At 38.2% G+C, this 72,089-nt stretch overlaps 3 protein-coding genes and 1 pseudogene across 3 annotated transcripts; 2 read left to right on the plus strand and 2 right to left on the minus strand.

The window, feature by feature from the left end:
- The first annotated feature begins 2,912 nt into the window (after positions 1 to 2,912).
- On the plus strand, positions 2,913 to 28,209 carry ETFQO (electron-transfer flavoprotein:ubiquinone oxidoreductase). The gene is made up of 18 exons (XM_088247058.1): positions 2,913 to 3,461; positions 3,711 to 3,787; positions 4,364 to 4,470; positions 5,108 to 5,189; positions 5,268 to 5,376; positions 5,825 to 5,871; positions 5,977 to 6,051; positions 6,562 to 6,678; positions 6,812 to 6,880; positions 7,449 to 7,541; positions 9,620 to 9,722; positions 24,160 to 24,284; positions 24,659 to 24,708; positions 24,810 to 24,876; positions 25,660 to 25,739; positions 26,899 to 27,027; positions 27,113 to 27,179; positions 27,972 to 28,209. Exons 1-18 carry the CDS (start codon positions 2,966 to 2,968, stop codon positions 28,053 to 28,055), a joined length of 1,977 nt encoding a protein of 658 aa, XP_088103184.1. The 5' UTR covers positions 2,913 to 2,965; the 3' UTR covers positions 28,056 to 28,209.
- An 842-nt stretch (positions 28,210 to 29,051) lies between these two features.
- Positions 29,052 to 33,174, minus strand: LOC110771903 (uncharacterized). Its single transcript, XM_021976268.2, has 3 exons — positions 32,637 to 33,174; positions 32,063 to 32,278; positions 29,052 to 31,939 (listed from the first exon to the last, which is right to left on the minus strand). Exons 1-3 carry the CDS (start codon positions 33,039 to 33,041, stop codon positions 29,438 to 29,440), a joined length of 3,123 nt encoding a protein of 1,040 aa, XP_021831960.2. The 5' UTR covers positions 33,042 to 33,174; the 3' UTR covers positions 29,052 to 29,437.
- A 3,258-nt stretch (positions 33,175 to 36,432) lies between these two features.
- LOC110747634 (Basic-leucine zipper (bZIP) transcription factor family protein) lies at positions 36,433 to 40,943 on the minus strand. Its single transcript, XM_021947784.2, has 4 exons — positions 39,503 to 40,943; positions 38,465 to 38,597; positions 38,229 to 38,313; positions 36,433 to 37,115 (listed from the first exon to the last, which is right to left on the minus strand). Exons 1-4 carry the CDS (start codon positions 40,192 to 40,194, stop codon positions 36,745 to 36,747), a joined length of 1,281 nt encoding a protein of 426 aa, XP_021803476.1. The 5' UTR covers positions 40,195 to 40,943; the 3' UTR covers positions 36,433 to 36,744.
- Positions 40,944 to 66,430: 25,487 nt separating this feature from the next.
- On the plus strand, positions 66,431 to 71,722 carry LOC148297500 (uncharacterized; annotated as a pseudogene).
- The last annotated feature ends 367 nt before the right edge of the window (positions 71,723 to 72,089 follow it).

The following is a 72,089-nucleotide window of genomic DNA, read 5'->3' on the forward strand; positions in this document are numbered from 1 at the left end:
CTAAGTTATTTGCCTCCCTTTGTGTGTTTTGTAGGCAAATAGAGCAAGAGAGCATAATTCATGCAATTCAAGCATGTTAAGGCCTAATTTGGATGAATGGATGAAGAGCTTAAAAGACAAACTCATTTTGGCTACAGCCCCCTGCCAGTCCAGTTCCGTAGGTCATATTGCAAGCTTTGTTTCAACAACCTACATAGCTCGAATGAGGCCACATTCTTCATGAAAGTTGTTCCAATTGGTGTGTACTATAACATATCCAAAATTCAGCCCCATTGGATAAATCTGGAGTCCGTTACCTAGCAAACACAGAACCATGCTCAGGATGGATCTTATCAGAGCGGAAAATGAGTTAGCAATTTGTTTCGGCCTTAACTTCCTCCTCCGACCTTGGATTGGCCCAAATGATATATGGCTGGAAAGAAGACATTCTGAACTTCAATTTCGAGTGCTTAAAGTCCTAATTTGATTAAGAGAAGCCCAAGTTGTAAGCCCTTGAAGTTGCTGGTCATGCTGACCTCAGCATGTGCTGGTTGGAAGCTTGGTCATGGTGAGCTAGGTATGAGCTATCATTTCTGGTTGGAAGCTTGGTCATGGTGACATGAAGATGAGCTAGGGCTGCTGGTGGGATCTATTGGTGAAGTGCATCAACCAATTCAAGATTTTCTAATACAAGTGCATCACCCAATTTAGATTTTCTAATACAAGTGCATCAACCATTTCAGATTTTATAAAACAAGTGTTGTATGCATTAGCCATATTGAATTCAGATTTTCACTTCCCCTAGGCCTATAAATAGGGAAGTTCTCTAAGCTTGTAAACACACCCCAAGGGGGGGAGCTCTCAAACACTTCTCTAGAGCTCCCTTCCCTTCTCTCCCTCAAATTCTCTTAGTTTCTCTTTCTAGTTTTCAATTGTTATAATGAGATCTTTGTGCTGAAATTCTCCTTAAGTTTTTCCAAGTTCTACTTAATTTTCATTGTTATGTAAATTCTTTTCTTTAGTTTCAAGTTTGATTAGTTTCCAAGTTTCAATTATGATTTTTGTTCTTATTCATTATGCTTATAAGTTAATATGCTAGTTTGAATGATTGATCACCATTTAGGCTTGCATGTTAGCTATCTTGGTTTGAATTAAGAGTAGACACCATGCTTTAATTCGAATTGAACTATGAATAGGAAGAGTATGTATGGACATTCGACAACAGGGATTAGATACATGCTTGGTTGTTTAAATTGTTCTTCTATGCTTAATGGGTTCCTAATGCTTAATTTTAGGTTAGACAACAAATGATCAAATTAGGGAATTAGGAACACAAGGTTATGACCAAACACCATGGCTTAATCATACTTTAGCTAGAATCAATCCGTTAATCTAATTGAACTTGGGAACTTATCTGCTTGAGTTAGTTATTTCTTTCTTTCTTGTTTTATTTATTTCCTTTCTTTTTCATTTCTGTTTTGTGTAGGGAAACTAAATTGGATCATTCAATCACCAATCCCTGTGGAATCGACCTCGCACTTACATACGCTAAACTACCAACGGTTCGTGCACTTGCGAGTATCACAAGTTGAGGATGCAACTGAATCCATTTTGGTGCAGCTGTATCTACACAACATAACTTAGTTAGACTATTTAAGATTCAAACAGTACCAAACGCCTTATAATTTTATGGATAAATAGTCAATACTCTCTGGAACAGATTAATACTATCCGAAAGAAATTAGTCAGTACAATCAGTTAACGTTTTGATAACTAAAATTAACAAAAATTAACAAAAAAAAAGAAGAAAAGAAGTCAGAGCGTCTTCTTCTCCTTCATCGTGTCTTTTCCACTTCTTCTAACCAAAGCTATTGTAAGTTGTTCATGTGTGGTTGAATTTTCTTAGCCACCAAACAGGTTTTTTTGGCAACTCATATTGTGATGGTTTAAGTGGAATGATACAGTTTGGTTAAATTAAATCCTTTTTTGTATATGTTATTAAAGTTGTGATTTTAATTTGAGCTATGATATTGAGTATATGAGGATTTTGCATAGACAAATATACAATGTTAATTATTTCTTACTGGATTAATGGAAAAGAAAAACTAAAAATGAAGTGCAAGTTGGAAAAGAAAAAATATATATAAAAGTGAAGTAAAAAGAAATTAATCTTTATATATATATATATATATATAAAGCAAAAGGCAGAGAATGGTGCAACATTCAAAATACCATAAAAATACCCTTGGTTAATGCAAACATTAAGAATTGAAATTATTAATTAAATGAAGATAATATGGTAAATTTACATTTTTCATATTTAAAAAAATTAAAATTAAAAGAAAATCAGATAATGGATCCTATTTTTATGAAACACAACTACCCATTATCTTTTTTAATTCTAAAATAAATTTAAATTTTTTAAAAAAAAGCCTCTCGCAGGCGCGGAAGTGCGTGGAGAGAGACTAGTCTATCTATATATATAAAGCAAAAGGCAGAGAATGGTGAAACATTCAAAATACCAGAAAATGCCCTTGATTAATGCAAACATTAAGAATTGAAATTATTAATTAAATGAGGATAATATGGTAAATTCACATTTTTTCATATTTAAAAAATTAAAATTAAAAGAAAAATCGGATAATGGATCTTATTTTTATGGAAAACAACTATCCATTATCTTTTTTAATTCTAAAATAAAAAAAATAAAAAAATAAAAAAACCAATTGGCACATGCGTGAGCATGGGGGCTAATATAGGATAATGGTATAATAGAAAAGAGAAAGAACAAAATTTATTAAAAAGTATTAAAAAATCAAAAGGGAGTGTAAAGGAGATTGGCAAAATCAGTATAAAAAAAAATATAATAATAAATAAATAAAAAACAATAGAGGCTAGTATTGAAGAATTACAGGAGTAAGAATCACAAAAACAAATATATCATCTTTCACAATAATCACAACTCACCCAGGGTCTCTCCATCACAATGCTCAGGCTTCTATCCAAATCGCACTCTTTCAGAAAACCAAGCTCGTCATCCTCATTTTCATCCAGTTACTCGCAAACCCATATTTGCAATTCAATAGGCTCAATTTCAATCTCTCCCAATCCATCTGCATCTCCTATAGAACATTCCAATTCGCCAAAATCAACCCATATCATAAATGGGTATCCGCACATTCAGCTTCTGGGTCGAAAGTTTTGTTCTTTAGGATCGCAGATTGGTTCTCGACGGCTGTTCTCATCTGGGTATTGTCTGAATTGTGTAAATTTAAGGGCAAATGGGTTTTTGAGGGCTCAGAGTGTTGTGGTTGAAACCAGGAGTTTCTGTAGTGAACCGGACAGAGAGTCTATTCAATATGATGTTGTCATTGTTGGAGCTGGACCGGCCGGTCTATCGGCGGCGATAAGGTTGAAGCAATTGTGCCGTGAAAAGGATGTTGATTTATCTGTGTGTGTTGTGGAGAAAGGAGCTGAAGTGGGTATGTTGCATAATATGTAGACTGTACTATAATTGGTTTTCATGGTACGGGTTGGATAGGTTGAATCTTTATAGTACTCTTATAAATAATTATACATAAATAAAAACGTTGAATGAGTTCTTTTGTGTGATAAATGGAATATCCCTGTGAATTGAAATGTCAAGATTGATTATTGACTTTTGTATAATTGAATTGAGATTACAGTTGCTTATACTTTTATCCGTCTGTCACTTTTCTGATTTCTAATAGGTGCTCACATTATTTCTGGCAATGTTTTTGAGCCACGGGCACTGAATGAACTTCTCCCACAATGGAAAGAGGAAGAGGTACTTATCCCCGCCCCCCACCTTCCGGCTGGTTTCTGTTGCCTATAAGGCACAGATTTACTTGAACCACCCTGTTTACCATTTTCCTTTTCATTTTGGCTACGCAGTTGAACTCTTTACTTGTGCATTGATGTTGGTTCCTTTTGAGTCACTAATTTTGTCATATGTCCAAACCACTCAAATTACAATTGGAAGGTGTTATTGTTGCTCATGTTGCCTAGTGCCGTACCCAGATAGTTTTGGGCAGTCTATCGGTCTTCTCAAGTAGATTGCACTTTTACTTCTTTGTCCTTAGTTGAATACTTTTACTTCCGAAATAAAGGTCCGATCCAAAAAGTTTGAGTGGACAGTTTTCATAATTGATTCTGATACAGCTTTCATGTTTACAGTCATATTTGGATGTAGGCTATTTTTCCCACATGCATTCCATTCTTTTGCCCAAAAATAAATGCAGGGATCAAGGTTTTATCTGATAATGTGAAATGCATTACTTGCTCGGAAGTCTTTTGTAACTTACTAATTTACATTTTAATGCCTTTTATTTTAATAGATATTTTTTGCCAACTTTATTTGCAGTCACCAATCACTGTCCCTGTGACTTCTGACAAGTTTTGGTTTCTTACAAAGGATCGTGCATTTTCACTGCCATCTCCTTTTAGTAATAAGGGAAATTATGTTATAAGGTACTTCAAAATTGTGCAATTGGGTTCCATGCATTTTGCACCATTATGATTTCTTTTCTTTTTTCGGTCTCTTTAGTTCTGCTGGAAGTTATCAAGAATGCACTAACTGGCAGCTAAGCTATGACTTGGATATGAACTTTGTCTAGAAATTGTTCTGGGTGTTTCTCTCATAAGTCTATCTGTTCTCATCCACAACGTTGATGAGCCATTGTTTTCCCCTCGAGAACCCAGTTCTATTTAACGGCATAATCCATATTGGAGCTAATGGAACTTAAGAAGTTCTAGTATTAAGCATGAGACCTCAACTAAAAGGGAGAAAAGAAAAAGCCAGTAAAAGTCTAAAATCAGAATTTTAGGTACCACTTTAACTCAGATCTTATATGAAGTTTTCTTATCCATGTTGGTCTTGTTGCTCCTTTGTGGTTTTGTGATAGAAATAGAGTCTTCTTGAAAGAAGAGAAACACTTGATCATCTTCAAAATTGCAACCTCTTCTTAAAGCTCCCTTTTGCTTCTTTTTTTTTCAGTACTTATTTTCATTATTATTTAATGTTGCTTTCATGTATAATCTTTCTGATACATTACAGTTATGCTTCAAATTCATAAAATAGCTCTTTACTGTGGACCTTGTGATGTAGTTTAAGTCAATTAGTACGATGGATGGGAGTGAAGGCAGAAGAGTTGGGAGTAGAAATATATCCAGGCTTTGCAGCTAGTGAGGTACTCCTGTTCATTTTATCTTGCTGTTTCACCACGTACTGTTGAATACTTGTATTCACAAGTGATCTTATTTGTCAGATATTATATGATGCAAACGACACGGTTATTGGCATTGGAACTAATGATATGGGAGTTGCAAAAGATGGTTCAAAGAAGGAAAATTTCCAACGTGGCATAGAACTGAAAGGCAGCTCTCTCTCTCTCTCTCTCTCTCTCTCTCTCTCTCTCTCTCTCTCTCACAGACACACACCCACACATGTTGTCCTGATGCATGTAAGATATGCACATACCTGTATGGACAAAAAAATATTTAAAATTGGAAAGCCCCCTCTAAGCATGTGTAACACATGTTCTGTTACTAGAATCTGGTATTACCATTTTTCTAGATTGTAAAGTAACTTGATGCAAGCTTTATAGCAATGCTGCATGTTCTATTAGGATTCGTAGATCTTTAAGTGATCGAGTCATGTTTTCAATCTTTCAAGGTTACTATCTTTAGGCTTTTTTCCTTCTTGTGGTGCCTGTTAGAACTGTCACAACTCCCAAGGACAGGGAATCATTTTCCACTTGCTTTAAATATCTCTGTGAACTGGTTTGCTTACATGTACTGATGAGAGTATGAGACTCATATGCAGGGCGAGTAACACTTCTAGCTGAAGGGTGTCGAGGATCATTATCAGAGGTTTCCAAAACATTTCCTTTACCTCCAACAGGTTCCATTGATTCTAAGCTTAAAATATTTGTTATCCACATGTAAATCTAATATCAGGATCTATTTCTATAACAGCAAATAATGAAAAAGTACAACTTGAGAGAGAAGGGAGATGCTCAACATCAGACATATGCTTTGGGAATTAAAGAGGTAATGCACTAATCAAAGAAGATAAATAACTCATATTTTAGATCCCAGTTGTATTCTTACGGCTGTTTTGGAGAGACATTTTAGCTTATATTTATCTTTCATTTGAGGATTAATTACACAATGTGCTCACCATTTATCAACTCTAACAGTCATAGCTGAGCTACTATCAATAGTTTTAATTTGTGCAGATGTTTATATGAGAATTGGGATTACAATGATTTTAATTGACAGTGCTCGGTTTTAGTTGCCCTTTCTTTTTTTATTGGTTATTTAGTTTTTTTTTTCTTTGAATGTCCTTGGGCGTAGTTGAAGTGGAGGTGGCTTTTGTTAACTAAAATAAAAGCAATTGTACAAACAGACGTACTGATGCTAGTCTGAGTTGAAAGCTGGTTTGTTTAATCAACCACATAAGTTTTTGTGATTTGTACAGAGTGTGAAGATATGCATTTTATAATACCATAATTCAACTATTTATTGGATGTAGTTTTCCCCAACACCATATGTTCTCAGGTTTGGGAAATTGATGAAGGGAAGCACGACCCCGGTGCTGTGCTGCACACTCTGGGTTGGCCCTTGGATCAAAAGACATACGGGGGTTCATTTTTGTACCACATGAAAGATAGACAGGTAGCTATATTTTTTTAATGAATAATTCTCTATTTAATAATGGTTTAAAAATATTCGCTGTGCTATTCAGTACTAAAATGTGGTTCTGAGTTAGGTAGTGCAATATTAATGTGCTTTTCACTTGATTTTTCAGATTTCTATTGGCTTTGTGGTTGCTCTGAATTATCATAACCCTTTCTTGAACCCTTATGAAGAATTCCAGGTAACTAAACCATTGGTTTTTCTGAATGATCAAAATGCATCACTTCCCTTTGGACATAATGCATCTTTTCACGGATCAAGGGTCTTGCACCTTGTTTGTCTATAATTTTGTTTAAAAAAATTAAAAAATGAGCAACAATTTATACTTCCTAGACAGACTTGTTCCAAATTCCTATTTAGGGCTGATTTGGTGTGTATATATAATGCGGATGGTCAGACCAAAAAAGTGTCTAATGTGTATATATGCGTGTTCTGCTCATCTACCTCTGCCCTATGCACGTGCGATTGGAAAAGTGGATACATGGAGCTTAAACTTACTCCTCATGTTCCTTTCTGCAGGGTGGGGTTAATATGTTTTTTTCATGTTTTAAGTGGAATAAAAGTTGCAGTGGAGCTTCCTATTGGATAACTGATGGAGTTAATAATTTGGGAAAATTTTCTCACATCTTTTAACATGTAGTTGTGCTGACTGTTTAGTGAATGTGATTTATATTTCAGTAGTGTCCAAGTCATTTTTCTGACGTGGTCAATCCTACTCAGCTAAAATGTATTTGTTTTCCTGCTGATAGAAATTCAAACATCATCCTGCAATCAAGCCACTGCTGGAAGGTGGGACTGTTCTTCAATATGGGGCTCGCACTTTGAATGAAGGTGGTTTTCAGGTACATTAGTAATTCCTATTTGTCCCGTTATATTTACATGACATATGCATGCACATGAAGAAAGTAGACTAATGGAATGCTAATACTTTGCATTTTCTGCACATGGCTGCATCATGTGCCCTTATAAATTATATTTCCTTGGAAAAGTTTTTAAATATCGAAAAGGATTTTCAGCCGTTTTACCCCCTGAACTATGACCCTTGTAGAAATTAAACCCCTGAAATAAAAAGTCAGCCAATTTAGTCCCCGACTTAATTGAAATTGCCAATTTAACCCTTGCCGTTAATTTTTTCGAATTTCATCCATTTTTCCGTCCAAAAAGTCACGTGGATGACTTGTGACTTACTATTTGATTTTATTATTATTATTATAAAAAACTAAAATTGTTAGAAAATAAAAAAAAACGACAAAAAAAACGTGACTCTCTCCCCCCGTCTCTTTCTCTCCTCGGGCCCTCCAATGAGCCGCCGTCCATGAACTCGAGCAGCACCTGGATCTCGCCGTTGTGGTTGAAAATTTCATGGCACTTGACGACGTTGGGGTTGCCGACGTCTCGGAGGATTTCGATCTCGCGGCTGACCTGATTCCTATACCTGCATCAATAAGTTCTTACTTGTTGAGTTATGAGTATCAAATGCATATCAGGCACAAGAGAGCGAGAGAACCCCGTATCCATTTCGTTGTAATCGTCATCTGCAATTGTTGATTGGTGAAGAAGCTTTTCCTATGTGCCGCCATTGTTATTCTATTTTTCTTTTTGTTGATTTATTTATTATTTATTTTACTTGAAATTACAAATTTACCGTTATAGTTAACAGAAAATTTGGATGAAATTCACAAAACTTAACAGCAAGGGCTAAATTGGCCATTTTAATTAATTCGGGTGTTAAATTGGCTGACTTTTTAATTCAGGGGGTTAAGTTCGATTGGGGTCCTAGTTCGGGGGGGTGTATGGCAATATACTCTATCCAAAATTAGCCGCCAAATCCCTCTGCTGTCACCATTGAGTGAAAATTTTACTGAAGGGGTAGAAGAATTTAAGTTTTGAACTATGTTCTATATGTTTATACAGGGTAATGTTCTGTTGGTAGACATTCTAGCAACATAGCAGCATAGATGCTTATGTTGCTAGACTAAATCTGGACCACACATTCAGGCAAAAAGTTAACCTAAAATCAATGGTTTAGATTCACAGTTTGGCTATGTTGCTAGACTATCAATCATTGATCAGATGGATATTTGTTTGTGTGGAAACACATCTGATCTTGTCCAAAGAAGAAGACTGTACATGCATTTGTCTCCCCACTGGTGTGTTCTATGCTAAATGAGTGAGGAAAACGTGGATTATCTTTTTTTACTTTGCCCCTTTTCTTTAAGTCTTTGGTGGACCTTGCTGAGGGAGGTTAAAGCTGTTTGGGTTATTCCAAAAGGTTGTTTTGATTTTCTCAGTTCCCATTTTGTCGTATGGGCCAGGGGGAACCATGCTTCAACCTTATGGGGCCTGCTTGGTGCAGTCTGTATTTTGGAACATATGGCTGGAGCGTAACAGGAGGATTTTTTATGAGTATGAGGGAGTGGGTGTTGGGGAATTATGGGATAGAGTTAAATTCTGGGCTGCTTTATGGGCTTCTGTCACTTCAGATTTGAAAGACTATTCTTACTCCACTGTATTGAGGGATATGGCTGCTGCTGTGATGTGAAGTGTTTCTTCGCGTCTTGTTTATTTTTAGCTTTTTGCTGGATCTTGTTTTGGTTCTTTCTGGCTCATTTTCTTTGGGTCCTTGTGGTGTTGCAGACTGTGTAGTTTTGGCTGGTGTCTTTGTTCTTAGGCTGTTATTCTGTTGTTGCTTGTTTGGCTTGTGGATGCCTTATCCACCTGTGTGTTCCTTTTCGGTTCTTTCAATAAATTTCGTTTTTATTAAATAAAAAAAAATTGATAGGAGACATTACTTCCATGATCTCTGTTTGGATCAGTATATAGTTGAATACATATGTGTGTGTGTGTGTGTGTGTATATATCATTTTTTTTCTGTTGTAAATGTTATACACATTCAAATATGATGCTAGTTAAATTTCAGTCTATCCCATATCCAGTTTTTCCTGGAGGAGCGGTTATTGGATGTTCAGCTGGTTTTTTAAATGTACCCAAAATAAAGGGAACACATACTGCAATGAAATCAGGTACCATTTACCAAATAGTTCTTCATCTGATTTGTGTTTCATCTTATTGTCTACTCAGTATGTCTAGTTAAGTGAAAATAATTCTGCATGCTGAAAAGTTTAATTGTTGACAACAAATAATGGTAGATTATATTTGTTAAATTACATCATACTCATTCATGGTAGATTGTATCTGTTATAATCATGGTAGATTGTATCTGTTATAATCATGGTAGATTGTATCTGTTAATATTCATGGTTGATTGTATCTGTCAGTGTCATCCTTTCTTTTTTCCTTCTATAAAAGACATGTTAACAGCTTCATCTTGTTTGGACGCCCAACCCCTCAATCACCCCACCAAATTGATAAAACTTTTATGTCATGTTTCTCTAATCTTTGATTTTTTTTTTTAAAGAACTACGTAAAGATCAAGTATTCTAATGACTAAATTTATATATATATATATATATATTTTTTGAATAGAAACGATTGTATTGATAATCAAGAGGACAAGTAGTCCTCGACTAAGCAACAATAGAAAACTCTGCTTGAAAAAACAGGAACCAAGAACCAAAATAAGACTCTGAATCTACACCTCTCTAAGAAAGGCAGGAAAAAAACGACTTAGTAGACTTATCTTAACACAGCTCTCATATCTCTCAATATAATGGGATAGTGGTAATCCTTAAACTGATCGGTAACCGATGCCCAAAGAGAAGCCCAAAATTTTACTCTAATCCAAATATCTTCATAAGACACTCCTACATACTCTTGGAAAATTCTGCTGTTGCGTTCCCCCCATAAATTCCAGAACAAAGCATGAACAAGGCAGTCCCATAAAATTCGGGCTCTCTTCCCCTTTCCCAACACCGTCATTTTAATGCTAAGAAGCTGAAAACAGCCTTTAGGGGTTACCCAGATTGCTCCAAATTCACTTAACAGTTTCCACCAGAGACTTAGTGAGTAAGGGCAGTGAATAAATAAATGATCGATGGTCTCTGCACACGACTTGCACAACACACACCAGTGAGGAGATAGGCACATCAACGGGTTCCTCCTTTGGATACAGTCACAAGTGTTAACTTTCCCGTTCGAGATCAACCACATAAGGAATTTGACTTTCGGGGGAGTCATCGCCTTCCAGACTGAGGTAAAAGGGGGGAAAACTTCTGTGTTGCTGTTAGCCGAAATAAAAATTCTAAAGGATTTGCACGAGAACATACCATGATCCTCCAGCTCCCAAATTCTTTTGTCTACTCTTGTGTTAATTAGGCGAAAAACCCTCAGAACATCCAGTAGTAATACCACCTCCGTGATCTCCCCCTCAGTCAAATTCCTTCTAAATCCGAAATCCCAATTGGGAGGGGTCGCTGCATCAATAACAAAATCTGCAATGCAGTTTTCCTTTTTCCTAGATAGGGAAAATAGTCTGGGGAATAAATCCTGTAATAATCCTTCCTTCAACCACCGGTCCTTCCAGAATCTAACCTTAACTCCATTTCCAACTGAAAAACGGCAGCACTGAAGAAACAACCTGTACCCCTTTGAGATATCACGCCACGGGTTTCTGCAAGAACCTGTAACTGTCAATTTAGAATCCCAGCCAGTTGAGTCAAGTCCATATTTGCTTTTTATTACTTTATGCCACAAAGCGTTGGTTTCAATAGGGAACCTCCACAACCATTTTGCTCTTAAAGCTTCGTTTTTAACTCTCAAGGAACCAATTCCCAGCCCTCCTGCTTCTTTAATTCTGGTCACACTCTCCCAATTCACAAGGTGAGCCCTCTTGCCTTCCTCTACTCCTTCCCATAAGAAATTGCGCATCAGTAATTCCATCTTGGCTGCGATGCTGGCATGCACTTTGAAGATAGATAAGTAATAAGAAGGAATGTTACTTAACACTGCTTGGATTAGTGTTAACCTGCCGCCTTTTGATAAACAGGCTCTTTTCCATTTCTAAAGTCTAGTTTCCACCTTTTCCACCATTGGGTTCCAAAACGAAGGGGCTCTTGGGTTTCCTCCAAGAGGGAGGCCAAGGTACACCAAAGGCCACCGACCCACCTCGCATCCCCAACTGCTCGCCATAGTTTCCACCGAGTTGTTGTTGAAATTAATCCCAAAGAGGGCAGATTTAGTTTTATTAATTTTCAAACTCGAAACTTTACTAAACAGCTCCAACACCTCCACTAAGTTTACCCAAGATGACTCCTTGTCGTCCAAGAACAGAATTGTGTCATCTGCAAACTGTAGATGGGAAACTTCTACTCTATCTTGCCCCGAGACGAAGCCATGAATGAGATTGAGTTGTTGAGCCTTTTCAAGAAGTCTGCTCAACACATCACTTACCAACGCGAAGAGAAAAGAAGACAGCGGGTCCCCTTATCTCAAACCTCTAGTAGCCTTAAACTTTCCTCTTGGCTTTCCGTTGATCATTATCGAATAATTGACCGATTCTAGGCATCCCTTGATCCAACTCCTCCATTTTGTCCTAAAGCCTTTCCTTTCCAAAACATGATCCACAAACCTCCATTCAACGTGATCGTAGGCTTTCTCGAAGTCGATTTTGAAGACCAACCCTTTCCCTTTCTTTTTCCTGACTTCCTCTACTAATTCTGTTGCCACTAAAACTGCATCAAGAATCTGCCTGTTTTGAACAAAGGCACCTTGAGCTTGGGAGATAGTTCCTCCCAACACCTCTCTCAGTCTTGAAGCCAGCACTTTAGAGATCACTTTGTAAAGACTTGTTACGAGACTGATCGGTCTGTAGTCTGTGATCTTTACTGAATTCTTCTTTTTTTTGGAATAAGGCAAATGAAGGTGTCGTTAGTAACCCCGTTAACTATCCCGCTGTGGAAAAAATCCTCCAAGACTTTTTGTAGATCCCCCTTAATAATCTCCCAACACGTTTGGTAAAAGCACATGGAAACCATCCGGTCCTGGAGACTTATCCTTACCACACTCGAAGACTGCTTTCCTAATCTCTTCCAATTCAAAAGGTCTTTCTAGCCAGACTGCTTCCCTCTCAGAGATAGGACTCCAATTTAGTCCTTCAATTCCCCACCCAACAGTTGTATTGCTAGTGCATAGATTTTTGAAAAAGTTTATCGCCTCTTTTTCAATGTGGGGTTCTTCTTCAAGAATGCCCAGCCCCTCCACTTCTAATTTGTCTATGAGATTCCTTTTCCTAAAACCACTAGCAACTCTATGAAAGTATTTGGTATTTCTATCCCCTTCTTTGGCCCATTGAACCTTGCTCCTTTGCCTCCATTTCACTTCCTGCTTAAGGATTAACTCTCCCATTTTAAGAAGAAGATTTTCCCTTTCAGACCTCAGCGAAACACTCAGCCCTTCACATCCTTCCATCTAATCCAACACTTGGATTCTAGCTTATGTTTCTTTTTGGGCCAGCTCGACGTCTCCGAACCCCTCCTTGCTCCAAAATTTCAACCTCCCTTTCAGACTTTTTAGCTTCGACATAAATTTATACCCTTCCCACCCTGTTTGCTGATCTGTAGTCCACCATTGTTTGATCAATTTCTTACACTCCGGATGACTGAACCACATGTTTTCAAACCTGAAGGGCATCGGTCCCCATTTAAGCTTAATTGTGTCCGCAAACAACCAATTAAAAATACCCGCAAGTGCACGAATCTATTGAGGTATATATTATATAAGTACGAGATCGATTCCACGAAGAACTTGTCGACTTCCTATAAGTTCTAATTTGAGTATGTAAAGAATACTAATTTTTCACAACACACAAACTCAGTACAAAATGGGAACTAAAAATGAAATAAGGTAAAAGAAAAGAACAAATCAAGAAAACTAAAGAAAAACACAAACAGCATTTTCTATCACCATTTTATCACCACTGTATCACCTGTGAATAGTGCGTGAAGTGTCTGGCAACCGGTCTTGAGGTAAAAGCGACCGGTCGTTTTTGCACAGAATCGAAATTTGATTTTTGCGTGACGCACAAGCGGTCATGAGGTAAAAGCGACTGGTCGTTTTTGCACAGAATCGTTCAAGTGACCTATTTCTATTGCATGAAAGTTAATGGACTTTGAATTTAAATGAGAATGGCAGAGATGAATTATCAAAATGTGAAAGTACCAAGTAACAAACACTAGGGTTTCGGAATCCACCCTAAACAATTCTACCCATGTTCATGAATACTCAAGTGATGAACTCTAAATGTGTTGATGAAGATGTTCGCAATCAAGACCAGTACTAGTGGCTCAAGAAGCATTGATTCTCTCTAATATACGTAAAGTGCAGTACTAGTGCTACCATGCTTGTGCCTTCCCTATAACCGAATCTAGGTGTGCTTAGTACTTTGATTCAATTACAAGAAAAACCCATTAAGCTCAAAGAGAATATGAACACCACAAGAACCCTAATAGCATGATGTTTACATTAGGTATTCAAGAAACCAATTCACATGGATGATTCTTACTTCATCCATTTATTGCTTAGGATAACATGAAGATACACATAATCCCAACAATCTCAAGAAGCATGCTTTCAAAGATGGCCAACCAAGGAAAAACACACATCAAGGATAGATTAATTTGGTGAAATGGAATTCATCAACAATATCTAGAAATTCATACACTCAAGCATCAAAACAATAAGGTTTTCATGTTTAGGACTTCAACATAAGCCCTAGCTATAGAGTTTAGCTACTCATACTTACTTCAAACACAAATTCAAATAAAACTAGAATGAAGTTACAAATTTTGGAAGTGATGAGAGCTTGAAGTCTTCAATGGTGGAAGTCTTCCTTTTCCTCTTGCTTGGCTGTACCTCATTCTCCTTCCTTAGCTCTCAACTCCAAATCTCTGCAAAATCCAATAATGAATCTGATTGCAATGGATGATGCTCTTTGCTCTCCTCTCTCCTCCTTTACAGCTTTTACTTTTAATATAAAACTCATTCTTTTGCCAAAGACTTAGCCTTTGTCCCCTTGCCATGATGGGTTCTTTTGTTATTGTCTTCACCAAGATGCTCTTTGTTTCAGATAATATCTCTCAATCAAGTAGTTTCTTGTTACCAAGTGTTATGGTAACAAGATGAATCAAGAAAACATTATGGAGGTAAAAAAAACTAGCCTACTTCGGATTTTCAGAGCTGCTGTAACATATAGGATCAGTTGGATAGGCTAAACTTGTCCAATGGAGCTCAAATTTGGATATGATGTAGTTAACATCCATTGGAACAAGTTTCATGAAGATCTTCTCCTCATCCGAGCACTGGAGCAGGCTGATCCAAGGCCAAGAAGTTGACCTACGAAAATGACCAAAAACAGAAATTATAACAAATAATGCACTTTTAGCTCATTTTCATTCTAACCAAGGTAAAACCTATGAAAACACAAAAAGGAAGTAAAAAGCTATAAAATGTCAAAAACTAACTCAAAATAATGGGTGAATAACATGATAAATCATGTGTAAAAATGAACCGAACAAACTTCCCAAACTTATCTTTGGCTAGTCCTCGAGCAAAACAGAAATTAAAACAAGACTCGAAACAAACTTTCCGAACACTTTCCAAAGAGAGAGCGACTTATGCAAATGACTTAAAAGTTTTCATAAGAAAAGTTCAGTTTAGACATCATTCACAAGGCAGCAAAGTTCAAAACACAACATGCTCAAAGTGTAGTAGTGTGATGGCCAAATTCAACTCATTCTCCAATTTCAGTTTTCACACAACTTCGAAAATCATACCAAGCACAAATGTAACTTCAAATCTCACCAAAGTTGTCCTCTCGCAAATGAATCACTCGGAAGAGGGTTACAATGCATCACTCAATAATAAATATGATAATAGAGTTAAACCATAAGGGACTTAACTCACAATAGAAGGATTAAGAACATGCATAAATATGATCTCAAGAAGGATGCTAAACACTTAAAAGAAGAAGAATGTATGCAATTCAACCACATGACATTTAGGATCAATTTGGGTCTTTACTATAGGTTGTAATGGGGCTAAAGGTGTAAGGTGAGTGAGAAATGAAGGATATGGATACAACAAAGTCCAAGGAACTCACAATGTTAGAGCATAATAGTTGATTACAAGACTTTGAAACATCACGCTTAAGCTTTTTTCATTTTTTTTTTTATGTGATCAAATAGACCACAAAGCCTTATACCTCCACTTATTTTGATTTACACTCTTTTCTTCTATTTGAACAACCATCAATTTATTTGTCGCCAATAACGAAACTTGGAATTGAAATTTGAATCCATTGTTACTCAACCAAAACTTCTCTTTTCTTTCACCAATTGAGTGAAGTTTTTTTTTTTTTTTTTTTTTTTTTTTTTTCATTTCGATAAGTAATAACCCTTCCCAAACTTAGCATGAAAAACAAATCCGAAAGGTAAATTCTTGTTTTTCAGGCTAAAGCTAGGAATAATAATTGGTTAGATGAAAGAAAAGGCTTACATGTAGGCTCAAAGTGGTTGCAATGAAAAATCATACCTAAGCATGCATACGGTTAGCTTGAAAGGCACAAACGGTCCAAAGAGGGCCTTAATATCATTTCTCAAATGTCATGTAATCAAATTGCACAAGAATGAATGTCTTTTAAGTGCTCAACCAAGTCAATGAATAATGAGATCAAACAACAACTCGGATGACAAGAAAATAAGAATACGTGTATAACACTCATGAATTGAAGCACAAGGCTCAAAGCTCACATTATATGGTTATACAAGTCTAATTCATGCTTGATACAATTCTTTGGATCATGCAAGTCCCTCAACTGGAGAATTATGAAACAAATGGCAAGTGCATAAAGGGTTTCAAACATATCATGCTAGAACGATGCCATTTAGTGAATAATAAATTTTTTTCTATTTTTATTTTATAAACATTTTCAATCAAGTCATGTAAACATTCATCACAATCTTATAATATATGTCCGAAAAGTGACTTGAAAATAGATAGACTCAAAACTGAAAAGAAAACAAAATAAAAGAAAGCAAGAATTTAAGTGAAACGAAAAAGACTTGCTATTCCTTCTTAAACTTAGAAATAAACATTGTCCTCAATGCTGAAGAATTTAGGCATCAACAACATTATAACAAGAAATAAAGGGATTAAAACAATTAAATACAAGAACAAACAAGGATTAAAACTACAACACGGTTGCAAAAAAAAAAAAACAAAACAAAACCAAACAAAACAGTAAGTCCTAACAACAGTCCTACACACGCAGAAATCCAACCCATTGAATGCCCAAACCAATTGAAAACTCAACCCAAACGAAAGCCCAAATGCTCAGAAAATTAAAACAAAGAAATGTTGTCAAAAGCACAAAGAGCGAGAAATCTGAAAAATAGAAAAAAGTGGGCCATGATGTCTCGGCTCCTGTGAGTCACGGGATACAAAGTGAGAGACGTGTCTTGTGCAGAGGTCCCTCTCACGTTCCCAAGCTAGAATTATTGGCTTCATAGGAAGGCGTGACGACTTTTGTTTCTTGAAAGTGCTAAAAGGCAGAAATGCAATCAAAGGGGTTGGGGAACAAGTGAGGTGATAGAGGGGGATAGGCAGTAAGGTCCGCACGAAACTCAGAAGTGCAGTGGCTAGGGTTAAGCAGACTCAGTCTATAAAAGAGAAAGAGAAATAAGGGGAAAAACACACAAACTTAAAAACACACAAAAGAGAAAAGAAAGTGAGAAACCAAAGCAAGAAATCAAATGGCCTCTTCCTACACATTTTCATTGGATCTCAATCTAGCTCCACCAACTCAAACATGGGGCCAAGCAGTGGCACTAGTATGGATGCCCTACTTTGCCTCTGCACGGGGGCCCGTGACAGTGAAAGGCTCAATACTCCTGGACAACGATGTTGCCCATGGAGTGGCTAGAAATTTAGTGACTCCCAAAGATATATGTGTGATGGGACAAGGGATGACAACCGGGTCGTGAGAGATGCCTTGGCACTAAGTGTGCAAAGTACGGCAACAGCCGCAAGTGTGGGTCATCGCCTACTTGCGAAGTCCCATGAGGTGGAGGTACTGAGGAGTCAGTTGGTGGTAGAGCGGAGTTTCGTTGAGAAATGTCAGAGTATTATAAAAAGCTTGAAAAGGGAGAGGGCAAGGATAATAGAGGTGAATCGACATCAACTGGAAGTGCTGCGGGAAGAGAATAAAAACCTATCAAAGATGGTAAGTTTTCACTCTCAGGACATGAGAAAGTGGCTGGAGGACCTAGACCGACCGGGTAAACGCAAGCAAGCAGATCGCGAGGGAAGGTATGCTCAAGCTAAGAGTGCGATCTTTAGGAGCTCGAGTGATGAGCCCTAAGAGGCTGTGCGTGAAAACCCAGAGGAGGATAGCCATAGGGCCAAACTCAAAGCTCTTATGATCGAAACACCGAGCACTGTGAAAAAGTGATTCTAATGTATTATTGGTGTGCCTGTTTGTTTTGCCCTTCCCTTGTATTTTTTTTTTTAATTTAATTTTTTTTTGTTATTTTGTTTCGTAAATAAAAGAGCAAAATTGCCAAAGGAAAAGAAAACACATTTCCCAAACTAAAATAAAACAAAGATAACAAACGAAAAAGAAAACACACTTCCCAAACTAAAATAAAGGAAATGCGACAAATGAAAAAGAAACAAAACACACTTCCCAACTGAAATAAAGCAGAGACGACAAACTTAAAAGAAGAAAAAGGATATGCGAAACAGAATGCACCAGAAAACAGGGAGGGGAAAAAAAGTAAAGTGAAAATAGAAATGCTCCCCTGTAATGGACGCGAACGGCAAATTGCTCGTGAAGCGAAGGGATCGAGAGAAAAGGGCAAACAGCTGGACCGCAAATCCCTCATCAGCAGATGTCTATTTAAGCCATGCTTCAGTAAGCTGATAATACCCTACATTTCTTCCTGCAAACTCAAGGAAAACCATCAAATAATCCAAAAACAAAAACAATGGCATCCTCAGCTATGCTCATTGATGACCTCAACCTTGAGTTATCACTTGCACCACCAAATGCCCAGATAAGGGCTCCTCCAACCCCTGTCTTCCCAAACTCTTCCTATCACCATGGCTCGGCCTCAAACTTCTCTGAGGCGGTGCCGAGTAGAGTAGTACTGCCGGAAGGCGTGACTGCCAGTAAACTCACACCGGCAGATCATTGGCATATAGCGCACAGGTCTGACAAGGTGGCAGTGGAGGAGTCCCACACTTTTACCATGCTCCACGCGGTCTCAGGAACAAATCTAGGCTTGCGCCTAATAGCAAGAATGCGAGAATGTGGAGCTCTGAGTGAAGAAGTGGCTGCCCTGAAGGCTCAAGTGGCAGACTTGCAGAAACGGCTCTACTGCGCCAATTGGCATGTGGAAACACTGCAGGGGAAAATTGAGGACCATGTAGAGCTGCTGTAGATTCTACAAGTGCAAGCAAATAGAGGCAATTAGCAGAAGCCTCAGGTGGCCCAGAATGCAGAAGAAACATGTGATTAAGAAATTTATGTATGTATTTTCGAGTTTATATTTGTGATCACATGTTAAGAAATGAAATAAGCATTCGAGTCCCGTTTCTGATTGTGCAATTATGAATCAAAATCACTTCCCAAACTTGTATGAAACAATGTTTAGGAAAGATGAAAATTTAAGATCAGATCAAGTCATATAGAAGAATTGGGATGGACAAAAACAAAATAAAAAGAAGAGTAAACACGGAAAATAAATCTTGCACCCTTCTTGGTACCATTTGTAGTGCCCGTTAAAGTGCAAGATTTTTATGGTGCAAATAAATCTTTACGGGAAATTTAATGAGTCTATGGTGCAAGATTTTTATACTGCTTTCCCTAGGGGGGAGCCTAGAGACAATGAAACAGTGCCCGTTAAAGTTCGGGGCAAAAATGTTGAACTTTCCTCCTCTATTATCTCTGATGTTCTTAACTTGCCTGAGGGGGAAACTTATGAGTGGAAGCAATATCTGGGTAGAGATTTTGACTTGCAAAGCGCAGCTGAAACACTTTTTTATGCTGACCCAGCTGCCTTTGCATCTCAAACCAAAAAGAATGTCCTTATTCAGGGTAAGTTGACACCCTACTTTGCCATCCTGTGGAGCTTTGTGCGCCACAACATCTACCCATTCGGCCAACGGTCGGAAATTCCCACAGTAGAGGTCAAGATCCTGAAAGTTTTGCATGAGGGAACTTTTTCCCTACCTATTGTTGACATTATTTTTTAACGCTTAAAGGCTTGTGCACGTAAGAAAAGCATCATTTATTATCCTTGCCTTGTTAGCATGATTTGCATACACTTAGGTGTTCGGGCTCGCTCTATTGATATAATTGTTGAGCCCATGGGTCCCATTTCGGACACTTCTGTGTCCAAGAGTATTTCTCAGAAACGCAATGCACCCGCACCAGCCCCATATGCCACCACCACCGCCACACAGGCCGGCCTCATCACAGCCATTCCCACCTGCTCCTAGTGTCGACACTTCTGCTTGGGACCCCTGTCTCCAAGCCATTTGGGATTTGCAGATGCTTCAATACCAGCAAATGCAGCATATGAGCACCTCCATTGACGCCATTTGGACCCACCTCCAGATGCCGGGTCAACCTGGGACCGCTGCACGAGATGATGATGATGTTGAGTAGTATTGAGAGTATTGTACCATTTTGAACTTTTATTTTGTTCTTGGGTTTTATTTAAGACGGTTGTCGGTTTGTTCATTTCCACTTTTATTGTTAATTCAACTCTTTTGTTTACTCTTCTTTTTATTTTGTTTTTGTCCATCCCAATTCTTCTATATGACTTGATCTGATCTTAAATTTTCATCTTTCCTAAACATTGTTTCATACAAGTTTGGGAAGTGATTTTGATTCATAATTGCACAATCAGAAACGGGACTCGAATGCTTATTTCATTTCTTAACATGTGATCACAAATATAAACTCGAAAATACATACATAAATTTCTTAATCACATGTTTCTTCTGCATTCTGGGCCACCTGAGGCTTCTGCTAATTGCCTCTATTTGCTTGCACTTGTAGAATCTACAGCAGCTCTACATGGTCCTCAATTTTCCCCTGCAGTGTTTCCACATGCCAATTGGCGCAGTAGAGCCGTTTCTGCAAGTCTGCCACTTGAGCCTTCAGGGCAGCCACTTCTTCACTCAGAGCTCCACATTCTCGCATTCTTGCTATTAGGCGCAAGCCTAGATTTGTTCCTGAGACCGCGTGGAGCATGGTAAAAGTGTGGGACTCCTCCACTGCCACCTTGTCAGACCTGTGCGCTATATGCCAATGATCTGCCGGTGTGAGTTTACTGGCAGTCACGCCTTCCGGCAGTACTACTCTACTCGGCACCGCCTCAGAGAAGTTTGAGGCCGAGCCATGGTGATAGGAAGAGTTTGGGAAGACAGGGGTTGGAGGAGCCCTTATCTGGGCATTTGGTGGTGCAAGTGATAACTCAAGGTTGAGGTCATCAATGAGCATAGCTGAGGATGCCATTGTTTTTGTTTTTGGATTATTTGATGGTTTTCCTTGAGTTTGCAAGAAGAAATGTAGGGTATTATCAGCTTACTGAAGCATGGCTTAAATAGACATCTGCTGATGAGGGATTTGCGGTCCAGCTGTTTGCCCTTTTCTCTCGATCCCTTCGCTTCACGAGCAATTTGCCGTTCGCGTCCATTACAGGGGAGCATTTCTATTTTCACTTTACTTTTTTTCCCCTCCCTGTTTTCTGGTGCATTCTGTTTCGCATATCCTTTTTCTTCTTTTAAGTTTGTCGTCTCTGCTTTATTTCAGTTGGGAAGTGTGTTTTGTTTCTTTTTCATTTGTCGCATTTCCTTTATTTTAGTTTGGGAAGTGTGTTTTCTTTTTCGTTTGTTATCTTTGTTTTATTTTAGTTTGGGAAATGTGTTTTCTTTTTCTTTGGCAATTTTGTTCTTTTATTTACGAAACAAAATAACAAAAAAAAAATTAAATTAAAAAAAATACAAGGGAAGGGCAAAACAAATAGGCACACCAATAATACATTAGAATCACTTTTTCACAATGCTCGGTGTTTCGACCATAGGAGCTTTGAGTTTGGCCCTATGGCTATCCTCCTCTGGGTTTTCACGCACAGCCTTTTAGGGCTCATCACTCGAGCTCCCAAAGATCGCACACTTAGCTTGAGCATACCTTCCCTCGCGATCTGCTTGCTTGCGTTTACCCAGTCGGTCTAGGTCCTCCAGCTGCTTTCTCATGTCCTGAGAGTAAAAACTTACCATCTTTGATAGGTTTTTATTCTCTTCCCGCAGCGCTTCTAGTTGATGTCGATTCACCTCTATTATCCCTGCCCTCTCCCTTTTCAGGCTTTTTATAATACTCTGACATTCCTCAACCAAACTCCGCTCCGCCGCCAACTGACTCCTCAGTACCTCCACCTCATGGGACTTCGCAAGTAGGCGATGACCCACACTTGCGGCTGTTGCCGTACTTTGCACACTTATTGCCAGGGCATCGCTCACGACCCAATTGTCATCCCTTGTCCCCAGCACACGCATATCTTTGGGAGTCACTAAATTTCTAGCCACTCCATGGGCAACATCGTTGTCTAGGAGTATTGAGTCATTCACTGTCACGGGCCCCCGTGCAGAGGCAAAGTAGGGCATCCATACTGGTGCCACTGCTTAGGGGGATGTTTGAGTTGGTGGAGCTAGGTTGAGATCCAATGAAAATGGGTAGGAAGAGGCCATTTGATTTCTTGCTTTGGTTTCTCACTTTCTTTTCTCTTTTGTGTGTTTCTAAGTTTGTGTCTTTTTCCCCTTATTTCTCTTTCTCTTTTATAGACTTAGTCTGCTTAACCCTAGCCGCTGCACTTCTGAGTTTCGTGCGGCCCTTATTGCCTATCCCCCTCTATCACCTCACCTGTTCCCCAACCCCTTTGATTGCATTTATGCCTTTCAGCGCTTTCAAGAAACAAAAGTCGTCACGCCTTCCTATGAAGCCAATAATTCTGGCTTGGGAACGTGAGAAGGACCTCTGCACGAGACACGTCTCTCACTTTGTATTCCGTGACTCACAGGAGCCGATACATCATGACCCACTTTTTTCTATTTTTTCAGATTTCTCGCTCTTTGTGCTTCTGACAACATTTCTTTGTTTTAATTTTCTGAGCGTTTGGGCATTCGTTTGGGTTGGGTTTTCAATTGGTTTGGGCATTCAATGGGTTGGATTTCTGCGTGCGTAGGACTGTTGTTAGGGCTTACTGTTTTGTTTGGTTTGGTTTTTTTTTTTTTTGCAACCGTGTTGTAGTTTTAATCCTTGTTTGTTCTTGTATTTAATTGCTTTAATCCCTTTATTTCTTGTTATAATGTTGTTGATGCCTAAATTCTTCAACATTGAGGACAATGTTTATTTCTAAGTTTGGGAAGGGATAGCAAGTCTTTTCCGTTTCACTTAAATTCTTGCTTTCTTTTATTTTGTTTTCTTTTCAGTTTTGAGTCTTTCTGTTTTCAAGTCACTTTCCGGACATATATGATGAGATTGTGATGAATGTTTACATGATTTGATTGAAAATGTTTATAAAATAAAAATAGAAAAAAAATTATTATTCACTAAATGGCATCGTTCTAGCATGATATGTTTGAAACCCTTTATGCACTTGCCATTTGTTTCATAATTCTCCAGTTGAGGGACTTGCATGATCCAAAGAAATGTATCAAGCATGAATTAGACTTGTATAACCATATAATGTGAGCTTTGAGCCTTGTGCTTCAATTCATGAGTGTTATACACGTATTCTTATTTTCTTGTCATCCGAGTTGTTGTTTGATCTCATTATTCATTGACTTGGTTGAGCACTTAAAAGGCATTCATTCTTGTGCAATTTGATTACATGACATTTGAGAAATGATATTAAGGCCCTCTTTGGACCGTTTGTGCCTTTCAAGCTAACCGTATGCATGCTTAAGCATGATTTTCCATTGTAACCACTTTGAGCTTACATGTAAGCCTTTTCTTTCATCTAACCAATTATTATTCCTAGCTTTAGCCTGAAAAACAAGAATTTACCTTTCTAACGAACTCGTGAGCTCTATTCTAATGACTGGATAGCATTTTTTCAAGTGTTAACTTCGGTTACTACTAACTGACATGCATGAACATTTATGGACACAGAGGAGCTCATGTCTGTTTTAATCTTAAAAAATGTTACTTTCACATTTCAAGATACCAGTCACTTTGTGGAGCTCTAGCTGGGTTTTTCATGGTACACGTTATTCAGTTGCTCTAATTCACCATAGAATCTAACAAGTCTATTTGCGATGGCTGAATGAACATATTAGTATTATGAGTGGTACCACTTGATGCCTCCTTGATGCATCCACAAGGAATTCATATGCCCCATGTGGAATGTTTGTAGGCATGCATAGGAATCCCAGAATCTTTTATGTGTTATACAAGAGCCTTACTCTAATGGATTACTTTTGAGTTATTACCTACAGGCATGCTAGCTGCAGAAGCTACATTGAGTGTACTACATGAAGGCTTAAACATGGAAAAATATTGGGATGCTTTAAGGAGTTCATGGATATGGGAAGAACTTTACAAATCTCGGAACTTCCGACCTGTAAGTAGAAACATCTGTTGTCTTTTCCTTTGTTTTTAGTTTCTATCTCCATTTTCCCACAATAGGTTAAAAAAAAATTGGTCATCATTTTGGGACTGTACTACCTCCTTTTTTTAGCCCTATACTAATGGATACATCCAGATAAATGTTACTCAACTAGTCACCTCTTGTCATGCAGTGTTTTGTGTATGTTTTGCTCCATTTCTCATTTCTTGTTTAACGAAATAGTAAGTTGAAACGAAAAAATATTTGTTGTTTTATGCTGCTGGATAATTCTGTGCCAATCGGAGAAGATAGCCAACTTTAAGCTTCTCCCTTAGGATTTTAATTATAGTTTACTGTTACTAACCTTTTGTATAATTTTATCTTTTTAGGCATTCGAATATGGACTTATTCCTGGACTGGCCATAAGTGCTTTAGAACAGTGAGATCATATTGTTGCTTGTTACTTTGACTGATTAGGATTTCCTCATAATACAATGTTCCTTCTTCACGCCTTAGTCACCTATGTTTTCTGCCTTGCAGTTATATAATGAAAGGAAGAGCCCCCTTGATGCTGAAGCATGGAAAACCAGACCATGAAGCAACAAATGTGAGACCGCATTCTGAAAACCATGAATTCAAATTACAGAGACCTATGTAGTAAGGACACTACAGTTTAGCACTGAATGATTCAAATTTTGGGGATTGTTTTGGGATGGAAGGGTTAGAAAATGCAGGCCTGGATACTAGGTCTGTGGTAACTTATGAACTCTTCAACTTTAAGTCCACCAGGGAGAAAAATCCCCTCCTGCAACTTGTTCATTGTTGTGAGGAGGGTTGGGATTATGCCCCCAGTTACTGTTTCTTTGTGACCAATTGACTGCCATTGGGCATCATACTAATACCTGAAATATGGGCATAATTCTGAAATAGTTCAGTTATGCATAGAAAAAAGGGGTTGGATATCCTGATCAAAACCAGTTGTGTTCTTCAACAGTGCATGAATGGTTTTGTAACAGAAGCACTGATTTGATATATTCTTCTTTCTTCTTTTCCTGGTCCATGATATAATTATTGTGGTCAACTGACATATGTACTCATCTGTCGAAAACTAGAGGTAACATATGGTCCTTGCCAATTTTACTTGGAAGGTTCCTCCTGAACATCTGCCGTTGAAATTTCACTTGTTGATTAAATATCTCTTACACTGGCTACATTTTTTTTCTCAAATTACAAATATTGGTAGAGAGATATTCGCCTCTTTGGATTATTATTTTTGTTCCCCACAGCCTCTAAAATAGAATCAAACTTTTATTACAGGGGTATATTAGTAGTGCAGTTAATGAACTTATTTACCTGCTAAGAACTGATTTGTCTACATTCGCATATGCAGGCTGCACAGTTTCACTCTCCAATTCAATATCCAAAGCCAGATGGGGTTTTATCTTTCGATATTCCAACCTCCCTACACAGGTTTTTAAATACCAATACTTACATTTTGTAGTCGTGCTTCTTTTAGTTAAAAGATTACAGTGGAACAGGTTTCAGTGTTACAACCTTGGCAACATATGTTATACTGTCGGGTTTTCATTACCCTACTTCACCTGCCTCAGAACTTAAATATATGTGAATATAATGTCATGGAATGGAGACTTTTCAGAGTTCTACGACTCAAGGGCACATAAAATGTTTAAATGAAATGCCTGTTCTTGGTGCAATGAACAGTGCGAACATGCATGAAACTGTTGAATAGCCCAGAGAATCTCTGTGCCAATAGAGAGCCCTCTGTTATTGTAGGGGAGCTCACTTCCCTCTCACATGCCCCTTTTAATGTCTTAAGCTTCTATGACAGTTGCATGCTTGTAGCATAGATCCTCATTGGTGGTTGGTGGGGGCCCATATTAACTATCATGAGGTCTTTTCTTGTAGCTGGTATATTTTTTTTTCCTGCCCCAACATGGTTTTGCAATAGGTTAAGGGAGTAATCCTATTTTAGCAGAAATAGTTTGGCAAGGTCAACTTCCAGTACAAAGGTCAATCATTTCCCCACTCTTAGTATGCCAGGAAATTTAGGTTCTACCTCCATGTGGTTTAAGTTGGCAGATAAGGACATGATAAGTTGTGATTTGATAGGCTGAGAGCCTAGACCAGAAACATTCTGAAAGCCTAGATATAAAGAACGTATTCGTTATAAACAAAAATCAAACTAATTCTGTGCTTCTTGAGTTTTGGGAAAGGAATAATAGTTTTTGGATTTTTTCTTGTGGTAACTAAAACCTGAAGAGTAGAAAGGATTCTTTTGGCTGACTACCAATAGCTAGGAGTTATTGTGGGTTTTAGAAGTCACTGCCATTTCTGCTGTCATAATTTTAAAATTACTATTAGTGGACTAAGTAAAGTAAAGGGGTGAATGTTTGTGTTTGGATAGAAATCATTTACATATTAGAAATGACCTATGCTGTCAATGCCAAATAATTCAGACACATCTACATATATCTATCTTCTAACCATAAGAGGTATTTTGCATTTGAGGACCAGCTATATTAGATTAACATAATATTCTCACAGAACTATATATGTCCTTCCCCACTTTTGTTGTAAGTGATGCATGGATCTTTGTTTGCTTAAACAGGAGCAACACAAATCATGAACATGACCAACCAGCTCACCTTCAGTTGAGGGACCCCAAGATTCCTGAACTTGTAAATTTGCCAGAGTATGCTGGTCCTGAGTCACGATATTGTCCTGCGCGTGTATATGAGTAATGTCCATTCTATTTTTTATTGTACTTGAGTGATCATGCCTAAATGGATTATCTCTAATTCATCTCAAGTTTTGAAATGTAGGTATATGCCAGATGAAAAGGGTCAGCTGAAGTTGCAGATCAATGCTCAAAACTGCCTGCATTGCAAGGTAATTTGAAAAGGTAGTAGGAGCTACCTTTTATGTATTTCAGATGTCCAACATATATGCATCTCCATGCACTATGTGTCCCTGGCCAATATATTTTGGCAAACATTCTGTTTTTATTTTTTATTTTTCTGGAACATGCGTATATATAGCATGCACCTTTACTGGTTTTGCCTTTACTGGTTTTGCTTGCAATTCCACACACAATTGTAATTTGGGAGAGGTTTTTGGACTGCATTCCATTCTAAGGCACACCCATGTTTCATGATTCAAGAGACCAAAAAAAAAAATGTGTGAAGCATTCTTTGGTCTAGTGTTTTCTTTTGCCAACCCTCCATCAAATGAAAGGTTTTAGACCTCTTCTTATCCTGCACTCCTGTTATTCGGGAAGTGGTGACCATGTGCAGTAGGCGAAAGTCGTACTTATGACAGCTACAACAATCCCTCTTACATCTACCGGTCACGTGATCACGCACGAGGGGTTGGCTGTGAGAGGATGCTTGTATTTAGTGGTTGTAGCCAAAACAATTTCCCTATAATACACAAGAACAACTCCTCTTTAAAAATAGGAGGATCTTAAAAGCCTAAGTGGTAGCCTATAAACTCTTTTAATTCATATTTTAACCTTGAGGGTGCAATTGCACAATTGTATGCTGAAGAAAAAACCAGGCAATATGTATTGTGCCATTGACTTGACCAGCTTGTTTGGCTGATTTTCTGCTCATGGTTTAGACTGTTACTACTTTCTCGTCCCTTGGTTTGAAGATGTACCAATTTTGCTTTGATATGTTTCAGGCATGCGATATCAAAGACCCAAAGCAAAACATTCAGTGGACTGCGCCAGAAGGAGGTGGTGGCCCAGGCTACTCCATAATGTAGAATTTATTTCTTCTTTTCCTTTTTTGGTCAATCTCAAGAACGTAGAATAAGAACTTGTTTTACTATTGTCACTGCGAAAGGAGAGTTCAAGTTGACAACAACTTTACAGTTTTACTCCCATATAAATAAAAGATGAAAGTAAATGCATTGTTTACTGCAGTCTCGCAAGCTACAAGCAGAGCCATTAATAAATAAGATGCGCCTCTAACTAAAACTATGACACAAAAACTTAAACTAGTTAGTAGAAAATTTGAATATTTAAGCACGCTCTGGATTGGTACTTTCGATGTCATGTTAATGTCTTTGATTGTCAAGTTAAAGTTTATTTAATGAAGTTTATCTTTGATTTAAAAAATAAAAGAGGCACGCTTTAATGCAACTTCTCTTATATGGAATACAAACAAATGCAAAACCAGATTAGAGTAGGTGTTTTGTAAACTATAGTTCAATTTGTACCTAAATTTGTTATAACTAAATGTTGAGCATGTAGCTTTACACTGATATATAATTAGTGGTGCGCATCAGTCTGACCCATCGGAATTATAATGGTTGGTTTGGTTTGGTTTGATTTTGACCACAAAAGATCTAAAATGAACCTAATCATAACAGTTTGGTTTGATTCCATTTTCTCAATGATTTTTGTTAAAACTGACTTAACTGAACCATTACATTATAATTGGTCCATTCTGATTGTGGAGTAAAATCGATCTAATCCGAACCGTACCAACCGCTATATATAATTCTCTTATTAATTGAAAAGGCCATCAACCAATTATTTTGATGCATCCACCATCAACCAATCATTTTCATCACAAACAGCTCACGAAGCCGCTTACTCCCTCGTTACGCAAAACATTAACATCGAGTTCATGCTGGAGTTTCCCATTTCTCAGCCACTGCAGCAAAAATGATTTTAGGCCCTCTCTTTCTTTAGCTACCTGCAAATCATTTTCTATTCAATCGTGTTTTTTGAAGTCAGAGAATTTGAAAATAACATTTTCTTCTTCTTTTGTTACCCAACATAAGAAAGTATTATTAGCTTTTAAACCAGCCCCCAAATTGCTGGTGCTGTTGGAAATTACAAAGAGCTTGATGAAAACCTCTCATATTTCCCTATTGCCCCAATGTTTTAAATACTATAAGGCCAAAATTTCAAACCTGGGATATCAATACAAACATTTTCAACTACAATTCAAATTCTTTCATCAGCCAGCATTAGCATCTCTTCTCCAATGAAAAGTTGTGCCTCCGCCTCAGACATCCAAATCACCTTTGGTCAGATTATTCCTGAATCCCATGGCAGTCAAAATAAATAGGACCCTCTGATGCAAGTCTCAGAGACAAAAGAAAGGAAGACCTTGTGCAACATATCCACGGTTGTATCATACCACCTTCACGGCTATGTCTACCGTCCTAGCCAATTCAACAGCTGCTCCAACATAACTATGCGGTGTTAACTTTAGTAGATTGGACTTTGCTTCATTAGGTAACTCCAAACCTTGCATAAAATCTACTATACTTTCCTTGGTTACTGCTCTTCCTCTGGTTAGTTCCTTCAACTTTTCATAGGGCTCAGGAACACCATATCTTCGCATAACCGTCTGTATTGGTTCAGCAAGAACTTCCCAAGTAAGGTTCAAGTCCTCACTTATGCAACCTTCATTGACCTGAAGCTTTGATATTCCCTGAAGTGTGCTTTTGTAGGCAAGAAGAGAATGCCCTAATCCTAAACCCATGTTCCTTAAAACAGTTGAATCCGTCAAGTCACGCTGCCAACGCGAAATAGGCAACTTCATGCTCAGATGATAAAAACTGCCATTAGCCACACCAAGGTTACCTTCACTGTTTTCAAAATCAATAGGGTTTACCTTGTGAGGCATTGTTGAAGACCCAATCTCACCAGCCTTTGTTGTCTGCTTAAAATATCCCAAAGATATGTAGTCCCATATATCTCTATCAAAGTCGATCAATATATTGTTGAACTGGCTAAATGCATGAAAAAGTTCTGCCATGTAGTCATGAGGTTCAATCTGCGTAACATAGGGATTAAAACTCAACCCAAGAGATGTTACAAACTCTTCAGCAATTTGGGGCCAATTAATATCAGGATATGCGACAAGATGAGCATTGTAATTTCCAACAGCACCAGCAAATTTTCCCATTATTTCCACCCGAGAGATCTCGTGCCTTTCTCTACTTAATCTGACTGCAAAATTTGCCATTTCTTTTCCCAAAGTTGTGGGTGAAGCAGGCTGTCCATGAGTACGAGAGAGCATAGAAATATGAGCATTGTCCTTGGCCATGTTACATACTGCCTCAACCAAATCATCCATGACAGGATATATGACACCATTCACGGCTTCTTTCAACATTAATGCATGGGCAAGATTGTTGATGTCCTCGGATGTGCAAGCAAAATGAAAAAATTCTAGCACCTTAGCTATTTCTGGATGTGAATGGAATCTCTGTTTCAAGAAGTACTCCACCGCTTTCACATCATGATTTGTCACTTTCTCAATCTTCTTTATTTCTAATGCATCATTGTAACTAAATCCATCAATCATTTCTTGCAAATAAGACCGAGCACTTTCACTGAAGGTAGGTACCTCTGTGACTAGAGGAATTTGTGAAAGCCATTGCAACCATTTGATCTCAACTAGAACACGGAAGTAGATCAGACCATACTCACTCATGTAAGGAGCCAAGTCCTTGACTTTACCCCAATACCGACCATCCAATGGTGACAAAGCCATCAAATTCAAAAGCTCCGATTCACTAGAAGAGTTGCCAGACACCATCTTCACCTTCTCAGTGGAAACATTGGTGTTTTTTCTGGTGGCTCTAACAGCCGTGTCTACCGTCCTGGCCAGTTTAACTGCTGCTCCAACATAGCTATGCGGCGTCAGATTTGATAAAATGATCTTTGGTTCCTCAGGTAATTCCAAGCCTTTAATGAACTCTCTTATTCTGTCTTTGGTAACTGTTCTTCCTCTTGTTAGTTCCTTCAGCTTCTCATAAGGCTCAGGAACACTATATCTTCGCATAACAGTTTGTATTGCTTCAGCAAGCACCTCCCAAGATTGGTTCAACTCCTCACTTATGCGAGCTTCATTAACCTGAAGCTTTGATATTCCCTGCAGTGTGCTTCTGTAAGCAAGAAGAGAGTGTCCTAGTCCAACACCCATGTTCCTCAGAACAGTAGAATCAGTCAGGTCACGCTGCAAACGTGATTTAGGCAACTTCTCACTCAAGTAGGAAAGACTTCCACTAGCCACACCAAGATTACCTTCACTATTTTCAAAATCAATAGGGTTTACTTTGTGAGGCATTGTTGATGAGCCAATTTCACCAGCCCTAGTTGTCTGCTTGAAGTAACCCAAAGATATGTAGCGCCATATATCACTATCAAAGTCAACTAATATATTATTGAATCGGTTGAACGCGTTAAAAACTTTAGACATATAATCATGAGTCTCAATCTGAGTAACATAATGATTAAAACTCACTCCAAGAGATGTTACAAACTCTTCAGCAATTTGGGGCCAATTAATATTAGGATATGCAGCTAGATGAGCATTGTAATTTCCTACAGCACCTGCAAACTTCCCCATTATCTTGACCTCAGAAATTCTGTGCCTTTGTATGCCTAGCCGCACAGCAAAAATTGCCATTTCCTTCCCCAAAGTTGTGGGTGAAGCTGTCTGACCGTGCGTGCGAGAAAGCATGGGAATGGAAGCATTATCCTTTGACATGTCACATATTGCCTCAATCAAATCGTCCATGACAGGAAATATAACATTGTTGATAGCATCTTTTAACATCAATGCATGAGCAAGGTTGTTGATGTCCTCAGATGTGCAAGCAAAATGAAAAAATTCAAGCACCTAAAATAAGAAAAAGCGTTATGTGATTCTCAAAAACTAGAAATAAAGTGATCAATATAAGTGTATCAAATACAAAGGAGCAGAGTGTTTCAGAATTAACAAACCAATAGAGGGAAAGTCAACCTTAGCTATTTCTGGATGTGATCTGCATTTCTGTTTCAAGAAGTACTCCACTGCTTTTACATCATGGTTAGTCATTTTCTCAATCCTCTTGATTTCTAATGCATCACTGATGCAAAATCCATCTATAATTCCTTGCAAGTAAGACTGAGCATCGTCACTGAAACCGGGCACCTCTGTGACTTCAAGAATTTGTGATAGTTTCAAAAACCATTTGATCTGTCATACAGTTCATTAATATAAATGACACCTTCACCCAAAAACAAAAAAAAAATTCCACAAAGAACCCAATTTACAATATATATATATTCTTCTTAAAAATGTGATGTTTTGATACTAAAAAACATAATTTATATGCTTGGGCAGTCGTGTTAAGTCAACAAAAATTGAAATGGTTCACTGGTTCATCTCAGCAGTAGTAATACGAGAAAATAAATAGTAACAAAAAACTACTAAAGCCATGCAGCATTACAATTTTTTTTCTTACATTTCCAACTTTAAATAATATCTAACAGATTAAAAAATGCAGTTGTCTAACAGAAAATAAAATTAAAATTGCAATAAATTAAAGCAGTACCTCAACTAGAACGCGGTAGTAAATTAGCCCATATTCACTCATATAAGGAGCTAATTCCTTGACTTTACCCCAATAACGACCGTCCAACGGCGACAACGCCGTCAAAACCGAATGCTCGATTTCAGCAGAACAATTACCATTCACCTTCTCCGTGGTGACATTGGTGTCTTTAATGGTGGCTAGTAGAGCACAATCTCTGCGAGATAGAGCCAAGGAAGCATTTCTAGGATGATGAAGGCAGTAAAGGCTTGAGGGCTTCAGAGGCCTCTGGGATTTGGATGGTACATAGCTGAAGCACGAGAGCTGGTTGCTGTTCAGAACCCTAGAAGACGAAGAGGCTCCCAAGTCCATGTATTGAAAGGTGTTGAGGTCGAAGATATGGCAGCCACACTTGGAGGAGCTCATGTTCGCGCTCTTTTTGACCTGTTTGGTTCCCGTTTGATTCTTGCTAAAACCCTAGTTCAGTTTGAGACGAAGGGATGTACGGCTCGTTTAGTGGTTCACTACATTTTCTTTTCTTTTTTTGGGACAAAGAAAACTCGACCACTCGATTTCCATGTTATTCACTGTTTTTTTTTTTAAAGCAAATTATTATTTCTTTGTTGCCACAAAAGAAAAAGTTATTTCTTGAGGGCATAATTATTTTTCCATTTCTTCGGAAAAAATAATATTTTTATTTTATAAAATCCTAGTTTTAGATTGGATTATGATTTTTTTTTTCTTTTTTTGTGAGAACTAAGATTTTGGTATTTTTTTATTTATGAGAATTAGGATTTTTGGTCTTTTTGTGTTTGTTACACTATTATGAGTTTTCCAACACAAGGGACCAAAATCTAAATCTAATCTAATGCTAGAGTTTAATAATTTTTTAAAAAAAAAAAGTTTATACCATTTAAGAATGATAATTTAATTTTCTATTATTAGTTACTAGATATTATTATTGCCCTAGGGCAAGTACTTAACTGCATTTGCTTATCTTAATAAGGTTTAGTTTGTTATGTGTTTTTTATTTATACAAACGATATTGGGGGAATAGGAAATGAAACTAAGGGTCTCCGATGCAGGCATTAATACTCTTAAACACTTGAGTTAGAAACTCCTTGTTGTTATGTGTTCTTTTGTAACGAATGTTGTGATATTCAAATAAAATCATGATTATAGTCCTTAGATATTTGTGATATTTTTGTTTTTATCATGTCTGATATTTTGGCAAATGTATTTTATCATTATTATTTTTTTTAAAATTTCATCAATATTTTATCGAGATGTTATTTCCCAACACCAAAACATTGAATTTGGTCAATTTATCACCGAAAATATCGAAATATCAACAATATCTCACAAAAATCTGGCAATTTTTCACCAAGGATAGCAATAGGCCTCATCATTTGGCCCGCGGGCTCATGGGCCGATGGGGGCCTGCCCGGCCCATCGAAAAAAAGCCCGGCCCGGCCCGTTATGGGCTTTGAGATGGCCCGGCCCGTCTTGGGCCGGGCCGGGCTTGGGCTTGAGTGTTTGAAGCCCGGCCCGACCCATAGGCCCGGCCCGATTAGGCCCAAGAAAGCCCGGCCCAGCCCGCCCACAAAAGCCCGGCCCGTTAGGCCCGCATACATATATAATTATGTATAAATAAGAGTTTAGGATTAGGATTATATCACTTAAATCACATATATAATTTGTTTCATTTCATTTACTTTTCTTTACTCATTCCTAGTTTTATAATTGAATGATTAGCACATTAATTTAATTTGTGTCAATTATTAATACAACAATTATATATATATAAATAAGATGAACAACATATCATATCACCAAATATAATCATATCACGAAACATAATCGTACCACCAAATATAATCATGCTTTTTGAACACATCACCAAACATTTGCATATTTATTCATACCATCCTTTAAAAAAAATAATAATTTATACTTATTATTTTTAAAAATTATTTCTTAAAACGTATTACGGTCTAATTATGTAATAACCTCAAAAACAATACTTGGTTTTATTATTTTTGTAGAAAATCTTATTAAGTTGTGTGACTTTATTAGATGTTTTATGAATTTGGTTTGATGTGAAAATATTGGAATTAAGTGAGTTTAATCTCAAATTTGGACTAAAATGCCCTTATGATTAAGTTTATGATTTTTTTCGATTGAAGTAGGCCCGTTTTGGCCCGGCCCATTGGGCTTAGCCCGGCCCGGCCCGATGGGCTTTCTCAAGCCCGACTCATGGGTCGGGCTTGGGCTTTGAATTTTCTAAAAAAACCCGGCCCGGCCCGGCCCGCTATTTTCTCTCTCCTCTTTAAAGCCCGGCCCGGCCCGGCCCAAGCCCATTAAATTTGGGCCGGGCTAGCCCGGCCCGGCCCATTGACGAGCCCTAGATAGCAAGTTAAATTTGGTCAATTTAGTGTCAAAACTATCAAAATATCGACTTTATCGCGAGAATCTGGCAACTTTTCACAAAGGATAGCAACCGCACAATTATCCAACGCATTGATTACTATTTTGTGTTATATATTTCTATTTATAATGCATTTATACAAATGACATATTTTTCTCTTTCCATTTTTTCTCACAACTTTTCTATCTCTCTTGTGCATATAAAAATACCTCTTTCTCACAAATGTTATAAAGCCTAAAGTAATTTACATGCTCCTATTCTTCTTAGAAAATAGGAAGTCTAGGCATAGAAAATTATTTGATTTTCCATGTTTGGTAAGCTAGGCATAGAAAATGATCTGCTTGATAGGCCAATATTAAATTCCCTCCATCCCTTGGATTTCATTTCCTTTTTGCGTGGAAACCAAAGCTAGTATTAAATGCACTTTTTTCATGACGAATTTATTCCTGTTACCAATTTAGAAGTACAATTTTTATCCACCAATAAAAACTTGGTATTCTTTACTTTGTTTTATTTGTTTCATATCTCTAATAGGGGTATAAATGAAAAATTAAATAAATTTTGTTTTCCATTCATACACAAACCAAACATGGGAAATGAAATAAAATCATATTTCCTGATTTCTTTCCCAACATTACCAAACATGGAAAATAAATATTCCATTTCTCATCCCTTAAGAAAAAAACATAGAAAATAATTTCTCTTAAATTCCTTTCCACGGTAGACCTGTGTGGCGTCAGATTAAGAGGTTCGAGTGTTTTTACCCATCTAAACTGTACAAATTGCCTTATTGTTTGCAATTTCACTTTTTTTTTTCTTCCGTTGTATGTGAAATCAAGCATGTATTTACTTTGGACAGTAAATAGTTGGCTTCCTAACACAGTATCGGTTCCAGAAATACCTCCACCAAAGCTCTTGGTATAGTGTGCGGTTTTGGCTCAATACCAAACCAAACCAAACCGAACCCACCAAACCAAATAACCAAACATATAAAATTTACCTAATCAGCAAAGTACATACAAGTTATCTTTTGCGTAAGACTATATTCATGTTTTTACTGTATAGTTTATAACGGGTGGCGTTTTTATTGTAATGCAAGAAATGACAACGTCATCCTTCATCTTTTTATATAGGTATGACATTAACTATTCCATACATGACTATCAATTGTCCGACGATTTTCAACTTATGTTTGCCAATTATATCCTCAAGTGAGGACTTAAATAATAACGGTTGGGATCATGAGATGATACCGTAGAATGAACCCAAACAAATGCTCAGTTGAATTCTACTTAAACCAAATATATTCTAACTTTCGAAAAACAAAACCACCCTTTCCTAGGATAACATTCTCCAGAAAATTGTAAATAATCCACTTTAGAACAAATCTGCACAATCTAAATCCATCATAATTACCAGGGAAAAAACACAATGACAAGGTGCTCTATACCATCAGAAATATATAACCCATACCATAATTCAATCTAGAACTAAAATCATATCTATCGAACAGCCTACAAACAAATTTCATCTAGATGTATCATCTAACCGGACACAAAATGAAAAGGAAGGGGGTATCTATCCGGACTCAAAATAAAGACAGGGGAGTCCTAACTGGATACAGCTGTGCAACTACAACTTTTGAAGAATGCTTGACCCACCTTGATCCACCATTACATTTGGACAAGTTGAAAACTTCTCTTAACAATCCTTCGTTACAGATTGGTTGACCTCTGATGCATTATCTTTCTGGCTGGGAGAAGTCATGGATCCTCCCATTTTCAAGTCCCCACTTTGTTGTTGCTGTTGCTGTTGCTGCTGCTGCTGCATCTGTTGCTGCTGAAGTTGATGCAGTTGATGCTGCTGAAACTGATGCTGCTGCTTCTGAGATTGAATTTGGAGCTGTTGAAACTGCTGTGCAGTTAGAAGAGTGTGCATAGCCTGATTGTTCGGATAGAATTGCTGGCCGGAACCAAAAGAAGCAAAGTTCATCATAGGCCCACCATTTGGCATAGCTTGGCCAGTCAGAACTTTCAGATGCTGAATTTCCTCTTTCAGTGCATCATTCAGTGCTACAAGACAAACAAAACAATACTTTTTTTTATAAGTCAATTTCATTTGCAAAAGGACCAAGAACAAACAGGAAGTTATATGGACCCAGAACAGCAAGAAAACCTATATTACATTGCTGTTCCAATACTCCATGAACAAGACGTTATTGTTTTTCATTTTGTTCCCTGTGTGCCAGTATCAGAACGAAGTAAACTCGTGCATTGGATGTCAACTGGTTCAAGTACCATATTGGATTACTTCATTCCTCCATATTCAATTTTCAAACTAAAGTAATTAAATTTCCAATGATGGGGGTAGTTCACTTCAGGTTGGCCAACTCATGCAATAAAAACACTAAACCCATACGAAAATATACAAAGAACCTTTTTATTTAAGTTAATTTCATTACCTTCTGGATCAGTTGAGTAAACAAACAATCATAAACTCGTGATGCAAAAGTAAATGTCAAGGGAAAACCAAAGTTCTTTGTATAATCTTATAACATAAGAATACGAGAAATTAGATATTTTGTAAATGTACATGCAGCAAGATGTCATCATAAACAGAAGAAACCGATTTTTATTTAAGTTATCAATAGTAAACAATGTCTGCTAACCTACCTTATGATCTCTAACAAAAATGAAGTATATTTATGTAAGCATCTACTTATTACATTGTCCATTTTGTACAACATTTATTGTTATTGTGTCAGCGTCCTTGCATCATGCTAAAGGGAGAAGGCCTTAGAGGTGAAACTTTCAAAATCCCGCAAACTACCCTTGTTTAATTAAATTACTAGAGACGACAATTTAATATAATAAACAAAAATTAGTAAAACAAAATCGTTCAAATAAAAAATTCTAAAGAATTACAAAATTAAACCCCGTATAGTGGGGTGTTACCACCTCCCACTCCTTTCTTTTCATTAGTTTTTGTTTTTGGTCTTTATTTCTTCTTATTTTTATATTAAATTACTCTAAAAAAAATATCTCCACGATAATTATTTTAAAAAGCCAATTCGCGCACGAGTGAGAGCGTGCTAAGAGGCTTGTATAAAAAGAACATGAAAAAGATATAGAATATAAAAATTACATGAATATTAATTCTAATCGTGAAAGGAAAAGGGGCCTCACCATCTTGCAAGTGAACCTGTTGCTCCATTGTTTGCAAGCGCAGTTTCAGTTCACTGTTCTCAGCAGTCAGACCATTTGTATCTCTCTGCTCATAAGAAATCCATAAGAACAGTCATTTACATCCTCAACACGTAAGCAATATATGAATCATAAGTTAAGACAGCTGCGCAGACCAATAAAGAGAAACTGAACATTCATTTTTTAACAAAAAACTATGATAAGCCGATGCAATTTACCTGTAAGAGAGTCAATTGAGCAGACAAGGAAGTAGCTTCTGTTTGCAAGGTCTGAACTTTCTGCTCAAGCTCAGCAATGTACCGCATTTTCCTTTCCTTTGACCTTGCAGCTGACTGCCTATTTGCCCAGATCCTAACGCATGGCAATCAAGGGGTAAATATTAAGCACAATGATAATATTAAGCACAATGATGATGTTAAAGTAGAAGGGAAAACAAGGTACACGATCATTTATTTAAATTCCATCATGGGAAAATAACGAGGGGAATATACATGCTTGATAGATAGATAGATAGAAAATAATTATTAAAAAATCATAAAGGTTGCTTGTGCTCATTGAAACACCATTTTCAAGGTAAGAGTAATATATGTTGAGTGATACTGATAAACATATAGGAACTATGTTCCACAACATCTTGGGCAAATGGTTTGAACAACATGACGATGGTTTTGATATCTTAGGATAGAACAAAAGTATATAAGATCAATACTTAACAAAGGAATGGACATAAAACTAGTTTTCAATTACCAATGACACCACAAGGGATGCCTGTAGTAATTTTCCTACAAGAACCCCAGAACAACGTTTCTATTGAACTCCTATTGAGGTATCTTAGTCCAATGAAGTATTAACAATTCTATAAACAATGAACCTGATAGGCTCCAATGAAGGTATTGAAGTCCAATTAGAGGAGCTCATTGGAAGGAACTTTAAAATTTAAGAAAAAAACGCCTAGTTGATTAGTAATAGAAATTGAAAATGCATTGACTGCCCCTTCTGCCACTAAACCAATGTCAAAGATCTCAAACATTAAACTATTTGAAACAAGTAAGTGCAAAGTTACTCACCACCACAACCTTGAATAGATTCTGAAATAGCTAAGAACTTTGATTGCTAAACTTAAAGAAACAATTAGGTGAACTCAAAATGGAAAACATAGACTATTGTTTGGAATTACATAAGCTAATAATTTCAAAATACCAGAACAAACATTAGATTTAGATTCACATGATATATGATTACTCAAGAATTGGTACCTCTTCGCACGTTTTGGATCAATCAGGGCAAGTTCTGCAAGCTTAGCAGCTGAGAGGGCTTTCTTGGAATCAGCTGCAGAGATATCTTCTGAACTGGAGACCAGCATCTCTGGTTTGATGCTTGTTGATCCATCCATCGACTGGCTATGTTGGTGCCTGACTCTGGGTCTCTCATTAGAACCGATGGCAATATTCTCCGCAGAAGAAGTGGGCGCTCTCGATGCTGGAACAGGTGCTGCTGCAGAAGATGATGGCTCACCGAATTGAAAGGACGATGTAGCAGACGATGAATTGAATTTTTCCATATCAAGGTACATAGAAAACAAGTCTTCCTCAGTCTCATCTGAAAATGAAGGACCATCGGCACCGCCCACAACACCAAGGTCACTATCAAAGCTAATATCATCTGGAAGGGTCAAGATTTCCGAATGGGCACGTCTATGACCCAATTTCCTTGGTGGGTTATCTGGCATTCGGCTAATGTCATGACTAAAGTGACTAGATTCTGCAGACATCCCATGACCAAAATGACCTGAGTCCGCACTAGCACCCGAGGCCAATGGAGGAAATAATGATGATGAAGCTGGCTCGGGTTTCACATTGAAAGGAGTTCCAGTAGGCAAAAAACCTGAGTACCTGCCTGATGGGGGTGGTAAACCCCCACCATGGGCAGGAGACTTGTCCTTATCCATCTATAAGAAACACAAACCCTAAATTTACCCTCACAAATAGCTCAAAGATACCAAAATCCAAAAAATGCTAACTCGTTCTAAAAAAATCAAAAGCTAAGCCAAAGGATCCAAGATATAAAAAAAGCCAATGTGTTTGTTCGCTTTTGATATATAAGATAAGGGGGTCTCCAATTCTACTGAGACGAACAACAAAATTTGATCTTGAACCTATAAACTCTACAAAGCCTTGAATTCAACACACCAGAGAGCAATGAAAATCCCAGGATACATAAATCTTTCTCCAAACTAAGAGATTCAACCCAATTGAGATACAAAACAACACGTACACACACTCTACAATCAAAAGACTGATACTTGCACAGATACAAACCCTAGGAAATGGAGATCTGATAGGTGCAAATACATACAAGAATTTCAAAAAAGAAAAAATTGAGCCAACACATACAAGAACTTCAACGTGAGCAAACCCTAGAAACCATCATAGAGCAAAGCACAGCAGCTGAACATGGAAATTTTCCGGGAAAATATTGGAAAGTTTGCGGGCATTTTCTCGGAAAATAGGACATGGGAATTGGGATTATTCTTACAGAGGCAGATCTTCGGATTGGGAGCTGGAAGGTCAAAGAGAATCCCACAACTTTAGAAGAAAGCGAAATTCGAATGAGAGCAGTCACATGCAGAGCGAAAGAGATCTAAGAGACAGACAGGAAACGAAGCTTCTAAGCGACGATATAAACGTCTTATATATAAATCTTGATTTCGAGTTTTTAGTGACGCGTTTTTCTTGTTTAAATTAATAAAACAGACAATAAGTTTTTCACCAAAAAAAAGAAAAAGACAATATGTTTCTATTGCAGCTCAAAACGTTCTAGCCACGTTTTTGTGTCTCATTCGCACAAGAATTTTCTCTGCCTGTTTGGTTCTTTATACTTTGAAATTTTGGCCATTTTATTTTATGATTGTTGTTGTTTAACTGATTTTACACGTTACATTCAGAAATAGTCATTCAATTCTTTATGCTATGATCATAATCAAGGCTGATTTTGAGATTTTAGGAGCTCCGAATCAAACCCAAAAAAGAAGCCCATATGCCTATCATCACACGAGAAAGTTATGTGTTTCATTTTATTTTTTTTCTTTTTCTTTTCTAGTAGTTTTATAAGTAGATATTTATAAAAATACTCAATCCTAGACATGTATTTATAAAAATACCCAAGCACTATTTAAACATAGAAACATACCCAAAATGGGTTTTGAAAACATACCCAAAATGGGTTTTGGGTATGTGTGTAATGATGGGTTTTGGGTATATTTATAAATGGATTTTGAGTGTGTGTAATGATGAGTTTTGGGTATGTTTATAAAGTGTTTTGGGTGTTGGGTATTTTTATAATTCCAGCCCCCATTTTGGGTATTTTAGTGAAACTCCCTTTTATAAGACCGTCTCTAGTGGAAAGAGGCGAATGGTGTTTGGAATTCCATAAACAGTGGTAGCCCAAATTCCACCTCCGTTGTCAATCCAACACCTATTACACTTGACCTAGACCAGTTATCTAAGTTAGCATATACCCCAGCCTGCACGTCCATCGAGTTCACTCTACACGTGTGTGGCTGGCAGGGCCAATCCATTGATTTTGGAGGCCTCGTGCAAAGAGAGATGTTGAGGTCATGTATATACGAGTAAAATATATTCATAATCCATAAATAGAACCAAACACATCCTTAGTGTTATCAATTACATCATAATTCATAAATAGAACCCAATCCATTCTTAGTTACTTCAACTACACTTACTTTCTCATATTCGTAGTCCACTCAATTGTCTTTTATATAATAAAAAAGAGATATTTAGTCATATACCCATTCTTAGCACTAAAATTATAAATAAACCCTACACAATTTAATTTCTATAAACAAACCCAAAAAAAACCCAAAAAATGACAGCTGATCCTATTGAATTTAATTTTGATTATTAAATTACTTTGATACCCTATTGAGTGTTTTGGGCTTTTTTATGAGATTTTGGGGTTGGGTTTAAGAAATCAATGGCAGTTTTGTAATTTAAAAGAAGTTAATTGCCTTTTTGTGATATTGTAAATGGGTTTTGGGTGTGTTTCTAAAGTTCATTTCATATAAGGTTTTATTATAATTTAGACTCCTATATTAGGTATAATAGTGAATCTCCTTAAAAAAAATTGAAGGCAATTCAAAAACTAATTAAAAAAAACAACAAAATGAAGCAACCAACACTTCAAAAACTCAAACTATTATAAACAACACTGAGAGAGTTTTGGTCGAATTGAATCACAAAGCTTTGGTTCATTTGAAGAAAAAAAAAGTTCAAAAGACAGATTCAGTTTAAGAGAGAGAGAGAGAGAGAGAGAGAGAGAGAGAGAGAGAGAGAGAGGAGGGCTCAAGAAGAAGACCTCGGGAAGAGCAAAACTCATAAATAAATAAAAAAGACATGACGTGGCTAGAAAACAAGTTAAAAGAATTTCGTAAAAACCATTTTCTTGTTTTCTTTTGTCACAAGGCTTTTTTTTAATTTTAAAAAAAGTGTAAGTGTGGAGAAGTAAAGGCCCTTTTGGGTTTCTTTTATAAATGAGCTTTAAAAAATTTGGAGGCCCTGTGCAATTGCCCAACCTGCACAGGCTATGGGTCAGGCATGGTGGCTGATAAGCTCAGTTCCCCCTTCCCTTTCCCTAGCATGTGTGGTTAGTAAGCTCAATCCCTGTGGGACAAGTGTGGTGTGACTTCATTTTAAGTATGTTTATGAGTTTAAGCATTGATATCTATTGCTAAGCATGATTGATTTTATACTTTCAACTATGTTGATTGTTGAGAGGATTTTTGTGGGAGTAAATAATTCGTCTTCCAATCACGAGACGCCACATGAACAAGAAGAATATCTCCTAGGTCAATTAATTGAACCCATTTATTTGGCAAATTAATTAATGGGAGTTTCACTAAAATACCCAAAATGGGGGCTGAAATTATAAAAATACCCAACACCCAAAACACTTTATAAACATACCCAAAACCCATCATTACACACACTCAAAACCCATTTATAAACACACCCAAAAAATATGCAATTGTTGATTGTGGGGTTGATTTTGGGTATGTTTCTATGTTTAAATAGTGCTTGGGTATTTTTATAAATACATGTCTAGGATTGGGTATTTTTATAAATATCTATTAATTTATACTAAAAATAGGGATATTATCTTTTTTGGGATATTGTCTTTATTTTAAAAAGATAATATCACCAATATTATCCTAATTTGGAGATATCATCATCAAATTAGGAGATTTGATCCCGATCAAATCCCTAATGGACTCAATCTCTACAATTTGGGAAAAGAATAAATTCCTTCCAAAAACCCTATTTATAGCCATCTCTACAATTCGAAAAACCCTAGATGCCTAGAGCCCTATAAATACATGGCTTCATTCAACACACAAGGTAATTCGAAACTCAATTCCGAAACCCTAGAAAAATACCCTTTATCCCTCTCTCCTACCCAACGACCACCCTAGCTGCTAGCTCCTCCACTTTTGACTCTCCACACGACTCCGGCCACCACATACGGCTCCAGCCACCTGGTTCTTCCCATAGAGAAAACTCTGTACCATTTTTTAGCTATTGTTTATTGAGGATTCAATTGAACCAACTTAGGCATCAAAGTGCCTTTGGCTAACACCCCCTAGGTGTGGTCTTTTACTCAAGTTTGATTTTATAAGGATAGAGGAAGAGAGAGAAGGAAGTTCAAAGGGCGAAGGATCTTCAAGCGGATATTCTCGTGTGAGAATATTTGCACAAACATTTGGTGCTTTTATTGAGAGCACAAGTTATACTCAACGGGTGCTCTTGAATCAAAGGAATCCGGTTCCTTTTTTTTTTTTTTTGCTCAATCAAAGCCTTCCGAACAACCATGGCCGGAAGCAAGCGCATGAGAAGCTAGACCCTCACAATGGCTTAATCTACGATGGGCTAAAGCCACTCGTCCCACGATCCCATGATCAACATGGCGGCACTGCCTCCTGTAAGGGCTTTTTCGTTCCAGCAGCTGCAAATGGGCCTGGGCTACTATAAAGAGCAAATGGATGAAGTTGCCCTTGTGCTTGAGTTCAAGAATCAGGCCCCAAGAGTACTTCAAAAAGTTCATGGAGCCTTAGGAAGTACTTTGGTTCCTTTCACTAATAAGACAGACAACTATTACAAATCATTATTATGGCTTGGCTTGAGGAGCTTGTGGCATGGGAGCTAAGCCTCCATGAGTTTAGCAATAGAGAGAGAAAGCTTGGATTTCTTATGGGAAACAGAGATTTAGAGCAAGGGGAGAGGAAAATTTGGGAAGATTTGATTAGGGAAGAGAGGGAGAGATGGGGATAAAAGGATGGGTGGCTTGAGTAGATTTTCCAGCAGCTTGATGATTGCTTGGTCGTGCTCTGGATGGTTGTTCTGTTGGGTAGGAGGTGCCCCTTTTTATAGGCATTGGAAACCCTTTCTGGTTCAGGAACCCTAGCTGACTTTCCCCAAATTTTCCCAAGCCTTCTCCTTCATTTCCCTTTACTTTCTTCAATTCAATCCTTTTTGGTGAAAATTCCTTAATCCAAGCACATTGGGGCATAGCATTTTGGGGCTGCATGGTTTTCCTGCAACTGACTTCTTCTATCTTGGGTGAGGTGCCTCTTACTTTTCCCCTTGGTTTTCCTAACAAAGCTTGCAGAGGAAAGAATGGGTAAGGGTGCTTGTCTAAAAGGTGTCTCACTTCCAACAGCCCGTGCACATGGATTTCACTTGGTTTTAACGATGGCTTAGTGTTGGGCTATTTTCTCTATCATATGCTTACCCATATATTTGGGCTCAAGAAATGGGCTTGAGTTTGGTGTTCCCATGCAGCCCAAAACTTCCACTTCTTGGACTATCAATGGGCCTCATAAACACTCGTAACCATTCATACCACAACCCGCTCAGCAAGCTCCATGCCTTTGCGTAGCTTGGGCCCATTTAAGCTTGTAACGCGGCTTGGTACTAAAATAAAGGTTTTCTTTGCTTGACGTTGTGTGTCGTGTGGCGTGTTTGTGCTCGGGCTCTGCCGTATTGTAACGGGCTATGGTCGGGCCAAGCGGTGCTTGACGGGACAATGAGCGCGGGTTCATGGAACTAGTACATTTTACAAGCTCATTGCGACCTCTTTGCATGGCAGGTTGCGTATTGTCTTGGCGTGGCATGCAGATCAAAACTTGTGTAAGCACATACGACAAATTCCTGCGTAGCCCAGTTAGGCTTGTTTCTCGATTGAGCGTTGTACTGGGTTAGAAACTTATTTAGGCTCAACCTTGGATTTTTTAGGCCTCAACACCTCTTCACACACCACCACCTTAAGTCTTCCATCAACCCATGCCGCTGCGACACGTCACGGCACTACGGCTGGAACCGCGCCACAACTGCAAGACCCTTGCGATTGGAATCACCACAGTCAACGTCGCTTCGAGCCATGGCCCTATGGCCGAAATTGCCGTATAGCTTCACGGACTCGCTGCCACCACAGTCGCTTCGCAACCACTCGGGACCTACGACAATCTCCATCACAGCCTCGCAACCAGTGTTGTCTCGCCTCATGACTCCTTAGCCGGAACCTCCTTGCAGCCACAAAACCTAGCGGCCGGATCCATCCATTATCACGGCGTCGCCAATGCACAAGGTGGATCCTCCCACCATCATGAGTTACAACCTAGTTTTGGAGCAAGTGCAACCATTCCCTCATTTGCCTCTGTGCTTGACGTACGCTCCAGTGTACACCTCAAACAAAGCCCTAGCCCATGTGCAATTGGGCTTCACACAATTCTCTCCTCATGGTCCACGAAGTCAAGTAGACCTCAGTCTAGGAGTCAACGAGCTGACCTAGAGAATGGACAACCAAAATGACTTGGAGAGGCAGCTCCTCAGCCATGGCCTTAGATCGTAGGGCGAAGAGAGAAGGATGGACGAATGCACCGGCGGGCAGTTCGAGAGGTCCCAAGTAGGTTGAGCAGGAGCAAATAGACAAGGAGAAGGACAAGAACGTGATCAACATGTTGGCATGTCACAAGTATCCATAAGCCACGCTCAAAGCATGCAAAGTCTCCAGTCTAGGTTGAGTTCAAGGACCAACATGTGCAAAAGGCTGGGCCTGCAACCCAACATTCGCGCCCGCCTAGGCCTACAAGGAAATGTTCATGAGAGCCTAAGCCCTTAGGAAGGTCAACCTAACAACCCTCACAATGAGGTTCACAAAGGAAGGCACTCCACAACCCACTCTAGAAGAACCAATTCCCGTCGACAAGCCACAGGGAATCCCTCGCAAGTGCAATCCACCAATACGCCACACAGGCAGGACAATTGAGAAGGTCGGCCCTTGAGAGCCAACGAGGAAGTTAATCACCCGATGCCCAAATTATGAAGGTCAACAATGTGACCCTTAGGCCATGCTGGCAGAAGATGTTGATAAGCTTGTGAGTAACCGGCTTCGAGACTTGAAGATCAGAGAAGATTTTGAAGAAGCTCTTGGTAGAGAGGTGGACCAAGAAAACTCCTCACCATTCATAGTTGAAATAGAGCAGGTTGCTCCCCCAAAGTGAATCTCAACGCCTTCTTTCAAACACTTCACAGGGGATTCTGATCTCTTGAGCTATCTGAAGCACTTCAAAAGTGTTATGACTCTCTACAAGGCCAAAGATGCGCTAATGTGCAAAGTGTTTGTCATGACTTTACGAGGGGCATCGCAGGATTGGTTACACACCCTGCCATCTGGGTCGATCAACAACTTCAAGGATCTAGCTTTTGTCTTCACCAAAGAATACACTTCTTACTAAACGATAAAGAAGAACCCTGACCACCTGTATAATATGAGTAAGAAGTCCGATGAATCCCTCTACCGAGAGTACATCAAGAGATTCAAAGCAGAAAAGGCAAACATTGTAGGATGCGATGACCGAATCACGTCTTCTGCCTTCAAGAAAGGCTTGCCAACTGAGCACGATTTATACTGCGAGCTGACTATCACTACGAGCCAAACTCCGGCATAGGTCTTCCAAGTAGGCAAATCAACTGACCAAACAGGCAGGTTAAAGGAGCGATAGGTTTGACAACAAGAACAATGGCAAGCCAAAGTCGCACCCCTGAGAAGACACTATGGCAAAAGAGAACTACACCAAGATCTCCATCCCCAAACATCATATCTTAGCCCAAGTGAAGGACAAACCCTAGGTAAGAAGACCACCGCCCTTGAATGGAAACCTGAATAAGAAGGATGCCAGAAGATATTGTGCCTTCCATAGGACACATGGGCACTACATAAATGATTGTTTCGCTTGGAGAACGCACCTTGAATAACTAGTGAGAGAAGGCCATTGCACTGAGTTTGTAGTAAAGAAGGTCATCCAGTAGATTAAGGGCCGTGATGTAGCCAAGGATCTTCCCTAGAAGGTCATAAGGATTAACACGATCCTGGCCGACTCCGAGGAATCCAGGCTGACCATCAAGGAAAAGAAGAGGAAGATTAAGCTGGCCACTGTTATCTCCTAAGTCTCAACTAGTCTTCCATTAGTGGAAGACAATACCGTGATTGGCTTCTAAAAGAAAGATTTAGTTTGCTCACAAACCTTTATGGTCATTGATGAAGTTTCCCCTTACAATGGCATTCTGGGCAGACTATGGATTGGCAAGATTAATGCCATCACATACGCCACACATCAGGAAATCCGCTATCCAATCCCTGGGGGCAGTGTTGGCCAGATCAACATCGATCAAGCAATTGTAAATCAAGTGGATATGAAGGTCACCAATGTGAACCTTAGGCCATGCTGGCAGAAGACGTCGATAAGCTTGTGAGTAACCAGCTTCGAGACCTAAAGATCAGAGAAGATTTCGAAGAAGCTCTTGGTAGAGAGGTGGACCAAGAAAACTCCTCACCATTCACAGCCGAAATAGAGCAGGTTGCTCCCCCAAAGTGAATCTCAACACCTTCTTTCAAACACTTCACAGGGGATTCTGATCTCGAGAGCTATCTGAAGCACTTCAAAAGTGTTATGACTCTCTACAAGGCCAAAGACGCGCTGATGTGCAAAATGTTTGTCATGACTTTACGAAGGGCATCGCAGGATTGGTTACACACCCTGCCATCCGGGTCGATCAACAACTTCAAGGATCTAATACGCCATCACATACGCCACACATCAGGAAATCCACTATCCAATCCCTGGGGGCAATGTTGGCCAGATCAACATCGATCAAGCAATTGTAAATCAAGTAGATCTGAAGGGAGCAGAGCAAGCCAAGGAGAAAGCAAATCCCATTCCTAACAGTCGAGCAGACCAGAAAGGAAAGGGAATAGCTACTCTCCAATAGCAATCAAAGAGTCAGGACCAAGTCGAGGGAGTCCCTCTAAAGGCTTCTCTTGAAGAAGGATGAAAGCCCAAAGGGGACGTTGAGCTAGTACTCCTTAAACTTGACAAGGCAGAGAGAAAAGCGCGGATCGGCTTATGCTTAAGCCCAGAAGAAAAGGTAGAGCTTGCAACCTTCCTCTAGAACAAAAAAGAGGTGTTCGCATGGTTGCCGTCCGACATGCCAAGCATAGATCATTTGTCATCGCTTTCACATCAACCCAACCAGCAGACTAGTAGTGCAAAAGAGACGCAACTTTGGTCTAGAGCGAGTTGCCATCATTGAAGTCAAAATCAACAAGCTCCTAGCTGCCAGTTTCATTGAAGAAGTCTGCTATGCAAAGTGGCTGGCCTATGTTGTTCTAGTGGCAAAAATGACCAAGGCAAGTGGAGAGTTTGCGTTGACTACACCGACCCCAATAAGGCATGCCCAAAAGACAACTTTCCACTACCAAGAATTGATTAACTCATAGATTCAACTTCTGGCAATCAACTGCTAAGCTTCATAGACGCCTACTCTGACTATAATAAATCATGATGCATGAAGACGACAAAACAAAGACCCCATTCATCATCGAAAGTGGTACATATTGCTATAAAGTCATGCCCTTTGGGCTGAAGAACGTCGGAGTAACCTACCAAAGGTTGATGAACAAAAATTTTAAAGAGTAGACTAGTAAGACTATGGAGGTCAATGTAGACGATATGCTAGTCAAAGCTCTCCCACGAGCAGACCACATCAAGAATCTTGCTGAAGCATTCAGCCTACTTCGAAAATACAACATGAAGTTGAATTCAAGCAAGTGCACATTTGGAGTCTCATCCAGCCAATTTTTGGGATATTTAGTCACCCAAAGAGGCATCGAAGCACATCCTAATCAAATCAAGGTCATCTTCAACATGAAGTCGTCTGCCACGATAAAGGAGATAAAAAGTCTAAAGTGTAGAGCAGCAACTCTCAATTGATTCCTCTTGAGATTTACCGACAAATGCAGGCTATTCTCCAAAGTCTTGAAGAAAGGACAAAAAGACAAGTGGGATGACGAGTGCGAAGTAGCTTTTCAAAACTTGAAAACCTACCTCACTTCACCTCCCCTACTCTCAAAACCAGTACCAGGCGAAGATCTGTTCTTCTACTTGGAGGTGTCCAACTCAACATTCATCTCAGCTTTCATCCGAGACGAGCTGGGGGTACAACATTCGTTATTCTACATGTCAAAAGCCCTTCTCGATGCATAGACTCGCTATCCGAAAATGGAGAGGCTCATTTTTTCATTTGTAGTTTCCGCAAGAAAGTTAAAACCCTACTATTAAGCTCACTAGATAATTGTCATGACAGAATTTCCTTTGAGATCGATTCTTCACTACCACAATGCTTCTCAACGACTCATGAAATGGTCTATCGAACTCAGTCAATACGACCTCCTCTAGTGGCCGAAGATTACTATAAAAGCTCGGGCTTTAGTAGATTTTGTTTTAGAGTTTACTCCGACAGTCGAAGAAGAGAAGTTGATCATAAAAAACAAGGAAAATTCGAAAGCAGACAATACCTCCTTCGCCGATTCAAACCTACCTAAAGACATGTGGCAGTTGCGCGTAGACAGAGCGTTTTATCATAAAGGAATTCTGATGGAACAAGCCATCGTACTGGGCTTTTCAGCTTCAAACAACGAAGCATAACACGAGGCATTGCTCGCCGAATTGCGCTTAGCAAAAGAACTGTCAATCAAGAGATTGGCCATGTACTCAGACTCCCAGTTGATCACAAATCAAGCTTCAGGCGAGTACATGGCAAACCACCCAAGAATGATCCAGTACCTCGACAAAGTCCAAATGCTTTTGAAGGAATTCCCCACTTTCATTATCCAACAGGTTCCGCGGGTAAAGAACACTCATACAGATGCATTGGCAAGTTTAGGATCAGCGTTGGACACCCAGTTCAGACGCTCCATCCCGGTTGAACACCTTGACCGACCAAGCAGATTGATAAAGACCCCATCTGGCAAGACCCCATCATCGACTATTTAGTGAATGGAAATTTGGCAAAGGATAAGTTCGAAGCTGGGAAGGTCTAGCAGAAGGCCATGAGATACTACATGCAAGACAATAAGCTCATTCGCAGAACATACTCCGACCCTCATCTCACATGCATAAAATACCCTCAAACACTTGAGGTCCTTTACAAAATTCACAATGGTGAGTGTGGCAACCACTCTGAGGGTAGGTCACTTGCCCAGTAGGCTTTAAGCATAGGCTATTTCTGGCCTACCATGCTGACAGGACCCGACCCAAATTCCACTTTGGAATTCGAATTTCCATTATAACTAAAATCCAAACTTATTTCAAGTTGACCTTTGTTGAAAATTCGGCAGAGTCCCCCTGTAAATTACTCATTTCCCAAAAATTTTACCTGTCAAATAAGAGAGTCTGGGCCAATACCTAGTATTAGAGCCAAAGTCCCTAGAAGAGTTGTTAGGTTTAAGGTTCTAACGAAGTTTTGCAGGTTTAATTTTCTGGTTTTTCTGTCAAGTTTCCTTTACTCACTAGTCATCGAGTTCTTTAGCTATCAGATAGGCTCGTTAGCCATTGCCAGAGAAGCTAAGGCATTGAGAAACCCAGGTAGGGACTAGCAACCTTGAATTAGGAGGAGAACAGAAGGAAAGCATAAAACCCAGAATATTAAAATGGCAAGCCTTAGAAGAATCTTGTCTACCCGTTCTTCTGGAGAAGCAAGCTCTAGTAGCAGTTCTAGCCATAGAACCCTAAGAGTTAAAAACTCTCAAGAAATAACCATGCGGGACGTAGAGAAGGAGTTGTGGGATATACCCAGAGTACCTATAACTGATATATACTATAAAGGATCTTTCAAGTTCAGATCCGATTACGCGATAAAAACTGTTGAAAAAAATGATATTTGTCATTGATAAGAATGATAGTTTCCAGCTATTTACCCAGCGTCAAATCGACCAGCATCTAGATAGAAAATATAACTATTTGCACATAGGATTGGTGCAGGTAGCGGTGAAACCACTTACCAGAATAGGATTGCCCAGTTCAATCTTGCTTTGTGTAAGAGATGGAAGACATAGAAAGTTCACAGATTCCTTGTTAGGAATAGTCAAGTCAACCTTAGGGGAAGGCCCGATATACTTTAACTGTTTTCCAAACTTTTATGTTGCACTTTCTGATATAAATGTCTTGAAATCTTTAACGTTGAATATTCAAACTCAAGGTTATGATATGGACCTAGGATCCCAAAATCTAGCGATCATTTATAGGGTTTCGTATAAGGTTATGAACACTGTCTGTCCCAAAGCTAAAGATTTAGACAGTAAAGGTGAAACTACCTTGTTCCAAACCAACCTTGAAAAATCAAACGTAGCAGTCCCAAAAATGATAAAGTGGAGTGATATAACCCTACCAGAAAAGTGGATTTTGGATGAGGTGGCCCCAAAGAAGCCCCTTGAAAATCAGGAGCCTACTTGAATCTCCCAATTCGCTGATGGAGAAGTAGAAATACAATTCTCCAATGCTAGAAAAACTAGGATCGATCTAGCACCCTCTAGATCTAACCTAGAACCACACAAGTCGAGTACCCAAGAACAGATACAGAGGCCAGCCTATAGGTTTGAACAAACCCTTCCAGACCTAGGAATTAGGAGAAATCCACCTCAACCCAAACCTACCTTTTCGGATGTAGAATTTGAAATAAATATGTTAAAATCCTTTGAAATAGAACATGAAAAGATAAAAAGGAATTATCTGAGTATTGAAAATGTTAATAAAAGAATTTGGTTTGAAACAGCCTTTCAGAAGCATAGGCAGGATCATATCTGGAAAGCCCATACCACCTTTATGAAAGGAAAGAAATTCAACTGTTTCTTCTTTACGTGGTTAGATTGGTGTGCTCATAACTATAACATTCCTGAATATATGAGTCATATAGAAATGGTAGGAAGCCCGTTCTCGACTTATACTTCCAAAGATGGGAAGTCAGTAAAAGCCATACATCCACCCGAAATGGTGATTAAGCAGAAGGATGTGATAGCTGCACCCTACAAAGAAACCACTTTCCTTTAGGGTAGTGCCAATAATTTTCGCACAGCTAGTAAAGAAGATATAGGCGCAATCATTCAAAAGAATAACTACCCAACCTGTTTCTGCAGTCTCTAGGAAAGCAAGTTACTAGGATTGAAACGTCTGTTTCTGCAAAGGAACAGAAATCCAATCCAGGTCCCTCAGGAACTAAAAAGACCAAGGAAATGAGTCAAGTGTTCTTTAAACCACCTCCCTATTTGGATAATAAAAATTTTAAGATGGGAAGAACATTGTCAGAAGATGAAATTTTTTTTGACATCCTGGCAAAGAAATTATTAGAAGTAAATTTGTCAGACAAAGGAAAGGGTCCTCAAGTGTCGGTTCTCACTGAAGGGGAAATAGATCGAAACAATGTTTAAAGAAGAACAACTTGAAATTAATAGGTTAACGAATGAAAAGAGATTCACTCAAACTGCTAAGACAAAAAATTACTACCTTAGACCCACGCTAATAGATTTACAGTTTGCGGAAGATAGAATGTGGAGTTCCGCTCAGTATGACGGAAGCTCCATAGTTGAATGGAATATTGATGGTCTGATAGAATATCAGATCATTAATGCAACGAAACATATGATGATGTACGCTACAACCTCTAAGATCAAAGGAAATGGAGATAAGAGGGTGGCTGAAGCTATCATAGCAGGCTTTGTCGGTCAATTAAAAGGATGGTGGGATTTCCACCTAAGCGACTCGGTAAGAACCCAAATCCTAAATGCTTAGGTGGCCATTGGTCAGCAGAATGTACAGGATCCAGCAACTGGGTTAATCAAAAGTGAAAACGTTTACCAGGAAGATGCGGTAAATTCACTAATTTATACAATTACTCTACATTTTGCAGGAACTACAGAATTACAGCACGACAGGTCTAGAGAACTCTTAATGAATCTTAAGTGTCTGACCTTGTCCCATTTTAGGTGGTATAAGGATGTGTTTTACTCTAAGGTATTCACTAGGCAAGACTGTAATACTGACTTTTGGAAAGAGAAATTTCTTTCAGGATTACCACTTCTATTCGTTGAAAGAGTTAGGAATAGAATCAAAGAGAAAAATGGTGGTGTCATTCCTTATGGGTCTTACACCTATGGGGAATTGTCCTTTGAAATCTGCGCAGAAGGATTAGCTCTTTGCACAGTTATGAAATTAAGAAAACAGCTTGGTAAGCAGAAGGCCCTGGGCAGAAAAGAATTAGGTGACTTTTGTGAACAATTTGGTTTTGAACCAATAAAATCATATTCACATAAAACACATAAGAAGGGAAAGAAATTTGGGGGGCGTAAGACTAAGAAATATGAGAAATATGAATCTAAGTCTGAACCCAAGAAGCCATACAGAACTTTTAGAAAAAAGAGATACGCAGGAGAAACTAGCAAAAAGGCTAGCAAAGGAAAGAAAGGAGCGGTCCCAACATGCTATAAGTGTGGAAAAGTTGGACATTATAAATCTGAGTGCAAAATGAAAGATAAAATCAGTAACTTAAGCATTAGTGAAGACCTTAAGCAACAACTTTGCCAAATAATGCTTAATTCATTTGGTTTTGAGCAAGATAGTGATAACGAACTAGCTCAACTAGAAAACGAAGAATTGTTTGAGTCTGATACTAAAACTAGCTCAGATAGCGAGGAAGAGTGTGCCTGTCAATTTAAAGATCTTAGAATATGTGTCTTAACAAAAGAGGAAAGTCTGATAGTAGACTTAATTGATAAAATAGAAGATCCAGAGAAAAAGAGAGAAGCTTTAGAAAGTTATACCTCGTTAGCTAGAACAAGACCAAGTAGTCCCCAGCCATCCATAACTAATGTAAGACAACCAGTTGAAAACTATAGCTTTAAAACTATAATAAACATATGAATGATAAAATTCATAAGAAAGAACCTACTCTCAACGACCTTCAGTGCGAAGTTCATGATGTGAAAGAAGAACTTAGGGAGTTGAAGAATAGGGTTAGAGTTCTAGAACTCTATCGTCCTTTTTCAGAAAAACATACAGAAGAAAAATATGAGCAATTGGAGTTTGAAAATCTAATGGAGGAATTTCAAGAAAAAATAGAACCTGTAAGAAGAGAAGCCCTACAGGAAGAACAGGTTAATACCATGAAAATCGTCAATAGCATAGATAAAGTGATAGCACAGAAATGGTATGCAATGATAACTATTGTGATTAATAAAACCTACAAGTTTACAGTTGAGGGGTTGATAGATACAAGAGCCGATCTTAACTGTATAAACGAAGGTGTTGTACCTACGAGGTATTTTCAAAAAACTACCCAGGTTCTACACACAACAGTCAATAGTCAAAGGATGGGAATTTAGTTTAAATTATCTAACGCTGCTGTGCTTAATCAGGGTATTTGTTTTGAAACCCTTTTTGTCTTGGTGAAAGGTTTCAACTAGTCTATGATATTAGGAACCCCCTTCATTAATATGCTTTATCCTTTCTCTGTTTCTGAAGAAGGAATAAGAATTGAGGTAGAAGGTCAACCTATAGTTTTTAGGTTTTCTCAACCGCCCAAGCATAAGTATATTAATGAAATTCAAGAAAAGATAAAGAAGAAAGAGAATTATCTATATCATCTGAAAGAAGAGATGCAGTACAAAAGAATAGAAGAACAACTGCAAGATAGTAGGATGAAAGAAAAAATAGAAGAAGTCCAAAAGATGTTCGAGAGTCAAGTTTGTACTGAAATACCCAATTAATGCTTTTTGGAATAGGAAAAAACACATAGTTGAATTGTCATATGAGCCTGATTTCGATGAAAAGGAAATCCCAACCAAAGCTAGGCCAATTCAAATGAATGCTAGGCTAATGGAAATTTGTAAATATGAAATTCAAGATTTATTGAATAAGAAGTTAATCAGGAAAAGCTCATCTCCTTAGAGTTGCTCTGCCTTTTACATGGAAAACGCGGCAGAATTAGAAAGAGGAGTACCTAGATTGGTGATAAATTACAAACCTCTTAATAAAGCCTTAAAATGGGTTAGATATCCAATTCCTAATAAAAAGGACCTTTTGGATAGATTGAATAAGGTAGTAATTTTCTCTAAATTTGATATGAAATCAGGATATTGGCAAATTCAAATCGCAGAAAAGGATAGGTACAAAACAGCCTTTAATGTCCCCTTTGGACATTAAGAATTAAATGTTTTACCTTTTGGATTGAAAAACGCACCTTCTGAGTTTCAAAATATTATGAATGATATATTTAATCCTTACACTGCCTTCACTATTGTTTATCTTGATGATGTTTTGGTTTATTCTATTTCTTTAGAACAACACTTTAAACATCTGAATATTTTCTTGAAAGTTGTGAAGCATGCAGGATTAGTGGTTTCGGCAAAGAAAATAAAATTATTTTCTTCAAAAATTCATTTTTTGGGACACAATATTAATAAGGGACTGATAGTTCCAATTGATCGAGCAATATCCTTTGCTGAAAAGTTCCATGATGAAATAAGGGACAAGCAACAGTTACAAAGGTTCTTAGGAAGTCTCAATTACATAAATGATTTTCATAAAAATTTGGCCCAAGACTCAAAATTGTTATACCAAAAGATTGAAAAAGAACCCAATTCCCTGGCCAGAAGAACACACTAAAGCTATTAGGAGGTTGAAAATTAAAGTTAAAGAACTTCCTTGCTTAGCCATAGCCAACCCCGAAGCCTTTAAAATAGTAGAAACAGATGCTTCAGAAATTGGGTACGGAGGAATCCTGAAACAGAAGGTTAATAATTCAGAACAATTGGTTAAATTCACTTCTGGAGTTTGGAAATCAGCTCAAAGAATTATTCTACTGTTAAGAAAGAAATGCTAGCCATTGTCCATGTTGTTTCTAAATTCGAAAGTGATATTTTAAATAAAAAATTCTTGATAAGAGCGGATTGCAAGGCTGCGAAAGACATTTTGTTCAAAGATGTAAAAAATTTAGCATCAAAACAAATTTTTGCAAGATGGCAATACTTTATGCTTTCGATCCAAAGCCATTGATTACTTCTTCTCCATATAATAAGGGTAAGGAGAGGTGGATTGCTGAGAATCCATTCCGTGAGTATATGAATATGTCTGTAGCAATCATTGAAATGAATGATTTGGACAAACACCCGAATTTTCTAGCTTAAAAATATTTAAGGGATAACCTTCCTCCCTTAAATAAGCCCCGTCTATTTTATGAAACTCTTCTAATTGAAACTAAATCTGTTAATATAGTTCTTCGTCATAGAGGTGAAAATACCAACACTATAGCATTCTCCAAAATCCAGATTCTAAATGTCATTTCCTTGGAAGAATGGGATCCTAGCCCTGAAAGGGCCAAAAGATTTATCCATCCTGAAATTAGGCCATATTCATATAATTTCTAGGATTATAAAAAAGCATGGGAATATGTCTTATGTTTTCAAAATCAAAACTATTCTCATACTTGGTTTATCCAGTTTAAGCTTCGAGCTCTGAAAGAACTCCCTAATTGGTTCAAGAGCTTTTTCCTTATCTGGGGTCCTACTATGGAATACCTTCCTCCTGAAATTAAGGAGCCTTTTCAAATGAAATTTTGTAAATGGAATAAAAATCATCATGATTAAAGGACTTTGTTCATGTGGTTCATGATAATGTATGAACTACCTTGGATATTAAAATGGGAATATGTTATTTCGGATGACGTTGATGAGGAATGGACTTGTATTCCTAACTTAGTCCGAAGTATCTTAATTCGTTGGTGGGATAAATTCACTAGAGATCACTTAGTCCCTGCCAAGATCACCTCAACGATTATTCCCTCTTTTGAACCTGTTGCTGCTTAGCCTTTGGCCACTTCTTCTGCCAGTTTAAGTGTTTCACAAAGGTTACAAATGTTGATAGATCAGTCAGGCTCATCTTCATCAAAAGAAGATCTGAAAAAGAAAGTCCTCGAGATCTTGGATCTAGATGATGAATCTATGGCATCAGCATCTACCACTCAACCTGAAGATCAGGTGGACCTTTTTGCTAATGAAGATATGCTTGACCACTTTCATCTGGATCTTTATGGTGGGCCTCAGTAATATTCTATCTGATAAGAAGACAATTTGTACTTACTGTAATTTTACGATAAACTTTTTACTTTTGCTTTTCCTTTGGTAAAAGCAAGATGCTCCTGCTTTTACTCTGCTTTTACTTTCCTTTTGTAAAAGTTTGCCTTTTTCCTTTTGGCCGTTTGCGTGAAAGTTCAGCCAGAATCATCAGAGTGAAGATGCCACTCTACTGTAGGCTGCTTTGTGACCTTCTGTCTCTGATTGACACGTCGACAGCCCCGAGGCTTTATAAGGAGGACTCCACCTCAGTTGGGAACCACTGAAAAAGATCGCCTCTGAAGCAAAATAAACTTTGTATTTTTGAGTATTTTGGAGTGTTTTGAGTGTTTTCAAGTGCTGCTTCTACGAAGCTTCTGTTAAGCACTACTGCTTTCCTGCTTCTATGTAAGTTTGCTAAATATTAATGATATTACGTTTGATATCTTTTTTAATTTCGCTATATTCTTATCCTTGGTTTTGGCTTTGTATGTTTGAATCCCTTATAATAATTTTGTTTATTCTCTATGTCTCCACACTACCTTCTGCACGAAAGCTTAAAATTGATTGAAAAATTTTGCTCTTAAGAGTCTGGGCCAGTACCTGGTATCAGAGCCAAAGTCCCTAGAAGAGTTGTTAGGTTTAAGGTTCTAACTAAGTTTTGCAGGTTTAATTTTTTTTTTAAAATATATATATCCCAACTGCCAGCATGCATTCAATTTTCATTAGGACAAACCAACTACAACTAAAATGTGTTCACCCGTTTTACTTTTGTTCCTGTGATGGTAGGCAGTGGCGGATCCAGGAACTTTCCTTGCAGGGGTCAACATCTAAAATGTAAAAAAATTCTATACAAAATAGAACAAAAAAAAAAAGGATAATATTATAATTCTTAATTAATAGGAAAAACCACATTACAATTGTCCACATTAAAAAAAGAAAAAAAAACAACAACAACAACAATATTCAACCACACCATTCACTTCTAAAGTAAAGAAATCAAAGCTTCATTTTTCCACAACAGGAGACTTTAGTTTGGTCCTCTTGATATCCTGTATTAGGTTTTCATGCACTACTCCATATATTAGATCAAAAGCTTTATATATGGTCAAAAGCTTAATATGTTAACTTGTTTTTTAATGAGGTAATATTTTAATTATTATAGTTTAATAATGTTTGCTTACTTGCTTAATGAAAAAAAAAAAACTATCCTATTTTCTTATATAAAAAACTATTTTGTTAACAATTTCTAAATTTTAAAAATCCAAATTCCATGGCCGGAAATCAATATCCTTCGTCAAGGCAATGACTTTGAAAAATCCAAATTCCATGGTCGGAAAAAAAAAACTATGCTTTTCTTGGATGCTCCACACAAGGCAATGAATTTCATTGCTGCTGTGCTCTATCCTTCGTCGTTTTTCTATCTAGGCGAAGTACTGGTGAGATTACAAGCTTACTTTATAGATAGAAGCTCTGGCTTTTCCTAAAGAGAAATATAATTTGGATCAGTTAAAAGCCAAAACTTATAACCAAGTTTGGTGTTTCAAACTCCCTTCATTTGTTTCCATCTTCACCTTTTAAAAAGGTAGGGGCAAGCAGCTTCTCCAACAAGTAGCCCCTCCTTTTAAATTAACCCCTTACTGTGCGTAATTTTTTTTTTCAAAACCTGAGCCAAAACAACGTCGTTTTGACGTCAGGAAAAAAAAAAATTGAAGCGCTGGGCTCCTCTCGCTTGCTTGCTCTTGGCTATGGCTGCTCCCTCTTTGAGGCATTTCATCAAACACCTTCTGGGCATTTGCAGGGGTCAAGTTTTTGGGTTCCTATGGCGGATTCCAAGCTTGCGGGGGTTAACTTTCTTGGCTTGAAAACCATTAACTGGTCAGCAAGTCAACTTTCTTTGATGTGCGAGCGTGCCACTGCTAGCGGTAAAAATCCTTGCAGACTTTCTAAAAATAGATAACTTGCGCCCCAAGTGACTGACTTCTAAACAGGTGATTGTGAATTTGGGTGAGGAATATTTCCCAAGTAAGTTCTTTTCTTGCCTCAGTCTGATGAGGACTTCACAATTTTTCACAGTATAAAACTGATAGTTCTAGCCAGAATAGATAATGAGAAATTGAACTATTTTTAGACAGAATTCTCTTTTACAAGACTCCAAAGGGAAAAACTGACTCCAAACAGAGAAAAAGAAGACTGGACTTCCATTTTTGCCTGGGCTAATGCTTCTAATCTAGGCTGGATTGGGTATGCTTGTGCTGGACTGGACTATCAACAACTTCAACTGGTCTGTTTCAGCTGCAAATCGATACCAACGTTCGAGTTTGCCAGAGCTTTAACTTATCTCAAAACCCTAGGAGGCTTTTGACTAGGCATAATTGGAACTTCTTCAATTTGGAAGAGGCAGAAGTGGCTGGAACTGACTACTGCACTGGAGCTGTACTGTGGTATCTGTCCTTCTTGGTCAGGGCTCTTCATAAATTTGTTGAGGTTTTCATATTTGTGGAAACCTGAACTTTGCTTGCTTTGGCTTATGCTGAACCAAATTTGTAACGAGAGAAGTCTCGTTTTGAAAGGTTTATTTTGTAAGTCTGAACTGAAGTTGGGTATCTTGATTGATAACTGTTTGAAGACTTTTGAAATCAAGTGGTCATTCTGAGTTTTTGTTCTTGGCAATTTTTGGTTGTTTTTTATTGATTGTCCTCTTGTTATGTTCACCCTCTTCTATATTTATAAGAGATGCTTTTAGAATGGGAGTTCTAATTCTTTTAATAATGGGCGGTAAATTCTCAGAAGAACTTTCATTTTAAATGCAAAGAAAAGGGGGTTTTATCATTTTTGGCAAATAAACACTCAATAGTCAGTTCCTGAGGCGATCATTTCTTTGTATTTTGATGGGGCGCCATACCCTTCTTCCTTTGAACTGCTCCTGTAAGAGTCTCAAACTGTGATGGTAAGTCCTCAATCTTGAACAACTCCCTGTTTCCCGCTTATCTCCTTCAAAGTCTGCGTATCCCTTGAAAATAGTGCCTTCTTTGGAGCAGAAGAATATCTTTTGAATAAACAAAAACGGAATTTGATCTCTTGGCAGCAGAGTTTTTTAGAGACATTCTCCTTTATACCTGCCCCTGTTCATTCCTTATTAATGCTAGTTGAAATTGTTTACTTTTCCAAGCCAGACGATCACGTGGGTCTGTTTCTCTTTTGGGCTTCTCCTTCTTTATTTTAAAACATGCCAAGCCCAATTTGGGTTTCTTCAAGGCCCAAGTCGTTTTCACGGTTTGATAGTGTCTGGGCCTCTTTTGTTGGGTTGAGTGTACAATCTTGGTCTGTTTGTTCATTGGTGGCTGTCCAAAAACTGATATGGGCTGAGTTTGTCAAATTAGGCCCAAACAAAATGTTCTGCCAACAGAAATAGATTCGAAGATACAACACGAATACAATAATGGATTTCAAAATAACTTAATTAAACAACTTTTCAATCACTTGGTCTCGTGGCTGCACCTGGTAATGCTAGGTTGCCTACGTACCCTTAACGAGGGATCAAGCCACACGTAGTTCTTTCTCTTTGTATGTTGCACTCGCTATACTCGAACAGAAACCAAACATGCATAGTTGTATTTATATAACAATTCATACATTTGCATAAGTCTTCACACTGGTTAAAAACATTGCAAAATAAAGATTTCTCTTCCACCTAGGTGTACTTATCATTATCCGTCAATTCCTCATGTCATAGTTTGTGACACGTCCTCGCAGGTCTCGTTAAAACATAGTTGACCCGACCTGCAATCCTCGCAGGACTCAGGAGACGTTTAGTCGACCTGATCCACAATTCTCGAAAATTATACTATTATTTCCCAATTAAACCCTTAAACCCTGTTGCCATTATCCTTCTACTTTCCATGCCGTTCTTATTTTAAATATAAATAGAATAAAATAAAAATATTTGAAATCAAGTAATTATGCTTGGAAGGTAAAATTCATAATAGCTCATTAATAATCATTAAATAACACCCTAATCGCATAAAATTTATTTAGAAAACAAAGGTTCACTCACTAAACTTCTACTAATTCGTAAATCACTTAATATATTACTAGCTTCAATTATTATATATATATATATATATATATATATATATATATATAATAAACACAGGCGAAAATATTTTTAACATTTCCTATGAAACTCACATAAGGCTTATTATATAAATATCTACATATATGTCAACAACCTAATTGGAATATATATATTTTCCTCTTTTACTTGTAAAACAACTCGTCGCTTAAGAAAGTAATGGTGAACTGTATAAAATCCATAAAATTTGTAAACATTCATTCCTTGTCTCATACTATCAGTAAAATAGATATTAAAACTTTTTGTCCACAAAATACCAAAATAAAATCCTCAATTTTAGTTTTAAAGAAAAACACCTCAAAACTTAAGTTCTCTCCACCTAGGCGTACCCCCATTTATATTCCGTCAATTCCTTTAGAATTCTGTCAATTCTAGTAAGATTCCGTCAATTCCTTGTGTTACATAATGACACATCCTCACAGACCAAGATAACACAAAGTCAATCTGAGCTGCATAACTCGCAGGCCTCGAGAACACAAAACCGACTCGAGCCGCATTCCTCGCAGGTCTCAGGGGACCAACAGTCAGCCGGAGCCGCATTCCTCACACCACACGGTTTGGGCATCCCCGAAACTCGTGGGGCAATGTCATACATGACAAATCCGTTTTTCAAGGGGTACTCCTGAAGTGGGTTTGAAAACCACATTCCAAAAATTCATATTTCAAACCCATATACTGTTGAGAACTAGAGTCCCTACTTCATCATTTCCAAACCATTGCATTTATATATAAAAGATAGACGTGTAATTAGATATTTAGTTAATCTTATTAATTATGTCGAAATCAAATTAACGAACCATTCAACGTCGATACTATAATAATAATCCCAATAGTAATAGGTAACTAAATAGATAACTAAATAAATAAACAATTAGATACCCACTACCCAATCCATCTACTTTATTTATAAACATAATAATGAAAATTAATTTAAAAAATAGTAGCCTTTACCCCATATCCTCAATTCAATCAAACTCAATACGCACAACATACCATAATTAGAACATGAAATACACTTAACCATGAATGTCCACCCGCTTCTTGACAAACATAGTTGAATTCCATGACTCACTTCCACGACCAACAATTCAAGTATCCTCAAAATCATACATTCCATAAAATCAACATAACTCAAATAACGGTCAAGATTCATCAATAAAGTTATTCTAGCAGTCTTCGAAGGGTGGGACTACCCCGGAAGGCTTACGGTCAACCGAGGGTCAAACTCCCTAAACTCGGTCATCCAGGCCCGCAAGGCCCACGACCTCCGTTTTATGAGTCGAAAGTTCTTATAGGTTCCACACATTTTAATAACCATGTCCTTTAAGTTTTGTCCGAATCGAACGGTCGGATTGCTCACGATTGTACGATCGGACGGTTATCGTTTAATTAAACTTCGATTTATTGAATCGGAACATCCGGGGCTTCGATTCACAATCCGAGAATTCCTACACGATCCTAGAAATGCCTAGATCAACATATATTAAATCGGAGACGATCCAACGGTTCAAACATATCGAACCCGGATAACACATAATAGGAGAAATCAGTTCGATAGTCAAACGACATCCGAATTGAAATCCGAGCACACCTACGCGCTCGTGACAACCAAGAGATCACATTGGGACACAATGCACCTCCGCTGCAGTTCCCATGCGCCGCCACATGCGTCGGCATCGCGTGGGTGTCCTAAGCGATACCGGTGGCCGGAAAACTTCAAAATCGAAGGCCACCCCTCCGGCTACAGCTACTGCTTGACGAGTGGAACACTTTATTCAACTACGGCAATGTCCAATTTGGACTGCAAGTGGCTGGAAATTCAATTTGAAAACCGGCCAAAACCTAGGTTACAAATCGAGTTATCTAGGCTAGAAATTGATCAAATCCTACACAACCATCAACTAGAGCTTGAAGAGTAGATGAGAAACGGCCGGAGATGGCGGCGGAGTTGCTGAAAATTCAGGCAAATTTTTGGCTCTGTTTTCAATCGATTTTATGGTTTACTTACTTGAATTTGGGTTTGGAAATTGGTATGTATGGAAAGAGGAGAAAGATACGAAGAGTTTCCAAGTTGTGGCACCCGATTTGAAAACTGATGTTCGTGCTGCCCGAGAGAGTGACGAAAATCTGGGTTTTTAAAAAAACTGAACTTCGAAATATTACGGTTATGCCATTAGGCTTCCGTAGATTATAACTTTTTTGTTACAACTCCGATTTTTGCCCACTACGTGTCTATGGACTCATCTCGACGTGCTCTATGCAACGGTATAATTGAAATCCCCAGATTTCTTCCTGAATTTAAAATGACCTTTTTGCCCCTTTTAATATTAAATAATTTTTTAATTTTTTAAAAACCTTAATTAATTCAAATCATTTTATCTTATTATTTATTTCAATTTATTTTCTCATTTAAACTTACTTCCTCTTATTTTAATTATTTAATCTTCTCCGAATAAAAAGTCAACTCTTAAATCATTTAAATATTCTCGGGTTAAAATTGTCTTTTTCTTGAATAATTTATTATTCAACTATTAATTTAGGACCGGGTTGTTACAACCATGCGCTATGACTCCACTGAGTATGTCAAAAGATGGGATCGCTGCCAACGGTACAAGGCAGTTCCTAACCTGCCTACTGAAGTCTACCATTAGCAGAACAGTTCATGGCCATTCATGCAATGTGCCATTGATATAGTGAGTCCCATGCCACCAACACCCATCAAGAAAGACATGATAATCGTCGCCATCAACTACTTTACTAAATGGATTGAGGCCGAAGCTCTATCCTATACTAAAGAAGCTGACGTGGAACAATTTGCCTCGAGAAACATTATCTGCCCGTTTGGCTGCCCACAGTTGTTGGTTACCAACAATGACTCACAATTCATTGGCAAGCAGGTCATTGCCTTCTTTGCAAAGTACGACATCAAGCAACACCTGTCTACCCCGAGGTACCTACAAGACAATAGAAGGCACTAAAGGAAAATGGGTAAATGAGCTCTCTGAAGTATTATGGGCTTATTGAACCACCAAAAGGAGATCAACAGGCGAAACCCCATTTTCCCTCGCCTACGGAACTGAAGAAATCATTCATCCGCACATCATTGTCCCCTCTATAAGCATTGAGGTGGTTAGTATCGATCAGAGCTCCGAACAAATGAAGCTCAACCTTGACCTACTTGAAGGAGAGCGCGAAAGAGCCATTGTCCGAGTTGCCTCCTACCAACAGCAGTTGAAGTCTTACTACGACAAAATGGCTAAGGTCAGACAATTCCAACCTAGTGACCTTGTACTAAGGTCAAACAAGGATCTAAGAAGATGAAGCCTAATTGGGAAGACCTTTACGTGATCAGCTAGTCAGGGGCAATACACTTGACATCGTTAAAGGAAAGGAGATCCCAAGATAATGGAATGCCTGCCACCTCCAAAGATATTACCCTTGAAGCTTTCTTGGGTTTTAGTTATGATTATGCGTAACTAACTCTCTTTGCTAGGGTGAAGCCTTGAACCTTAGCATGAATATGTGATTTTTATTTAATTACTTATGATTGATTGCATGCATACTTTGAATTGTTAATCACTGTTTTAAACTATCTAATTGTCTTAATGCTTGATCACCATTAGGATCTTTAGAAAAGTAATTGGATGCAATTTTGGTCGGAAGGTTCCCTGGAATTGACGCTGGCTTCTTGTGGTTAATAATTGTAATTTCACTTAAGATGAACACCACGTCTTAAGGGTTGCATGGTTTTTCAAAGGGTTTTCACAAAACTTATTGAGTCTTTTATGTTCATATTTGATCCGAACGTCCGGATGGGTTGCATGTTAGATATATGTTCTATGTTGGAGGTTCCAAGTAGAATATGAATTAGGAAAACCTAACCTTCAAAGTGGCATGTGCATATCATAAGTAATTGGTAAAAATTCATAGGATTGCTAGGTGACGGTGAAACCCTAGTGCTTTTATAAATTGGTTTTTAAAACTTGCTTTTCTTCAATTTCCCAACTTTCCGATTTCTTTTATTGTCAAGTTAATCTTTTCAAATTCATAAATTTCACATCTTTGATAAAATCCATTTTAGTTATTAATTAAGAGTTAGTTTAATTACAAATTAGTCAAACAATCTTTGGGGACAACGACCTTGCATGAGCATCTATACTACAATATCCTTGTATTCTTGCAAGTATTTTAAGTGATTTTAACCCTGTTTGCGCAGGTACTAAAAATCCTATCAAGAAATTGGCGCCGCTGCCGGGGATTGTTTCAATTAATTTGTTTTTATCTTATTCTTAGTTAATTTTTGTTTAAACTTTTTCTGATTTTCAATTTTCGTCCAAATAAAAAAAAAATTAAAAAAAAAAATTATAATTGACTTGTTTCGTTTCTGTTTCAGATTTTGCAAACTGCATGGTTCAGACTAGATCAAAAACTGCACAGATTGCACAATTTGATCCAGAACCAGAACGCACACTACACAGACAGCGCAGAGAAATTAATTGGGCGTGGGACTATTCACTACAGGACATATTTTTGCAGGATTTGTTTGCTAATTTTGTGGACAACAAGGTTAAAATGGCATTGGCAATACCTGCAGCAGGCAGACCACTCAGAGAGTCGTTGGCTGCCCTTGCAAATGATGTTCCTAATTGCATAGTCTATCCTGAACAAGAAGAGGGTGATTCGTTCAAAATCAGGCACCACATGCTTGAGATTTTACCAACATTCCGTGGGCTACCTAATGAAGATGCGAACATACATATTGCAAAATTCATTGTGGGTTGCAAAAACATTTTGATTAAGGGTTTTTCTGCTGAAGCTATTAAGTTACGTCTTTTCCCATTCACTTTGAAGGATAAGGCAGAAACTTGGTTATTCACTCTACCAGCAAATAGCATCACTACTTGGCAACAATTACATAAAAATTTCTGAACAAGTATTATCCAGCATCCAAGACCTTGAATTACAAGCGGGAAATCATGACATTCACTCAGAAGCCTAATGAAGAATTTCATGAAGCGTGGGAAAGATATACAGAGATGTACGTTAAGTGTCCACATGCTAATATTGATGCTGATACACAGATGAATATTTTCTTTGATGGGCTCAATCCTACATCAAAAAGTCATGTGAACGCATCGGCTGGGGGTTCATTGTCAAACAAATCAGCAAGAGAGGCTTTTGAATTATTTGAGATGATGGCCACATAATCTCAGCAATGGGCAGTAGAACATTCACAGAAGAGGGGAATCTTTGAGTTATCAGCAGGTTCGCCTAACATGTCTGCACAAATGGCACAAATGGAGAAGAAAATGGATGCAAAATTTGACACTATTTTGCAACAGATAGCAAATTCCACATAGCAACAGCCACCTGCAGCAACAGTTTGCAGCATTTGTAGCATGACAACACACGATATATTTGGATGCCTGCATAGAGAATCCTACCCAGAACTTGTTGAGCAACATGTTAATATGATGAACAGCTATCAAAGGCCTAGGAATGATGCATATGCAACTCAGTACAATCTAGGATGGAGGGATCACCCTAATTTCAAATGGAGTGACAATCAAAATAATGCAAAACTGTTCCAGCAAGCACAAAGACCTTTTGTATCATCAAAACCGACTGTGGATGATCAGCTTGCTAAATTAGCAGCAACAACTCAATCATTCATAGAGGGCAGCAACCAAAGATTCCAAAATGTTGAAGCATCAATTAAAAGTTTAGAGCAACAGTTTGGACAGCTAGCTGCACAGATTTCAGAGAGAGAAAAGGGCAAATTTCCTAGTCAAACAGTGCCTAATCCAAGAGGACGTGAAGATTGCAATGCTGTTCGGACTTTACGATGTGGAAGGAGCTATGACAATCGTGAAAATAGCATTGAAAAGGAACATATAGCAGTGGAGGATCATGCAGAAAATTTTGCAGCAACAGAACCTGCCAAAATTGCAGAAAAACATAATCTGGCAGATCCCGAAACTATCCCAAAACAGGTTTTACAGCGTGTCTATGACCCTCCACTGCCCTATCCTGAACGTCTAATTCCTAAGGCAAGAGATCAACAGCTCAAGGACTTTATGCAGACATTATCCAACGTTCAAATCAACATTCCATTGCTGGAAGCTATCAAGAAAATTCCATCTTATGCCAAATTTTTAAAAGAAGTTTGAAGTAGCAAAAAGAAGCTTGCAGATTTGGAAAAAGTCGTTTTGACAGAACAGTGCAGCGCAGTTTTGCTACACAAATTGCCACCCAAGAAAAAAGATCCAGGGAGTTTTAATATTTCTTGTACTATTGGAAATTCTAATTTTAAAAGTGCTTTAATTGATTTGGGTGCAAGTGTTAATTTGATGCCTTTTTCTGTTTTTCAACGATTGGGACAAGGAGATTTAAAGCCTACATCAATGATACTTCAACTAGCTGACCGTTCAATCAGTTATCCTAGAGGTGTTATTGAAGATCTAATTATTAAGGTTGATAATGTTTACCTACCAGCAGACTTTGTGGTGTTAGACATGGACGAAGACCTTCAAACACCTATTATTTTGGGGAGACCATTTATGGCAACAGCTAGGACTCTAATTGATGTGGAAGCTGGGACATTGACCTTACGAGTTCAAGACCAATCTGTGGTGTTTAATTTGTTTGAGGCTGAAAAACGTCCTAATGAACAGCAAGAGTGTTTGCGGATTGATGTGGTAGACAATATGATTCAAGACAGTTTTTATGCTAATTCATATACAGATCAGTTGCTGCGTGTTTTACAAGGGGAACTTGGGACAGATTATGAAGATGAAGAAGTTTTTGAGTACATTCACGCATTGGACAGTTTACCCAAACTGCCGCCAAGGTTCCGAAATGTTTACGAGAGCTTAGGGGAGCCTAAACAGCCCCTTAAACCCTCCAGACAGCAGCCACCAAAATTGGAGCTGAAGCCTTTACCTGAACATCTAAAATATGCACATTTAGGAGCTGCAGAGACACTGCCAGTTATTATTGCAGCAGATTTAACTCCCACTGAGGAAGATAAATTGCTTCGTGTGTTGAGAAAGTATCAAGATGCATTGGGATGGACAATTGCAGATATCAAGAGTATTAGCCCAGCAGTATGTATGCACAGAATTTTAATGGAAGACGACGTGAAGCCAACAGTTGATGCTCAACGTCGCCTTAACCCAATTATGAAAGAGGTGGTCAGAACAGAGGTTATGAAACTACTTGATGCAGGCATGATTTATCCAATTTCTGACAGTAAATGGGTTAGCCCTACACAAGTTGTGCCTAAGCGGACCGGTATTACAGTGGTGAAAAATGATAATAACGAGTTAGTTCCTACACGCTTGACTACAGGTTGGAGAATGTGTGTAGACTACCGGAAGCTTAACGCAGGGACAAGAAAAGACCATTTTCCATTGCCTTTCATTGACCAGATGTTGGAAAGGTTGGCTGGGCGTGCATTTTATTGTTTTCTTGATGGGTATTCTGGGTATAATCAGATTCCAATTGCACCAGAGGATCAAGAGAAAACCACTTTCACTTGTCCATTTGGTACTTATGCTTATTGGAGGATGCCATTTGGGTTATGTAATGCACCCACCACATTTCAACGGTGCATGATGAACATATTTTCAGGTTTGGTTGAAAAGATTGTTGAGGTATTCATGGATGATTTCTCAGTTTTTGGGGATAGTTTTGATCTTTGTCTACACAATTTATCTCAAGTTCTTGAACGATGCCAAGAATCAAACTTAGTATTAAATTGGGAGAAGTGTCATTTCATGGTTAATCAAGGCATTGTTTTGGGACATCTAGTTTCAAATAAAGGAATTGAAGTTGACAAGGCAAAGATTGATGTTATTGCAAAGCTGCCGCCCCCTACATCCGTAAAAGGTGTGAGGTCTTTCTTAGGACATGCCGGTTTTTATCGTCGGTTCATCAAGGATTTCTCCAAACTTAGCCGACCTTTGTGCAATTTATTGGCTAAGGACACACCATTTCATTTCAATGCGGCCTGTTTAGAAGCGTTCAACAAGTTGAAATCACTCCTAACTTCAGCACCCATCATTGCTGCACCAGATTGGGATTTACCATTCGAATTAATGTGTGATGCATCAGATTATGCTGTAGGGGCAGTTTTAGGGCAGTGTAAAGATAAGCTTCCCCATGTCATTTACTATGCAAGTCGTACTCTCAATGATGCACAACTTAACTACGCAACTACAGAGAAGGAATTGTTGGCAATTGTGTTCGCATTAGAGAAGTTTCGGTCCTATTTGGTGGGAGCTAAGGTGATTGTTTATACTGATCATGCTGCTTTAAAATACTTGCTGTCTAAGAAGGATGCAAAGCCTAGGTTGATTCGTTGGGTTCTTTTACTTCAAGAATTTGACCTAGAGATTAAAGACAAGAAGGGTAGCGAGAATGTTGTGGCTGACCATTTATCTAGATTAATTATTCCAGCACCTATGGAGGCAGATTCTCTACCATTGAGTGAAAGTTTCCAAGATGAACAGCTATTTGCTATCCAAATTGACACACCTTGGTTTGCAGATATTGTCAATTATTTGGCTAAGGGTGTGGTGCATCCGGATTTTTCTTACCAGCAGAAAAATAAGTTTTTATCTGATGTAAAGCACTACTTTTGGGATGAACCCTACTTATACAAGTATTGTCTAGATCAGATTATTCGCAGGTGTATTCCAGAGGCTGAACAGGGCAGTGTCTTAAAGTTTGCTCATCATTATGCATGTGGGGGACATTTTGGGCAGAAACGGACAGCAGAGAAAATCCTACAAAGTGGGTTGTTTTGGCCAACACTTTTTAAAGATTCACAAAATTGGTGCAAGGCTTGTGATAGGTGTCAAAGGGTCGGCAACCAGTCCAGAAGGAATGAGATGCCCCAGCAAAGTATCTTGATTGTTGAACTATTTGATGTTTGGGGTATTGATTTCATGGGACCATTCCCATCTTCTTACGGAAATCAATACATTTTAGTGGCTGTGGAATATGTTTCAAAGTGGGTCGAGGCCATTGCAGCACCAACTAATCAAGGATCAGTGGTCCTGAAGTTCCTCCAAAGGGTTATATTTCCACGTTTTGGGATTCCACGCGTTATTCTTAGCAATGGGGGGAAGCATTTTATTAATAAACCATTTGCTAATCTACTGGCAAAATATGGGATTAATCATCGTGTGGCTACACCTTATCACCCACAGACATCTGGTCAAGTTGAAGTTCAAACAGAGAAATCAAGCGTATTTTGGAGAAAACAGTGGGTTCTACACGCAAGGATTGGAGTTTAAAATTAAATGATGCTTTGTGGGCGTACAGGACAGCTTATAAGACTCCTATTGGGATGTCACCATTTCGACTTGTTTGTGGGAAGGCTTGTCATCTACCTATGGAGCTGGAGCATAAAGCTTACTGGGCCATTAAAGAGTTAAATTTTGCATATGACTCAGCTGGGGAAAAGCGGCAATTGCAGCTGAATGAACTAGAGGAAATTCGTCAAGGTGCTTATGACAGTTCTCGCATCTACAAGGAAAGAACTCAGGCATTTCATGACAGTCAAATTTTATGGAAGGAATTTCAGCCAGGGCAAAAGGTTCTGTTATTCAGTTCAAGGCTCAAGTTATTTCCAGGGAAACTAAAATCTCGCTGGACTGGACCCTACCTGGTGACTCAAGTTTTTTCTCATGGGGCAGTTGAAATAACTAATGAGGCTAAAGGCAACACATTCAAGGTGAATGGTCACAGGCTGAAACCCTATGTGGAGACACCTTTTGACACTGCAAACGAGTCTTTAACTCTGAAGGAACCAGAGATTTGACCACCGGGCTTCTGCAATGTCTAGCTACAGACTTAAAATAAAGCGCTTATTGGGAGGCAACCCAATTTTCTAAACTCCCTGAAGAACTTCAACAGTGGGAAGGTGAAGCCCATGGAGAAATAAAAGGGATGGAAGGTGATGATCCTAGCATCTGGATCATTCACATCCACACAAGGCGCATCGTCGACTGAAGACTTCACCAGCTTGACATGCATGTCATCAAGAATGTCAGAAGCATAAATGGCCCACCACTTCTGGAACTAAGCTTTAGACGTAACACGATGCAGATTAGCACAAATCTCTTCTTGTGCACTTTGGAGCCTCCCCACTTATATAAAGGCACTTATGAGCTTGGTGATTGGCTACC

The sequence above is a fragment of the Prunus avium genome, chromosome 1 (genome assembly GCF_965620075.1).
Source record: "Prunus avium chromosome 1, drPruAviu1.hap1.1, whole genome shotgun sequence".
Lineage (NCBI taxonomy): Eukaryota > Viridiplantae > Streptophyta > Magnoliopsida > Rosales > Rosaceae > Prunus > Prunus avium.

Excerpts from the sequence above, each read along its gene's own strand:
- ETFQO (XM_088247058.1), top strand. The coding sequence starts at position 2,966 with ATGCTCAGGCTTCTATCCAAATCGCACTCTTTCAGAAAACCAAGCTCG. Across the intron at positions 5,190-5,267 it reads CAGGCTTTGCAGCTAGTGAG|ATATTATATGATGCAAACGA; the intron begins GTACTCCTGTTC and ends CTTATTTGTCAG. Across the intron at positions 27,028-27,112 it reads TGTCCTGCGCGTGTATATGA|GTATATGCCAGATGAAAAGG; the intron begins GTAATGTCCATT and ends TTTGAAATGTAG.
- LOC110771903 (XM_021976268.2), bottom strand. The coding sequence starts at position 33,041 with ATGAGCTCCTCCAAGTGTGGCTGCCATATCTTCGACCTCAACACCTTT. Across the intron at positions 32,279-32,636 it reads ACTACCGCGTTCTAGTTGAG|ATCAAATGGTTTTTGAAACT; the intron begins GTACTGCTTTAA and ends ACTGTATGACAG. Across the intron at positions 31,940-32,062 it reads CACATCCAGAAATAGCTAAG|GTGCTTGAATTTTTTCATTT; the intron begins GTTGACTTTCCC and ends TTCTTATTTTAG.
- LOC110747634 (XM_021947784.2), bottom strand. The coding sequence starts at position 40,194 with ATGGATAAGGACAAGTCTCCTGCCCATGGTGGGGGTTTACCACCCCCA. Across the intron at positions 38,598-39,502 it reads GATCCAAAACGTGCGAAGAG|GATCTGGGCAAATAGGCAGT; the intron begins GTACCAATTCTT and ends GCCATGCGTTAG. Across the intron at positions 38,314-38,464 it reads CTCAATTGACTCTCTTACAG|AGAGATACAAATGGTCTGAC; the intron begins GTAAATTGCATC and ends TCTTATGAGCAG.